At 45.3% G+C, this 72089-nt stretch overlaps 1 protein-coding gene across 1 annotated transcript; it reads left to right on the forward strand.

Moving 5' to 3' along the window:
* Window positions 1-26292: 26292 nt before the first annotated feature.
* Window positions 26293-27380, forward strand: LOC147958631 (uncharacterized). Its single transcript, XM_087538098.1, has 3 exons — window positions 26293-26393; window positions 26480-26766; window positions 26848-27380. Exons 1-3 carry the CDS (start codon window positions 26293-26295, stop codon window positions 27378-27380), a joined length of 921 nt encoding a protein of 306 aa, XP_087394224.1.
* The last annotated feature ends 44709 nt before the right edge of the window (window positions 27381-72089 follow it).

The following is a 72089-nucleotide window of genomic DNA, read 5'->3' on the forward strand; positions in this document are numbered from 1 at the left end:
GGCACCGGACAGTCTGCTGGGAGCGCTTCGCAGTGCTTCCATCGACAAAGAGCACCACACTATTATGAGTGCGTTGATCCAGAAGGTTCAGTCCGCCAAGAGCGGGCTGACTGAAGCCTGTGCCAGCCTTCTAACAGGCTTTGAGGTTAGTATTTGAAATATAGGAAAAATATTACCGCATAGACAGTAGCCCCTGATGCTCTGCTACGTGTTCACAAAGAAAAGCCGAACAGAGGATCAAACAATATTGCAGGAGTCTAATATAAATATGTCTATATGCGTATGCAGGCTTCGCTGTTGGCCTCTGCCACACTGACTGCGGAGGTCGCCGCACTGAAGCAGGACCTCGAAGGGTCCAAGGAAGAGCTCGGCCTTGCCAAGAGGCAGCTTGAGGAGAACAAAGGTAAGTAATACATAGTCTATGGATATATAAAAAAGAATGCGATTGCGAAATGACAGGATCATCGTAAATTTGCCAGGGGCCACGACCGAGGTGGCGACCCTGAAGCAAGCGCTATCCAAGGCAGAAAACAAAGCGGCCGAGGAGCGCACCAAGCGGGAAAGGGAGGAGGCACGGGTGGGCGAGGTGCAGCAAGAGCTCCACGCTCTCGTGACGAAGCACGAGGCGTTGCAGCTTGACTTGAAGACACGAGAGTGCGAGCTTGCCACGGGTAAGGCATTCTATATGCAAAGCAAGCTTGTGAAAGTAAATTACTTGTTACCTACCCGAATCCGGAGCTCTCCAGGAGCATTCGCAGATTTGCCCCGTAGCGTGTCGGATGCCGCACAGGTTTAGCAGGCCGAGGAGGGAAGCTCAACGGAGAAGCTGTTCTGGTCTCAGTATACTGGGACCGAACACCCGATGCCGCTAAGCGACCAGCTGAAGCAACTGGTTGAGCTGCACAAGGCGGCCGAACAGGCCATGAAGGGCTTTATAATCTGGATGTGGCCTGGCGACGCCCTTCCCAACAGCTACTTCGGCCTGGTGAGGCGGCTTGTGGATGCCTGCCCATGGCTGGAAGTCATCAAGCGGTCCATCTGCATCGAAGGTGCACACCGGGCTTTCGCCCGTGTGAAGGTGCAATGGGCCAAGATGGACGCCATGAAGCTGGTGAAGGAAGGGCCGCCATAGGGCAAGGAGCATCGCCACCCCGAGATGTACTATGAGGGTGTCCTGAAGGGTGCCCATCTCGTAGCGGACGAGTGTACGAAAGATGTAATATTTGAGTAAACTTGCTCGTGTGATGCTGTATTATGAAAACTTGTTCATATGCGCTATGCAACACTTGTCTGAATTTAAAATATTACCTTCTGTTCGGCTGTTTATCAAATCTGAGAGATGGCTAGTCGTCGGCTTCTGCCCCCACGCCACGAGTGCTAGGGTGTTCGGGATAAACCTGAGCACTCTTGTTCCCATTGTTGGGTCCTTCGAGGGAGGTGCTCAGCACAACGAACAAGGCAATCGGACCATAATGCGTTATCACTCTCACTTAGCCATAGAATTCTATAATTTTAAATTTCGGCGAAGCCCCTAGTACTTGGAAGGCCAAATTTGGGGCGCGATACACGCCTTAATCCGGACAGGGCCGACTCCTCGCTCTAAGCGGCATAAGTCTTTAGGGACTTGAAACCTCTCGAACAGCGACCAGTCTCTCGCCTTATCATGACAGTCAGTTTTAGCTTTCTCTACTGAGGTACTTAGCCCAGCAGAACCGGGGTACAATCGCAGTAGTTCTCCCAGTGCTACCTTAGCCGATATAGAGGAACGTAAGGTACGAAAACATGGGAGCCGGGAAAACCCAACTATTGGCCCAAGAGATGATTCGGAGCTGATGCATATAATGCTATAAGTTCGAGGTGCCGCATTGTCGAAAGTGTTCGGACTTCTCACGCCATATTATGGGGTATGCTTAAGCCCCTAGCGTATTTGTAATGCCCTCGATGCGGCTATATCTCGCACGTGTCGAAGCACGACTTAAAGGCATAGCCGCATTGAAAGCAATGTCGCAAGTGAGGTAATCTTGACACAACCCATGTAATACATAAGGGAAAAGAGACACATAGTTGGCTTACAATCGCCACTTCACACAATTACATGAATAAAGCATTACATCAACCAGATACAATCAAGGTCTAACTACGGAATGAAAATAAAAGAAGACTACCCCAAATGCTACACAGATCCCTGATCGACCCCAACTAGGCTCCACTACTGATCAACTGGAAACGGAACAACATAAAGAACGAGATCTTCATCGAGCTCCTCCTTTAGCTTGGTTGCGTCACCTTCACGGTATCATCGGCACCTGCAAGCTAGTTTTGGAAGTATCTATGAGTCACGGGGACTCAGCAATCTCACGCCCTCGCGATCAAGACTATTTAAGCTTACAGGTAAGGCAAAGGTATGATGTGGAGCTGCAGCAAGCGACTAGCGTATATGGTGGCTAAACATACGAAAATGAGAGCGGGAAGAGAAGCAAAAAGTACGGTCGAGAATCTATGATCAAGAAGTGATCCGAGAACAACCTACACCAAGCATAACTCCAACACCGTGTTCACTTCCCGGACTCCGCCGAGAAGAGACCATCACGGTTACACACTCGGTTGGTGCATTTTAATTAAGGTAAATTTCAGCTTTTCTACAACCGGACATTAAGAAATTCCCATCTGCCCATAACCGCGGGCACGGCTTTCGAAAGTTCAAATCCCTGCAGGGGTGTCCCAACTTAGCCCATCACAAGCTCTCACGGTCAACGAAGGATAATCCTTCTCCCTAGACAATCCGATCAGAATCGGCATCCCGGTTACAAGACATCCTCGACAATGGTAAAACAAGTCCAGCAAGACCACCCGATGCACCGACATCCCGATAGGAGCTGCACATATCTCATTCTCAGTGCAACATCGGATAAGCAATCCATACAACTAAAACCAGCTCTCGAGTTTCCCCGAGGTGGCGCTGCAAGGGGCTCTAGTTTGGACCAAAACTTAGACAAGCACTGGCCCGGGGGGGTTAAAATAAAGATGACCCTTGGGCTGGCCTAACCCAAGGGAAAAAAGGCTAGGTGGCGAATGCTAAAACCAATGTTGGGCCTTGCTGGAGGATTTTTATTCAAGGTGAACTGTCAAGGGGTTCCCATTATAACCCAACCGTGTAAGGAACGCAAAATCCGGGAACATAACACCGATATGACGGAAACTAGGGCGGCAAGAGTGGAACAAAACACCAGACATAAGGCCAAGCCTTCCACCCTTTACCAAGTATATAGATGCATTAATTAAATAAGAGATATTGTGATATCCCAACAAAATATCCATGTTTCAACAAGGAAGAAACTCCAATCTTCACCTGCAACTAACAACGCTATAAGAGGGGTTGTGCAAAGCAGTAACATAGCCAAACAATGGTTTGCTAGTGCAAGGTGGGTTAGAGGCTTGGCTTAACAATATGGGAGGCATGATTAAGCAAGTGGTAGGTATCGCAGCATAGGCATAGCAAAAGAGCGAGCATCTAGCAAGCAAAGATAGAAGTGATTTCGAGGGTATGGTCATCTTGCCTGAAATCCCGCAAGGAAGAAGAACGAGTCCATGAAGAAGACAAACAGACGTAGTCAAATGGGTCCTCACAAACGCAACTTTATCGGTACCAACCCGAAGAAGCAACACCGGAAAGAAGCACACAACATAGTAAACAACCAACACATGAACATGGCATGATGCGGTATGTGATGCATATGCATGATTTGGAAAGGAATGATTGAACCTGTCCTCAACTTGGAAAACCAAGAGTGCCACTAGAAAGGGAAGGTGATTTCGATTGAAATCAATATAAGGATCACCAAAATCAGATGCACGGTTAGGAAATGGCAAGCAAAACAAATATGGCACCGGTCTGTGATAAACAGCAAGTGGCCAACTAAATGCAACAAGATAATTATGCTACAGCACTCAAACTTGACAAGAAAATACATGGCAGGGATCCACTCAAGATTCTTGACAAAAGATGAACACTGAGCTACGGCTAATTCACTTATTAACAGGCTCAAACAAGCATGCCAAAAGTGCAAAAGATAACAGGTTTCAGACTTTGTGAAATTAACACAAGTTTGTAATTTATCAGCAGGAAGCAATCTTTAGAGCATGAAAACTACATGCTACAGGAACATATCATGGCAACGCAAGGCATGGCATGAAGCTACTCTAAGCATATAAGAAAAGTCCCTTAGTGACCATGAGCCAAAAGGGATCAGAAAATACAATTGCAAGCATGTGAACATAGCGAAAACATAAACAGATTCAGACTTAGTGAAAAACTGGAGCATGGCAAAACAGTTAACGACTAGGCATGTTTACGAGCTCGATGCACTCACTACAAAGCATGTCTTGACAAACTAAGCATACACCCATCAATAAGACATGGCATAGAAGCTAGACATGGCAAGAACAACAACATAGCATGCACGGATCAATAACAACAACCTCGGCAAAATCGCTAAACATGTTAACAATCTGCCAGGAACATTTTATAGCAAAATAAGAGCTCAATTGACTCAAGCTAGGGTGCTCCATAAATGCAAAAAATACATGAATGCATAGAGCACCACAATATCTACAAAACATTCCTACTGATCATCCTCAAAAGAGGCACGGATCACTAGGAAACAACAAGAACATATGGCATAAAAACAGTATCAGAACCAGGACTTAGTGAAATTCTAAGTCCCTGAAATTAGCATCATTGAGTAAGCTACTTTGCATGCTTGTGCTAGTAACCAAAAAGATCACAAAAATACATGGCATACACCCCTGTAAAGATGGCATGTCATTCTACAAAACACATGTAGATCTCAGGATCATAGCATGGACACATTAATCATGACTAAAATGACAAAAGGCCATTTGCTGAAACAGATCTGACAAATTCATCACATAGCCCTCTTCCAACAGCATTCCGGGCATCAAGATGAGCTCAAATGAAAATGATGCAATGAGATGAAATGATGTACTCGTCGAGACGAACATTTTGATATGCTACACGCACGAATAGGAGCTACGATGAGGGTGTTATGATGCGGTGGAAAATGCATAAAATTCATAGAAACTAGGACTTAGAAGAATTTTGACCTGTCGGGGAAAGTCAACCCGGGACGAGGAGAAGCGGGACGGCGCAGATCCGGATCGGGCGTGGCGCGTTTGGATCAGGGAGTGGTGGATCTGATCCACTCCCCGGATCGGATCTGGCCGGAGCTCCGACGACGACGAGCTCGAACTCCGGCGACAAGGCGGCGCCGGCGAAGAAGATCCGGCAAGCTAGGAGGGGCGGCGCCGTGGCGGCGGACGGTGCAGGAGGGCGTCAGAGAAGCGGCGAGCTAGGCGGGGCGGCGCGGCTGCGGGCAGAAGGCCACTGGTGGACCCAGGGAGGCGAGGCGGCGGCGCCATGAGGCCGGTGGCGGACCTCGGGAGGCGAGGCGGCGGCGCCATGGCTTCAGGCGGTGGGGTGCGGGCTCCGCGGCGGCGCACGTGGGCCTCGGCGGCTATCGGGAGTGGTCGGGGCGAGGCGTGAAGGCGGCGCGTGAGCAAGGCGGCAAGGAACGATGGCCGGTGGCGAGGCACGAGGCGGCGGCGGGGAACTCCGGCGAAGTAGCGGCGAAGGTCCGGCGATGGAGGCGGCGGCTGACGGGCGGCGTAGCATCTCGGGCACCCGGGCGGTGCGGGTGGCGAGATCCGGGCTGGGCGGGCCGCGCCTGGGCCCGCAGGGCCGCGGCGGCGGAGGAGAGAAAGAGGAGCAGGCAGGATGAGGTGGCGAGGCGTGATTGGAGGTTGGAGGCGGTGGTGATGACGTGTCACGACATGATTCGCCGGAGTGAGGTGGCGACTGGACGCGTTCGGCGGGCGCGGACATGTCCGGCGGCGTGCGGCGAAATTTTTAGGGTTTCATCTGCGCGAGATTTCGGAGGAGAGAACATATTTATAGGTAGAGGGAGCTAGGAGAGTCCAAATGAGGTGCGGTTTGCGGCCATGCGATCGTGATCGAACGACCGAGATGATGGAGGGGTTTTTGGTGGGTTTTGGGCCACTTTGAAGGGGTGTTGGGCTGCAACACACACGAGGCCTTTTCGGTCCCTCGGTTAACCGTTGGACAATCAAACGAAGTCCAAATGATACGAAACTTGACAGGCGGTCTACCGGTAGTAAACCAAGGCCGCATGACAGGTGTAGGTCCAATCGAAAACGTTTAACGCCCGCACATGAAAATAGGTAGAAAGGGACACCGGGTGACATAGGAGCGCCGGATTGCAAAACGGACAACAAGGAAAAAGCTCGGATGCATGAGACGAACATGTATGCAAATGAAATGCACATGATGACATGATATGACATGCATGACATGCAAGCAATGACAAGGCAACAACAGCGAATAACTGGAGGACACCTGGCACATCGGTCACGGGGCGTTACAACACTCCACCACCACGAGAGGATCTCGTCCCGAGATCTAGAATGGCACCGGAGGGAAAACGGAAGAGAAAGATAAGAGGTAAAACTAAGTTGCTTCTTTGACAAACGAGTGAAAACAAAGAACCTTGAAAAGGTTAAGCCATTGCGAGAAAAGCAAAACAACGGAGATGAACGAAGTTGACAATCTCCATCAGAAAGGAGGAACAATGAAGAACAAATTCGTATAGCACTCCGGTTGAAAAGAGATGCAAGACAAGATAAGGTGAAAGAACTTGAGCAGACGACACAACAATCCGATTAAATGGATAAACCAAGAAAAGAACACAATCTTGACGAAACAAGAAGATGGGTTGAAAAGAGCACCATCACAATGCCTCCGGAAGAAATGAGATAATGGAAAGGAATGAACGGAGGAGAAAGCAACATCTTCTACCCCAAATGATCTTTAAAAGCATCTTTAGCAGAAGGGTCGAACGGAGTTGTTGGAAAACCAACAACGAAAAGAGTAAGGTTGATATGGTATTATGGAATACATCTCAAAATTATGAGGTGAAACCTGCCACTAACGGAAAACGACAGATCGGATTGATATGAACAAGGAGAGGAGAAACTATAACACCGGGAGGATAAATGAAGAACTTGGGTCCCTTATACGCACCATAAATTGCAACAATCCTTAGGGAAGGTTTTAGGTGTAGCATGACACAAGATAACTCCAACGAAGAGGTTGATGGATTTAAAATACCTCATTCTTAACAACACGTGAATCATGAACTCAAATTATCAAGAATGACATAATACCACCTCCAATGATACGGTAGAAAGAATTGCACTCTGGATTGCAAGATGAAGAATACTTGAGCTCCTTAGAAAGGAATCTCGATGAAAACTTCGAGAAGGAATTAAATCCTTGATGAACCATCATGTAGAACCTTCATGAAGAACTCCGATAAACAAAGGGATGATCAATCGAAATGAAAGAGAAGTTGAAAACACAAGGTGAAGACTTGCAATGATTTAGATGAAGCTTTGCGACGAGATAAAGTGGAAACTTGGAACTCCGGAAAAGGAAGATGAGCAAAAGAAAACAAGAATTTTGATGAACATCCGGGATAAGGAATTAATCACTTGGATTAAACAAGAATAAGAATTACATTATGCTTATCCTTCACCAATTAAATTGATGACAATCTACAGATTTGACATATTACTTATTCTCGTAGAAAAGATTAAGAGAGATATAACATAAACTTGAGAATGTCTTCAACGAACCGCCGGTAGAATCGAAACAATGAACGAATTGATATGATAACAAAGGAAAAGAAATCTTAAACGAACCACCGTAAGAATTAAAAATGAACAAAGAAAAGATAAGGAAAACACCGGGAAGAATTTAGCAAAAGAGCGAAGATGCTTGAGAGAATTTAGAAACAAGATAATGAAGACATCTTGAGCTAATTAACGAATACTTCAGCGATGCACCGGTAAGATTTGGAGAATGAGAGCTGAAAGCTGAATATGAATAAACCTGAATTGATGGACTCCGGATAAACAAAATGAGAAGACTCTTGTATTTGCTTCGGATAGGTGAAAAGTATTCTCACAATCAAAACAATTTTGAGAGGATGGCCCCAAACTAGAACCATGAATGTCTGCAAGATCGGATAAGATATGGAGGTAAAACTATTCTTCGGTCTTCAGATGTTGAGAATGACAACGAGAAAACACCACCATGAATTATTTATATACTCCGGGATGACGAATAGGAAGGTTGAGCCAACGGTGAAAAGAATTTGAAAGATCTTGTAGAAATACATATGACTGATGATGGATCATTCTTACGTCAACTTCGAAAAGAATTTTTGAGGACAACTCTGGGAAAATTAGAAGAGTCAGGTAAGATCCTGGAAAAAGACCTGTGGGTTAGGGCCCACTGAAAAGATACACCGTAGAACGGTTCAAAAGAGAGAAAGCACCGGTTGAATTAAATGGCTTGAATGAGGTAACAAACTTGAAAGATCTTGAATGAAGGAGAATAAAGACTAGCATTTTTGAGATATCTTCAGCACTCCGGAACAAATGAATAGCGAGAGGTGACTGATTAAGAATTGCACCGGCATGAGAAAGCATTGAAATGAGGAAAGGGTATGATCAACACCAAAAGCTTGAATTGAATCCACCAGAGAAGAAAAAGAATGAAGAATGATGAACTTCAAGCTCCGTTAGGATCTACATGAGAGCCGCCGGGTAAGAATATTGACGGAAAAGAATGGAGAGGCTTCATAACCAATAAGATGGATACTTGATTAAGAACTCTGAGTCCTCAAAGAAAAAGGGAGGGTGGGCGGGAAAACAAAGGAAACTTGGAGACGAATGAAACAAACACTGTTGAGAAGACTTGAGTTGATCTTGCGGATGTTGAAATGATCGGATCCACTTGAAGAGAAACACGCCGGTTGAAACGGATTGACATGACAATCTCGATGATCATGAAGGATTGGTATTCACATAGGAACATGAGAACACCGCTTAGGAAAGGTCTGGAATCAACATTTGATTTCGAAGTAACTCGAAAACAAAACAAAGGATTGGCTTGCAGAATAAGCCGGAACAAACATATGGTAGAGATTTCGTTCGAAGTTTTCGTGGTGGGGCCTACACGGGCTCAATCGTACATCACCATCATGTACAAGGCAGTGCACATGACATACGAAGCTTCCCCGAGTCGGCATAGCCAAGGACTCTTTAAGATACAACGAGACCACTGTAAAACCAACCGTGGATAGGCGGACCACTAGATGTCGAACCCCAATTTCATATCATACATCTATTATACGAGTTATGGCAATACTCCCGAACTCCTACCTCAGTACTGGGTGGCGTCGAGGTTATCTCCCCAACAACTGCATAAAAGAGATTTTTGATGTCGGCGAAACTAAACTCAGGTATTCCAGAACTGCAACGATAAAATTGTGACGACAACACCTCGGAACTCAACTCCCCGGGACACTGCCACAACCCCTAAATGTCAGGAGGCACCAAGAACAATGTTCTCGTCACAAAACCATCGGAACGATTCCAAAATACCCGCGTGATCCAAAAATTTTTTAGTGAAATTTGAGAAGAGAAGAGTCAAAACTCTACGTCAGGATGCCTCACCAGAGCGATGAAGGGACTGAGGAGTAAAAGAAGTCCAACTCTCCGATATATAATTCCTAAATGACTCAAAACATTTTTCTAGACTCAACAACGCCAGCGATTCGATAAAGCAGGGAGGCTACTAAGTCGGGGAAGGCTCTGATTACCAACTTGTAACGCCCTCGATGCGGCTATATCTCCCACGTGTCGAAGCATGACTTAGAGGCATAACCGCATTGAAAGCAATGTCGCAAGTGAGGTAATCTTCACACAACCCATGTAATACAAAAGGGAAAAGAGATACATAGTTGGCTTACAATCGCCACTTCACACAATTACATGAATAAAGCATTACATCAACCAGATACAATCAAGGTCCGACTATGGAACCAAAATAAAAGAAGACTACCCCAAATGCTACACAGATCCCCGATCGACCCCAACTGGGCTCCACTACTGATCAACTAGAAACAGAACAACATAAAGAATGAGATCTTCATCGAGCTCCTCCTTGAGCTTGGTTGCGTCACCTGTACGGTATCATCGGCACCTGCAAGCTAGTTTTGGAAGTATCTTTGAGTCACGGGGACTCAGCAATCTCACACCCTCGGGATCAAGACTATTTAAGCTTATAGGTAAGGTAAAGGTATGATGTGGAGCTGCAGCAAGCGACTAGCAAATATGGTGGCTAAACATACGCAAATGAGAGCGAGAAGAGAAGGCAAAAGCACGATCGAGAATCTATGATCAAGAAGTGATCCTAGAACAACCTACGTCAAGCATAACTCCAACACCGTGTTCACTTCCTGGGCTCCGCCGAGAAGAGACCATCACGGTTACACACGCGGTTGGTGCATTTTAATTAAGATAAACTTCAGGTTTTCTACAACCGGACATTAACAAATTCCCATCTGCCCATAACCGCGGGCATGGCTTTCGAAAGTTCAAATCCCTGCAGGGGTGTCCCAACTTAGCCCATCACAAGCTCTCACGGTCGACGAAGGATATTCCTTCTCCCAAGAAAATCTGATCAGACTCGGCATCCCGGTTACAAGACATCCTCGACAATGGTAAAACAAGTCTAGCAAGACCACCCGATGCGCCGACATCCCGATAGGAGCTGCACATATCTCATTCTCAGGGCAACACCAGATAAGCAATCCATACAACTAAAACCAGCCCTCGAGTTTCCCCGAGGTGGCGCTGCAAGGGGCTCAAGTTTGGACCAACACTTAGACAAGCCTTGGCCCATGGGGGTTAAAATAAAGATGACCCTTGGGCTGGCCTAACCCAAGGGAAAAAAGGCTAGGTGGAGAATGGTAAAACCAATGTTGGGCCTTGCTGGAGGAGTTTTATTCAAGGCGAACTGTCAAGGGGTTCCCATTATAACCCAATCGTGTCAGGAACGCAAAATCCGGGAACATAACACCGATATGACGGAAACTAGGGCGGCAAGAGTGGAACAAAACACCAAGCATAAGGCCGAGCCTTCCACCCTTTACCAAGTATATAGATGCATTAATTAAATAAGAGATATTGTGATATCCCAACAAAATATCCATGTTCCAACAAGGAACAAACTCCAATCTTCACCTGCAACTAACAATGCTATAAGAGGGGCTGAGCAAAGCGGTAACATAGCCAAACAATGGTTTGCTAGGACAAGGTGGGTTAGAGGCTTGTCTTAACAATATGGGAGGCATGATTAAGCAAGTGGTAGGTATCGCAGCATAGACATAACAAAAGAGCGAGCATCTAGCAAGCAAAGATAGAAATGATTTCGAGGGTATGGTCATCTTGCCTGAAATCCCGCAAGGAAAAAAGAACGAGTCCATGAAGAAGACAAATAGACGTAGTCGAACGGGTCCTCACAAACGCGACATTATCGGAACCAACCCGAAGAAGCAACACTGAAAAGAAGCACACAGCATAGTAAACAACCAACACATGAGATGGCATGATATGCAGGATGCGGTATGTGATGCATATGCATGATTTGGAAAGAAATGATTGAACCTGACCTCAACATGGAAATTCAAGAGTGCCACTGGAAAGGGAAGGTGATTTCGGATGAAATCGATATAAAGATCACCGGACTTGGATGCACGGTTTGGAAATGGCAAGCAAAACAAATATGGCACCGGTCTGCGATAAACAGCAAGTGACCAACTAAATGCAACAAGATAATTATGCTACAACACTCAAACATGACAACAAAATACATGGCAGTGATCCACTCAAGATGCTTGACAAAAGATGAACACTGAGCTACGGCTAATTCACTCATTAACAGGCTCAAACAAGCATGGCAAAAGTGCGAAAGATAACAGGTTTCAGACTTTGTGAAATTAACACAAGTCTGGAATTTATCAGCAGGAAGCAATCTTTAGAGCATGAAGCTACTCTAAGCATATAAGAAAAGTCCCTTAGTGACCATGAGCCAGAAGGGATCAGAAAATACAATTGCAAGCATGTGAACATAGCAAAAACATAAACAAATTCAGACTTTGTGAAAAACTGGAGCATGGCAAAACAGTTAACGACTAGGCATGTTTACCAGCTCGATGCACTCACTACAAAGCATGGCATGACAAACTAAGCATACACCCATCAAGAAGACATGGCATAGAAGCTAGACATGGCAAGAACAACAACATAGCATGCACGGATCAATAACAACAACCTCGGCAAAATCGCTAAACATGTTAACAATCCGCCAGGAATATTTTATAGCAAAAGTAGAGCTCAATTGACTCAATCTAGGTTACTCCATAAATGCAAAAAATGACATGGATGGATAGAGCACCACAATATCTACAAAACATCCTTACTGATCATCCTCAAAAGAGGCATGGATCACTAGGAAACAACAAGAACATATGGTATAAAAACAATATCAGAACAAGGATTCAGTGAAATTCTATGTCCCTGAAATCAGTATCATTGAGTAAGCTACTTTGCATGCTTGTGCTAGTCACCACAAAGATCACAAAAATACATGGTATACACCCCTGTAAAGATGGCATGTCATTCTACAAAACACATATAGAGCTCAGGATCATAGCATGCACACATTAATCATGACAAAAATGAAAAAAGGCCATTTGCTGAAACAGATCTGACAAATTCATCACATAGCCCTCTTCCAACAGCATTTCGGGCATCAAGATGAGCTCAAATTAAAATGATGCAGTGAGATGAAATGATGTTCTCGTCGAGACGAACATTTTGATATGCTACACGCACGAATCGGAGCTACGATGAGGGAGTTATGATGTGATGGAAAATTCATAAAATTACTGGAAACTGGGACTTAGAAGAATTTTGACCTCTCGGGGGAAAGTCAACCTGGGACGAGGAAAAGCGGGACGGCGCGAATCCGGATCGGGCACGGCGCGTTTGGATCAGGGAGTGGTGGATCTGATCCACTCCCCGGATCAGATCTGGTCGGAGCTCCGACAAGGATGACCTCAAACTCCGGTGACAAGGCGGCGCCGGCGACGAAGATCCGGCGAGCTAGGCGGGGCGGCGTCGTAGCGGTGGCCGGTGGAGGAGGGCGGCAGAGAAGCGGCGAGCTAGGCGGGGCGGCGCGGCTGCGGGTAGGAGGCCGGTGGCGGACCCCGGGAGGCGAGGCGGGTGGCGGACCTCGGGAGGTGAGGCGGCGGTGCCATGGCTTCAGGCGGCGGGGTGCGGGCTCCGTGACGGCGCGCGTGGGCCTCGGCGGCGCTCGGGAGTGGCCGGGGCGAGGCGCGAAGGCGGCGTGCGAGCAAGGCGGCAGGGAATGGTGGCCGGCGGCGAGGCACGAGGCGGCGGCGGGGAACTCTAGCGAAGTAGCAGCGAAGGTCCGGCGATGGAGGCGGCGGCTGACGGGTGGCGCAGCGTCTCGGGCACCCGCGCGGTGCGGGCGGCGAGATCCGGGCCGGGCAGGCCGCGCCTGGGGCCCGCAAGGCTGCGGCGGCGGAGTAGAGAGAGAGGAGCCGGCAGGATGAGGTGGCGAGGCGTGATTGGAGGTGGGAGGCGGCGGTGATGACATGTCGTGACGTGATTCGCCGGAGTGAGGTGGCGATTGGACGCGTCCAGCGGGCGCGGACATGTCCGGCGGCGTGCGGGGAAATTTTTAGGGTTTCATCTGCGCGAGATTTCGGAGGAGAGCACATATTTATAGGTAGAGGGGCTAGGAGAGTCCAAATGAGGTGCGGTTTGCGGCCACGCGATCGTGATCGAACGACCGAGATGATGGAGGAAGTTTAGGTGGGTTTTGGGCCACTTTGAAGGGGTGTTCGGCTGCAACACACACGAGGCCTTTTCGGTCCCTCGGTTAACCGTTGGAGTATCAAACGAAGTCCAAATGATACGAAACATGACAGGCGGTCTACCGGTAGTAAACCAACGCCGCATGAAAAGTCTCGGTCCAATCCGAAAACATTTAACGCCCGCACACGAAAAGAGGTAGAAAGGGACACCGGGTGACATAGGAGCGCCGGATTGCAAAACGGACAACGGGGAAAAATCTCGGATGCATGAGACGAACATGTATGCAAATGAAATGCACATGATGACATGATATGACATGCATGACATGCAAGCAATGACAAGGCAACAACAATGAATAACTGGAGGATACCTGGCACATCGGTCACGGGGCGTTACAGTATATGCCATACTAGAGTGTACGGGTGCTAGATGTCATGAATGAACATATATATGAAAAGGAAGAATGCAATAATAGTCTTAATTCTATGCATTGTTTATTCAAAAAGGTGCGTTAAAGCAGAATGATACAAGTAGAGCAATAAGAAAAAAGTAGGACTGTTTGACATGTCCCTTCCAAGGGCAAGCTGAGGAATAGTATTAAAGCAAATATTTCACTCGTTATCGTAATCCACCTGGGAGTTCCGTGGTGTGACGTAGCTTTCTGCCTCCTTGGTTGCTGCATCATGTGTTTGGCAATCATGCTGCCGGATAGGGTTTCGAGAGATTAAAGTCCTGAAAAGAGGAAAATAACAAAGCAGGAAGCCCCTAGTGCGGTTTAAGCCGCGACTTGGGGCGTGCCGTAGTTGTGCCCCCCTCCCCGCCTGTGCCCATGGTATTTTTAATGCGTAAGTATGTACGCGTGGCACGGATTTCATTGTTTGGCTGGGACTGGGGTGGGGGCCGCATTGCTATACGAGCTCAGAACGTGCCAGGTGGTCCAGCTGTCGATTACTCCGGGTGCGCTTGAAGTTGTCCGGGTCCTTAATCGCCGAACTAGTGGATTGCCTTAAGAGGCTGCTTTGTGCTTCTGCTGCGAGGGCCGCAGTGTGCTCCTCAGTGCGGAGAGAGTGCTCTGTGTTTCCATTCACTGTGATGACCCCCCAAGGTCCTGGCATCTTCAGCTTGAGATATGCATAATGCGGTACCGCATTGAATCTTGCGAATGCGGTTCGCCCGAGCAGTGCATGGTAGCCACTGCGGAACGGGACTTTGTCAAAAATTAACTCTTCGCTTCGAAAGTTATCCGGGGATCCGAAGACCACTTCCAGTGTGACTGAGCCTGTGAAGTGGGCCTCTACACCTGGTATGACGCCTTTAAAGGTCGTTTTTGTGGGTTTGATCCTTGAGGGGTTGATACCCATTTTGCGCACTGTGTCCTAATAAAGCAGGTTCAGGCTGCTGCCGCCATCCATAAGGACTCGAGTGAGGTGAAATCCGTCAATGATTGGGTCTAGGACCAATGCGGCGAATCCGCCATGACGGATACTAGTGGGATGGTCCCTGCGGTCGAAGGTGATCGGACAGGAAGACCATGGGTTGAACTTTGGGGCGACTGGTTCCAACGGATATACGTCCCTGAGTGCACGCTTCCGCTCCCTCTTGGGGATGTGGGTTGCGTATATCATGTTCATCGTGCGCATTTGAGGGGGGAACCTCTTCTGTCCTCCGGTGTTCGTCTGCCGAGGCTCCTCCTCGTCATCGCTATGTGACCCCTTGTCTTTATTTTTGGCATTTAACTTGCCGGCCTGCTTGAACACCCAACAATCCGTGTTGGTGTGGTTGGCTGGCTTGTCGGGGGTGCCGTGTACTTGACACAAACGATCGAGTATACGGTCCAAATTGGACGGGCCCGGAGTGCTTCTTTTGAATGGCTTTTTCCGCTGACCGGGTTTAGAGCCTTTGAGTCCGGCATTGACTGCTGTATCCTCGATATTGTCGCTGTTAATGCGGCGCTTATGTTTGTTGCGACGTGACCTGCCATTGCCGTCCTTGGTATCCGAGGTACCATGGTTCTTTGATATGTCATTACTGCGAGCCAGCCAGCTGTCTTCTCCCACACAAAAGTGGGTCATGAGTGTCGTGAGGGCTGCCATAGATTTCAGCTTTTCCTGACCAAGGTGCCCGGCTAGCCACTCATCGCGGATGTTGTGCTTGAAAGCTGCTAGGGCCTCTGCATCCGGACACTCAACGATTTGATTTTTCTTTGTTAGGAACCGTGTCCAGAATTGCCTGGCCGATTCCTCTGGCTACTGAATTATGTGGCTCAAGTCATCGGCATCTGGTGGTCGCACGTAAGTGCCCTGAAAGTTGTCGAGGAATGCGGCTTCCAGATCTTCCCAACAGCTAATGGACTCTACTGGCAAGCTGTTGAGCCAATGCCGAGCTGATCCTTTGAGTTTGAGTGGGAGGTATTTGATGGCGTGTAGGTCATCACCGCGGGCCATGTGGATGTGCAGGAGGAAATCCTCGATCCATACCGCAGGATCTGTTGTGCCATCGTATGATTCTATATTTACGGGTTTGAAACCCTTTGGGATTTGATGATCTATTACTTCGTCTATGAAGCATAAGGGGTGTGCGGCGCGTCTGTACTGGGCTATATTGCAACGCAGCTCAAATGAGTCTTGCCCGCTGTGTTCGGCTCGGCCGGACTTACTTTTACTGTATCCGGCATGACGATTATCGTCTCGCATAGTGGCATGCCCTCATGATCCGTAGATCGATCTTGCATGTTTTGCTTTGTCCTCCAATACGTCTCGCAGGTCTAGCGTATTTCCCCATGCCTTTTTATTTGAATGACGTCGGGGTGCGGGCTGAGCTTTTGGCTGGAATGTTTCTTTGTCGCGGCAACGAGGTGGCCGATCAGCCACGTCATACGCCGGGGATGTAGGTTTCAGTGCTTCCTCCTCTAGTTAGGGTAGCAACCTGCACTTTGGGTAACTCTTGGAGGGGTGTTCGAGTTTATATTCCTCGGCCGCCAGGACTTCAGTCCATCTGTCAGCTAGCAAATCTTGATCAGCTTGAAGCTGTTGCTGCTTTTTCTTAAGGTTATTTGCCTTTGCTATAAGCCGGCGCTTGAAGCGCTCTTGTTCGCCGGGATCCTCTAGCACGATGAATTCGTCATCGCCGAGGCTTGCCTCATCCTCCGCCTCTCCATCTGCCGCTCTCTCAGGAGGGCTGGCTCCTCCATCCTCCTGCTCTAAATCTTGCTGGAGGGGATTGTTGTTGTCTTCGGCACTGTCCGGAGTGCTATTATCTCCGGTGCCGGTATCACCACTTTTGCCTTGGCGGGACTTAGAGCGGCGCCGCTGATGCCGGTGCTTGGGTTGCTTCTTGGAGGGGTCACCTCCGTTGTCTCGTCGCCATTGCCTTCTTTGGGTGTGTCCACCATGTATATATCGTATGATGAGGTGGCTTCTCTTTGACTCCCGCATCATCGTCCATACCATCGATGTCTTCGGAGTCGAAGTCGAGGATGTCGGTTAAGTCATCAACAGTGGCTACTAAGTGGGTGGTGGGTGGGTGGCGAATTTCTTCGTCATCCGCATCCCAATCCTGCCGGACGTGGTTCGGCCAGGATCCTCCTAACAAGGAGAGAGACATTAATGAGTTTAGAATGTCGCCGAAGGGCGAGTGCTGAAAAATATCCGCAGAGGTAAACTCCATGATCGGCGCCCAATCGGATTCAATAGGAATGAGCGCAGGCGGTTCGGAGTCCGTGTGTAACGCACTTGATGCGGCTATATCTCCCACGTGTCGAAGCACGACTTAGAGGCATAACCGCATTCAAAGCAATGTCGCAAGTGAGGTAACCTTCACACAAGCCAAGTAATACATAAGGGAAAGAGATACATAGTTGGCTTACAATCGCCACTTCACACAATTACATGAATAAAGCATTACATCAACCAAATACATACAAGGTCCGACTACGGAACGAAAATAAAAGAAGACTACCCCAAAAGCTACACAGATCCCCGATCTACCCCAACTGGGCTCCACTACTGATCGACTAGAACGAACAACACAAAGGACAAGATCTTCATCGAGCTCCTCCTTAAGCTTGGTTGTGTCACCTGCTCGGTTCAACGGCACCTGCAAGCTGGTTTTGGAAGTATCTGTGAGTCACAGGGACTCAGCAATCTCAGACCCTCGCGATCAAGACTATTTAAGCTTATAGGTAAGGTAAAGGTATGTGGTGGAGCTGCAGCAAGCGACTAGCATATATGGTGGCTAAACATACGCAAATGAGAGCGAGAAGAGAAGGCAAAAGCATGATCGAGAATCTATGATCAAGAAGTGATCCTAGAACAACCTACGTCAAGCATAACTCCAACACCGTGTTCACTTCCCGGACCCCGCCGAGAAGAGACCATCACGGTAACACACGCGGTTGATGTATTTTAATTAAGATCAACTTCAGGTTTTTTACAACCAGACATTAACAAATTCCCATCTGCCCATAACCGCGGGCACGGCTTTCGAAAGATCAAATCCCTGCAGGGGTGTCCCAACTTAGCCCACCACAAGCTCTCACGGTCAATGAAGGATATTCCTTCTAGCGGGAAGACCCGATCAGACTCGGAATCCCGGTTACAAGACATCCTCGACAATGGTAAAACAAGTCCAGCAAGACCACCCGATGCGCCGACATACCGATAGGAGCTGCACATATCTCGTTCTCAAGGCAACACCGGATAAGAAATCCGTACAACTAAAACCAGCCCTCGAGTTTCCCCGAGGTGGCGCTGCAAGGGGCTCTAGTTTGGACCAACACTTAGACAAGCACTGGCCCGGGGGGGTTAAAATAAAGATGACCCTTGGGCTGGCCTGACCCAAGGAAAAAAGAGGCTAGGTGGCGAATGATAAAACCAATGTTGGACCTTGCTGGAAGAGTTTTATTCAAGGCGAACTGTCAAGGGGTTCCCATTATAACCCAACCGCGTAAGGAACGCAAAGTCCGGGAACATAACACCAATATGACGGAAATTAGGGCGGCAAGAGTGGAACAAAACACTAGGCATAAGGCCGAGCCTTCCACCCTTTAACAAGTATATAGATGCATTAATTAAATAATAGATAATGTGATATCCCAACAAGTAAACATGTTCCAACAAGGAACAACATCTCCATGTTCCAACAAGGAACAAACTTCAATCTTCACCTGCAACTAACAACGCTATAAGAGGGGCTAAGCAAAGCGGTAACATAGCCAAACAACGGTTTGCTAGGACAAGGTGGGTTAGCGGCTTGGTTTAACAATATGGGAGGCATGATAAGCAAGTGGTAGGTATCGCAGCATAGGCATAGCAAAAGAGCGAGCAACTAGCAAGCAAAGATAGAAGTGATTTCGAGGGTATGGTCATCTTGCCTGAAACCCCGCAAGGAAGAAGAACGAGTCCATGAAGTAGACAAACAGACATAGTAGAATGGGTCCTCACAAACGCGACGTTATCGGAACCAACCCGAAGAAGCAAACACCGGAAAGAAGCACACAACATACTAAACAACCAACACACGAACATGGTATGATATGCGGGATGCGGTATGTGATTGATATGCATGATTTGGAAAGGAATGATTGAACCTGGCCTCAACTTGGAAATCCAAGAGTGCCACTGGAAAGGTGAGCTGATTTTGGTTGAAAACGATATAAAGATCACTGGAATCGGATGCACGGTTTGGAAATGGCAAGCAAAACAAATATGGCACCGGTCTGCGATAATCAGCAAGTGACCAACTAAATGGACCAAGTTAAATATGCTATAGCAATCAAACATGACAACAAAATACGTGGCAGGGATCCACTCATGATGCTTGACAAAAGATGAACACTGAGCTACGGCTAATTCACTCAATAGCAAGCTCAAACAAGCATGGCAAAAGAGCAAATGATAACAGGTTTCAGACTTTAGAGCATGGCAGTACAAGCTACAGGAACTTAACATGGCAAAGCAAGGCATGGCATGAAGCTACTAAAAGCACTTAACAAAAGTCCCTTAGTGACCTTGAGCCAAAAGGGATCAGAAAATACAATTGCAAGCATGTGAACATGGCAAAAACATAAACAGATTCAGACTTTGTGAAAAACTGGAGTATGCAAAACAGTTAACGAGTAGGCATGTTTACGAGCTCGATGCACTCACTACAGAGCATGGCATGACAAACTAAGCATACACCCATCAAGAATACATGGCATAGGAGCTAGAAATGGCAAGAACAACAACATAGCATGCACGGATCAATAGCAACATCCTCGACAAAATCGCTAAACATGTCAACAATCTGCCAGGATCACGATATAGCAAAAGTAGAGCTCGATTTACTCCATCTAGGGTGCTCCATAAATGCAAACAAAGACATGGATGGATAGATCACCACAATATTAACAAAACATCCTTACTGATCATCTTCAAAAGAGGCACGGGTCACTAGGAAACAACATGAACATATGGCATAACGACAAAATCAGGTCAAGGACTTGGTGAAATTCTAAGTCCCTGAAATCAGCATTACCGATTACGCCACTTTGGAAGCTTGTGCTAGTCACCACAAATGTCACAAAAATACATGGCAAGCACCACTGTAAAGATGGCATGGCATATAACAAAACACATGTAGAGCTCAGGATCATAGCATGCACACATTAATCATGGCAAAAATGACAAAATGCCATTTGCTGAAACAGATCTGACAAATTACTCACATAGCCCTCTTCCAACAGCATTTCGGGCATCAAGATGAGCTCAAATGAAAATGATGCAATGAGAGGAAATGATGTACTCGTCGAGGCGAACATTTCGATATGCTATACGCATGAATCGGAGCTACGGATGCGGAGTTATGGCATAATGAATAATGCTAAAAAATATGCAGATCTGGGACTTGGAAGAAAAAATAGGCCTCTCCGGGAAATCGGGACGGAGGGATACGGGGACGAAGAGATCCGGATCTAGACGAGCCCGCGTTTGGTTGAGCTCCCGGTGGATCGCATCTCGATCCACCGGATCCTGCCGGCGGGCTCCGGCGATATTTCCGGCGAGGGCGGCGGTGGCTGGCGACCGGAGCGGCGCGGCGCGGGCGGCGTTGCATGGCGGGGACGGCGCTCGGCGGCGGTGCACGCGGCAGAGATCCCGGGCGGCGGGCGGGCGAAGGCGGCGGCGCACGCGGCTCGGCGGTGGGGCCGGCGATGCGCGGCGGCGGCGCATGGCGAGACGGGCGGCGGGAGGCGGCGGAGATGGCGGCGGGCGGGAGGACCTGCGGGCTCGGGTGGGGGAGCCGCGGTTGAACGGCGGCGCTGGCGAGACGGGCCCCGCGGGCCCGATCTGGGAGGTGAGGTGTCGTGCTGTGATTCGTCGGGGAGGGCAGCGCGGACAGGTCCGGCGGTGGAGGAGTTTTCGTCCGAGCGCGAGGAGGAAGATGGCTAGGGTTTGGACTGCGCAAAAATTTGGGGAGAGCCACATATTTATAGGTAAGGGGAGCTAGGAGAGTCCAAATGAGGTGCGGTTTTCGGCCACGCGATCGTGATCGAACGACCGAGATGATGGAGGGGGTTTAGGTGGGTTTTGGGCCACTTTGGAGGGGTGTTGGGCTGCAACACTCACAAGGCTTTTTCGGTCCCTCGGTTAACCGTTGGAGTATCAAACGAAGTCCAAATGGCATGAAACTTGACAGGCGGTCTACCGGTAGTAAACCAAGGCCGCATGACAAGTCTCGGTTCAATCCGGAAATGTTTAACACCCGAACACGAAAAGAGGTAGAAAGGGACACCGGGTGATGTAGGAGCGCCGGATTTCAAAACGGACAACGGGGAAAATGCTCTGATGCATGAGACGAACATGCATGCAAATGAAATGCACATGATGACATGATATGCAATGCATGACATGCAAGCAATGACAAGGCAGCCACAACGAATAACTGGAGGACACCTGGCACATTGGTCTCGGGGCGTTACACCGTGGCCGGAAAAGGATCCTGCAGTTTGGTAACACGGCTCTCGTGAAGGGTAAGGTCGATATTCAGCTCGATCGCCGCTGAGGATACGGCCTCCGTGACGGGGCCTATCCACCCGTCCATGGATGGCGCAACTGGCTCCGAATTGAGGCTCAGAGCGGCTGCCGGTGCGATCTCCTGAATACGGTCCGATGGTAGAGCTAAATCGTACTCATCGTGATCGTGTGGTGCACAAGGCAGGGGCTCGAATCCGTCGAAGATCAAGTCTCCGCGGATATCGGCCGTGTAGTTTAAGCTTCCAAACTTGACCTGGTGGCCGGGGGCGTAACTTTGGATCTGCTCCAGATGGCCAAGCGAATTGGCCCGCAGTGCGAAGACGCCGAACAGAAAGATCTGTCCGGGGAGAAAAGTCTCACCCAGGACGGCATCGCTATCGATGATAGTAGGAGCCATCAAGCCTAACATCGACGACATAGAGGAACGCTCAATGAAAGTACCAATGTCGGTGTCAAAACTGACGGATCTTAGGTAGGGGGTCCCGAACTGTGCGTCTAAGGCGGATGGTAACAGGAGGCAGGGAACACGATGTTTTACCTAGGTTCGGGCCCTCTTGATGGAGGTAAAACCCTACGTCCTGCTTGATTTATTCTTGATGATATGAGTATTACAAGAGTTGATCTACCACGAGATTGGAGAGGCTAAACCCTAGAAGCTAGCCTATGGTATGATTGTATGTTGTCCTACGGACTAAAACCCTCCGGTTTATATAGACACCGGAGGGGGCTAGGGTTACACAAGGTCGGTTACAAAGGAGGAGATATACATATCCGTATTGCCTAGCTTGCCTTTCACGCCAAGTAGAGTCCTATCCGGACACGGGGCGAAGTCTTCAATCTTGTATCTTCATAGTCCAACAGTCCGGCAAAGGATATAATCTGGCTGTCCGGATACCCCCTAATCCAGGACTCACTCAGGTCTCCTGACAAGGAGAGAGACCTCAATGAATTTAGCACGTCGCCCGTGGGTGAGTGCTGAAAGATATCCGCGGAGGTAAACTCCATGATCGGTGCCCAATCATATTCAATAGGCACGGACCCAGGCGGTTCGGAGCCTGTGGCCGGGGACGAATCCAAGGGTCTGGCAACACAGGTCCCATAGGAGGTGAAGTCAGTATTCGGTTCTATCGTCGCTGAGTGTGCGGCCTCCATGGCAGGGTCCATCCACCCGTCCTCGGACGGTGCGATCTGCTCCGGATTGAGGGCCGGAGTTGCCACAGGTATGATCTCCCGAACACCGTCAGGCGGCAACACTAAGTCATGATCGTTGTGACTGTGCGGCGCACCTGACATAGGCTCGAATCCGTCGAAGATCAAGTCTCCGCAGATATCGGTAGTATAGTTCAAGCTTCCAAACCTGACCAGATGGCCAGGGGCGTAGCTCTCGATCTGCTCCATACGGCCAAGCGAGTTGGCCCGTATTACGAAGCCGCCAAATACGAAGATCAGTCCGGGGAGAAAAATCTCACCCTGGATCGCATCGTTGCCGATGATCGAAGGAGCCATCAAACCTTATGGTGACAACACAGTGGAACTCCCAATGAAAGCACCAATGTCGGTGTCAAAACCGGCGGATCTCGGGTAGGGGGTCCTGAACTGTGCGTCTAAGGCGGATGGTAACAGGAGGAGGGGACACAATGTTTACCCAGGTTCGGGCCCTCTCGATGGAGGTAATACCCTACTTCCTTCTTGATTGATCTTGATGATACGAGTATTACAAGAGTTGATCTACCACGAGATCATAGAGGCTGAACCCTAGAAGCTAGCCTATGATTCTGATTGTTATCCTACGGACTAAACCCTCCGGTTTATATAGACACCGGAGGGGGCTAGGGTTACACAGAGTCGGTTACAAGGGAGGAGATCTACATATCCGAATTGCCAAGCTTGCCTTCGATGCAAAGGAGAGTCCCACCCAGACACGGGACAGAGTCTTCAATCTTGTATCTTCATAATCCAACAGTCCGGCCGAAGGATATAGTCTGGCTGTCCGAGGACCCCCTAATACAGGACTCCCTCATGGCTCCCTCCCCCATATATAAATGAGTCGAGGAGGGGGAGAGCCGGCCCTCCTATGGCGCGCCCCATGGGGAGTCCTACTCCCAACGGGAGCAGGATTCCCCCCTTTCCATGTAGTAGGAGTAGGAGAAGGAAGGAGGAAAGAGGGAGAAGGAAAGGGGGGCACCACCCCCCTTCCTAGTCCAATTCAGACCAGAGGGGGAGGGGGCGCGCAGCCTGCCCTAGCAGCCCCTCCTCTCTTTACACTAAGGCCCATAAGGCCCATTACACTCCCCGGGGGGTTTCGGTAACCCTCCGGTACTCTAGTATATGACCAAACTTCACTCGGAACCCTTCCGATGTCCAATCATAGTCGTCGAATATATCGATCTTTATGTCTCGACCATTTCGAGACTCCTCATCATGTCCGTGATCAAAGGCGGGACTCCGAACTACCTTCGGTACATCAAAACACATAAACTCATAATATCGACACTACTAGGAAAAGGGCTATAGATGAAATTGACACTAATGGCGCACCAGAGAAGTGGTGTGCCACTACTATATACTAATGGCGCACCATGTGGCGATGCGCCATTAGTGTGGAAGACACTAATGGTGCACCAGACACAAGGTGCACCACTAGGAACAAGTTTTTTTTCATTTTTCCAAACATACTAATGGCGCATCCAGGCAAAGTGCGCCATTAGTATTTCTAACTAGTAATGGCGCACCAGCCACAGAGTGCGCCATTAGTTGTTTCGAAAAAAATTAAAAAAAATTGTTAGTAATGCCGAGCCCCACCTCCCCTCGCCCCGTCGCCCCCCCCCCCCCTCCCATCGCCGCCCCCTTGCCCCACCTCCCCTCGCCCCGTCGACGCCCTACCGTCCCAACCACCCGCCGCCGCCGCCACCCGCCGCCGCCCCCTCGCCCCACCGCCCATCGCCACGTTCCTCCGCGGCGCGCCCAGGCGGCCAAGGCCCCCGCCGCCCCGCCGCCCAGCAGCGCCTCGCTCCATCCCGCCCGCCCTGGCGGGGCCGGTCCCGCTGCCCGCAGCGACCCCAGCGACCGGTCCATAGGCGGGTACCTAGCCACCGCCCCTCCACCCCTCCACTCCCCCCTTCCTCCTGCATCCTCTGCCCGTTCAATTTCTGTTTTCCCGATTCTTCTGTCAGATGAGTGTTTTTTATTCTAGAAGAATACGTTTCTGATGAGTGCTTGCTGTAGTATATTGGCTGGTATTGCGAGAAGGATGTATGCAACGATGGTTGTTCCTTGATGAGTAGTTGCCGCGTGATTTTCCCAGAACGTGTTCGAGTTCACTTGCGTTGCCTGATAGGTGTTTGTGATAATGCTTGTAGGGGGCAAATCTTCACGAACTGTAGTTTGACTTTTTTCAGATGAGCAAATGTACATGTTAGTAGCAGCGAAACATGTTTGCGTCAATTCTAGCCCATTATTCAGTTCAGCCTCTACTTGCTACTTAATTATGGTGGTAGCTAGTTTAATTTAATGATGTGGCCTGCCTGGAGCGTCATTTTTCTTTCTAATAACAATCTAGAGACAGATAAGGTACTACGTAGCTAGCTACTATAATAATAAATCTCTTGGCAAGGTCTTATGCTCTGGAACTTTTTTTACTCATGGATTTGTCCAGCCGAGAGAGAGAGAGTTCGGATCGTGGTTGCTTTTTGATTCATGACTGCTTGTTGATCCAATATTTACTCAAATTAATGTTGTCCAATATATGTCTGCAATATATGCTAATGGTGGATAATGTTGTCCAGTACGAGCCTCCTCTGTAGCAGAGCTCCGAGTGTGTTGGTAGTCACACCGTGGCACTGGTGTGGCTGAGTTTCTGCTATGGCTACAACCCCTCTTGGTGAGCTCCTCCTTTCCTCTCTCTGTTCTCTCTATGATCTAGCCCTAGTTCATGTTTTAGATGCTTTGGTAGTCCTGCTAGTTTTGGCTGTATGTTCCAGATGAGCATCAATTAATTTTGGTGCTCTCTGTGATAGCTATATCTTGATCTAGGGTTGCCAATTGGTGTGCTCTAGGTCATTTGTGATGGCTCTCTGTGGTGGTCATCTTGCTCACTGAACTTGCTGCATACATGCTCCTGTGGGTGATGTTGGCTATCTAAGTGTGTGTGTGTAATTTAACTTGGGTTCTGTTGCCTATCTAAGTGTGTGTGTAATTTAACTTATGCTAGGGTTCTGGGCACTCTAAGGGCTGAATTCGTTCTACCATGCTGCTAGACATTACTAATGTTTGATTAAATAAGCATGGGAAACATTCAGATGTTAACTTCTTTTCTTTCTACCATGCTACTAGACATTACTAATGGCATGTTCAAGCTTCTTGGCAGCATGTTAATAAATAATATGGCATCTGATTGAATAACTTTAAATGCATGCAAGATTGGATAAGCATGGGGGGAAGCAGCCACCGCCGCTGTGCCTCACCGGAGTACGAGTTGGATGCTTTCAAGTTCTTCAGTATCATACTTTCTTCTTCAGTATCAGCCACGAGGCAGGTATATAAAATGAGAGATCTCCCCTTCACCCATCTCATTATGATAAGTCTGTTGTTTGCTACGTCACTCCTTGTCCCAAATTGCAAAGGCTGCCTGACACTTTTATGAAGATGCTGGGTGAAGATCCGCCAGATAATGTGAAGCTCCGACAGGCCGGCAGCCGGGTTCGCAGGCTGTGGGATGTGGAGTTGGTGATCGAGGAGGGCCACATGTATCTGTGCCGTGGCTGGGAGAAGTTCTACAGTGCCTACGACCTGCAGACCGGGTACTTTCTTCTCTTCAGGTACGACGATGACGCCACAATGCTCATCGTGAAGGTTTTCAACGCGACTATGTGTAGCATGCGCTACGCTGACGACGAAGATGCCAGTGCGTTCGGCCTCTTCTTATTCCTCTACATTTGGCTTTGTCTCACATCAATTGTTAATGGTCATTGTTGCATTTGGACAGGCAATGGGAGCAGCAGCAGCGACACTGGCTACAGCCAAAGCAGCAGCGATTATGGCTGTAGCAAAAGCAATAGCGATTCTGGCTTTAGCGAAAGCAGCAGCAATTCTGACAAAAAGAAGGATGATCCGGACTGGAGTGGGGGAGAAGAGGAGCAGAATGGGGATGAGGAGCTGCAGGATGACGATGGGCATCAGGCTGAGGATGACCTAGCGTTGGTGGTGGCTGACCAAGGGCAAGAGATGGTGGTGGCTGACCATGGGCAAGAGATGGTGGTGGCTGACCATGGGCAAGAGATGGTGGTGGCTGAGGATGACCCAGCGATGGTCGTGCCCGTCCTGCCTGAAGATGGCTTCGCAATGGTGGTGGTGCCTGACAATGACCACGCACCGGTGGTGGCACCGGCGATCCCACAGCTGGGCAACATGACCACGCCAATTGTGGTAGAAGACTACATCCCACAGCTGCCTCCACCACCTCGCCGCTCTTGGCGCATCAGGCTGAGGAAGGAGAAGGAGAAGAACAATGAGAACTGAACTAGGTCAGGTATGTCAAATCTCCAAAATGATATATATATATATATATATATATACTTAGTTACCTATGTTATCTCTAATATGATTAGTTTCCTATAGGTTAGCTCCAAAATAACTTATGTTAGCACAAAATTATCAAGTTTACATAATAAGCTTATAGTCTTCTTCTTATTCTTCTTCTTTTCCAAAATGACATAGGTTAGCTTCATTTTACCTAAGTTGGCCCTAATATGCTAACTTAGAGCTTATATGCTTAGTTTCCTATAGGTTAGCTCCAAAATCACTTATGTTAGCACAAAATGATCAAGTTTACATAATAAGCTTATAGTCTTCTTCTTATTCTTCTTCTTTTCCAAAATGACATAGGTTAGCTTCATTTTACCTAAGTTGGCTCTAATATGCTAACTTAGAGCTTATATGCTTAGTTTCCTATAGGTTAGCTCCAAAATTGCTTATGTTAGCACAAAATGATCAAGTTTACATAATAAGCTTATAGTCTTCTTCTTATTCTTCTTCTTTTCCAAAATGACATAGGTTAGCTTCATTTTACCTAAGTTGGCTCTAATAAGCTTATAATCTTCTTCTTATTTTTCTTCTTATTCTTGTTCTAGTATTCTTCTAGTGTTCTTCTTCTTCTAGTATTCTTCTAGTCTTCTTCTTCTTCTTCTTCTAACTTCTTGTTTATCATTTTGCAGATTTGATTTAATTCACGGAAGCTTGCATGGATGGAGTGCTTCTTTTCCATTTGTTTTTTTATTTTGTATCAATGTGAAACTTTTGTGAATTGATGGATAACGGTGTTGGATGATGAACAATGTGAAACTTTTTTAATATGTAATGATGGAACTATGTGTTGGCTATGTATGTATATATGATGAAACTTGTGTGTTGGATATGATTGTTATATGGATGCTTGTTGTATATATATGTGTTGGATATCTCATATGTGAAATAGTGACCTGAGATTAAGAAAGAAACGATTTTTAAAAAAAAATTGTTACTAATGGCGCACTTCAATGTGGTGCGCCATTAGTATACCAGATACTAATGGTGCACCTGTGGGATACTAATGGCCCACCTGTGGTGTGCCATTAGTATACTAGATACTAATGGCACACCTGTGGTGCGCCATTACTAAAATATACTAGTGGCGTGGTACTAGTGGCGCACCAGTAGTGCGCCATTAGTAGGCAAAACTGGTGCGCCACTAGTAGCCCTTTTCCTAGTAGTGCGATCGTCACCGAACGTTAAGCGTGCGGACCCTACGGGTTTGAGAACTATGTAGACATGACCGAGACATGTCTGCGGTCAATAACCAATAGCGGAACCTGGATGCTCATATTGGTTCCTACATATTCTACGAAGATCTTTATCGGTCAAACCGCATAACGATATACGTTGTTCCCTTTGTCATCGGTATGTTACTTGCCCGAGATTCGATCGTCGGTATCTCAATACCTAGTTCAATCTCGTTACTGGCAAGTCTCTTTACTCGTTCCGTAATGCTACATCCCGTAACTAACTCATTAGCTACATTGCTTGCAAGGCTTATATGATGTACATTACCGAGAGGGCCCAGAGATACCTCTCTGACAATCGGCGTGACAAATCCCAATCTTGATCCATGCCAACTCAACAAACACCATCGGAGACACCTGTAGAGCACCTTTATAATCACCCAGTTACATTGTGACGTTTGGTAGCACACAAAGTGTTACTCCGGTATTTGGGAGTTGCATGATCTCATAGTCATAGGAACAAGTATAGTTATGGAGAAAGTAATAGCAACAAACGAAACGATCATCATGCTAAGCTAACGGATGGGTTAAGTCAATCACATCATTCTCTAATGATGTGATTTTGTTAATCAAATGAAAAGTCATGTCTATGGTTAGGAAACATAACCATCATTGATTCAACGAGCTAATCAAGTATAGGCAAACTAGTAACACTCTATTTGTCTATGTATTCACACATGTACTAAGTTTCTGGTTAATACAATTCTAGAAGGAATAATAAACATTTATCATGATATAAAAAATATAAATAAGAACTTTATTATTGCCTATAGGGCATATTTCCTTCAGTCTCCCACTTGCACTAGAGTCAATAATCTAGATTACATTGTAATGATTCTAACACCCACGGAGTCTTGGTGCTGATCATGTTTTCCTCGTGAGAGAGGCTTAGTTGACAGGTCTGCAACATTCAGATCCATATGTATCTTGCAAATCTCTATGTCTCCCTGCTTGACTTGATCGCGGATGGAATTGAAGCGTCTCTTGATGTGCTTGGTTCTCTTGTGAAATCTGGATTCGTTTGCCAAGGCAATTGCTCCAGTATTGTCACAAAAGATTTTCATTGGACCCGATGCACTAGGTATGACACCTAGATCCGATATGAACTCCTTCATCCAGACTCCTTCATTTGCTGCTTCCGAAGAAGCTATGTATTCCACTTCACACGTAGATCCGCCACGATGCTCTGCTTGGAACTGCACTAACTGACAGCTCCACCATTTCATAAAAACACGTATCCAGTTTGTGACTTAGAGTCATCCGGATTGGTGTCAAAGCTTGCATCGACGTAACCGTTACGACGAGCTCTTTGTCACCTCCATATATGAGAAACATATCGTTAGTCCTTTTTAGGTATTTCAGGATATTCTTGACCGCTGTCCAGTGATCCACTCCTGGATTACTTTGGTACCTCCCTGATAAACTTATAGCAAGGCACACATCAGGTTTGTTACACAGCATTGCATACATGATAGAGCCTCTGGCTAAAGCATAGGTAACCCCTTTCATTTTCTCTCTATCTTCTGCAATGGTTGGGCATTGAGTCTGACTCAACTTCACACCTTGTAATAAAGGCAAGAACCCTTTATTTGACTGATCCCTTTTGAACTTTTTCAAAACTTTATCAAGGTATGTGCTTTGTGAAAGTCCAAGAAAGTGTCTTGATCTATCTTTATAGATCTTGATGCCCAATATATAAGCATCTTCACCAAGGTCTTTCATTGAAAAATTATTATTCAAGTATGCTTTTATGCTATTCAAAAATTCAGTATCATTTTCGATCAACAATATGTCATATACATATAATATCAGAAATGCTACGGAGGTCCCACTCACTTTCTTGTACATACAGGCTTCTCCAAAAGTCTGTAGAAAACAATATGCTTTGATGACACTATAAAAGCGTATATTCCAACTCCGAGAGGGTTGCACCAGTCCATAAATGGATCGCTGGAGCTTGCACACTTTGTTAGCACCTTTTGGATCGACAAAACCTTCTGGTTGCATCATATATAACTCTTCTTTAAGGTATCCATTAAGGAATGCGTTTTTGACATCCATTTGCCAAATTTCATAATAATAAAATGCGGCAATTGCTAACATAATTCGGAAGGACTTAAGCATCGCTACAGGTGAGATGGTCTCATCATAGTCAACTCCTTGAACTTGTCGAAAACCTTTTGCAACAAGTCAAGCTTTGTAGATAGTCACATTACCGTTAACGTCAGTCTTATTCTTGAAGATCCATTTATTCTCTATGGCCTGGCGATCATCGGGCAAGTCAACCAAAGTCCATACTTTGTTCTCATACATGGCTCACATCTCAGATTTCATGGCTTCAAGCTATTTTGCGGAATCTGGGCTCATCGTTGCTTCCTCATAGTTCGTAGGTTCGTCATGGTCAAGTAACATGACTTCCAAAAAACGGATTACCGTACCACTATGGTGCGGATCTTACTCTGGTTGACCTACGAGGTTTAGTAGTAACTTTATCAGAAGTTTCATGATAATCATCATTAGCTTCCTCACTTACTAGTGTAGGAATCACTGGAACTGATTTCAGTGATGAACTACTTTCCAATAAGGGAGAAGGTACAATTACCTCATCAAGTTCTACTTTCCTCCCACTCGCTTCTTTCGAGAGAAACTCCTTCTCTAGAAAGGATCCATTCTTAGCAACAAATATCTTGCCTTCGGATCTGTGATAGAAGGTGTACCCAACAGTCTCCTTTGGGTATCCTACGAAGACACATTTCTCCGATTTGGGTTCGAGCTTATCAGGTTGAAGCTTTTTCACATAAGCATCGCAACCCTAAACTTTAAGAAATGTCAACTTGGGTTTCTTGCCAAACCATAGTTCATAAGGTGTCGTCTCAACAGATTTAGATGGTGCCCTATATAATGTGAATGCGGCTGTCTCTAAAGCATAACCCCAAATGATAGAGGTAAATCAGTGAGAGATATCATAGATCGCACCATATCTAGTAAAGTAAGATTACGACGTTCGGACACATCATTACGCTGTGGTGTTCCAGGTGGCGTGAGTTGCGAAACTATTCCGCATTGTTTCAAATGAAGTCCAAACTCATAACTCGAATATTCACCTCCATGATCAGATTGTAGAAACTTGATTTTCTTGTTACGATGATTTTCCACTTCACTCTGAAATTCTTTGAACTTTTCAAATGTTTCAGACTTATGTTTCATCAAGTAGATATACCCATATCTGCTCAAATCATCTGTGAAGGTGAGAAAATAACGATATCCATTGCGAGCTTCAATGTTCATTGGACCACACACATAAGTATGTATGATTTCCAATAACTCTGTTGCTCGCTCCATTGTTCCGGAGAACGGAGTTTTAGTCATCTTGCCCATGAGGCATGGTTCACATGTACCAAGTGATTCATAATCAAGTGATTCCAGAAGTCCATCAGAATGGAGTTTCTTCATGCGATTTACACCAATATGACCTAAATGGCAGTGCCACAAATAAGTTGCACTATCATTATCAACTCTGCATCTTTTGGCTTCAATACTATGAACATGTGTATCACTACTATCAAGATTTAGTAAAAATAGACCACTCATAAAGGGTGCAACACCATAAAAGATATTACTCATATAAATGGAACAACCATTATTCTCTGATTTAAATGAATAACCATCTCGCATTAAACAAGAACCAGATATAATGTTCATGCTCAATGCTGGCACCAAATAACAATTATTCGGATGTAAAACTAATCCCGAAGGTAGATGTAGAGGTAGCGTGCCGACGACGATCACATCGACTTTGGAACCATTTCCCACGCGCATCGTCACCTCGTCCTTAGCCAATCTTCGCTTAATCCGTAGCCCATGTTTCGAGTTGCAAATGTTAGCAACTGAACCAGTATCAAATACCCAGGCTCTACTGCGAGCATTAGTAAGGTACACATCAATAACATGTATATCAAATATAACTTTCACTTTGCCATCCTTCTTCTCTGCCAAATACTTGGGGCTGTTCCGCTTCCAGTGACCAGTTCCTTTGCAGTAGAAGCACTCAGTCTCAGGCTTAGGTCCAGACTTGGGTTTATTCACTTGAGCAGCAACTGGCTTTGTATTCTTTTTGAAGTTCCCCTTCTTCCCTTTACCCTTTTTCTTGAAACTGGTGGTCTTGTTGACGATCAACACTTGATGCTCTTTCTTGATTTCTACCTCCGCAGCCTTTAGCATTGCGAAGAGCTCGGGAATCGTATTATCCATCCCTTGCATATTATAGTTCATCAGGAAGCTCTTGTAGCTTGGTGGCAGTGATTGAAGAACTCTATCAATGACACTATCATCAGGAAGATTAACTCCTAGTTGAGTCAAGTGGTTGTGGTACCCAGACATTCTGAGTATATGTTCACTAACAGAACTATTCTCCTCCATCTTGCAGCTATAGAACTTATTGGAGACTTCATATCTCTCAATCCGGGCATTTGCTTGAAATATTAACTTCAACTCCTATAGCATCTCATATGCTCCATGACGTACAAAACATCATTGAAGACCCGGTTCTAAGCCATAAAGCATGGCACACTAAACTATCGAGTAGTCATCAGCTTTGCTCTGGCAGGTGTTCATAACATCTGGCTTTGCTCCTGCAGGGGGTTTGTCACCTAGCGGTGCTTCCAGGACGTAATTCTTCTGTGCAGCAATGAGGATAATCCTCAAGTTACGGACCTAGTCCGTGTAGTTGCTACCATCATCTTTCAACTTAGCTTTCTCTAGGAATGCATTAAAATTCAACGGAACAACAACAGGGTCCATCTATCTACAACAACGTAGACATGAAAAATACTATCAGGTACTAAGTTCATGATAAATTAAAGTTCAATTAATCAAATTACATAAGAACTCCCACTTAGATAGACATCTCTCTAATCATCTAAGTGATGACGTGATCCTTATCAACTAAACCATGTCCAATCATCACGTGAGATGGAGTAGTTTTCAATGGTGAACATCACTATGTTGATCATATCTACTATATGATTCACGCTCGACCTTTCGATCTCGAGTGTTCTAAGGCCTTATCTGCATATGCTAGGCTCGTCAGGTTTAACACGAGCATTCCGCGTGTGCAAAACTGGCTTGCACCCGTTGTATGTGAACATAGAGCTTATCACACCGATCATCACGTGGTGTCTCAGCACGACGAACTGTAGCAATGGTGCATACTCAGGGAGAACACTTTGATAACCCACAAGTATAGCGGATCGCAATAGTTTTCGAGGGTAGAGTATTCAACTCAAATTTATTGATTCGACACAAGGGGAGCCAAAGAATATTCTCAAGTATTACCAGTTGAGTTGTCAATTCAACCACACCTGGAAACTTAATATCTGCAGCAAAGTATTTAGTAGCAAAGTAGTATGTTAGTAGTGGTAACGATAGCAAAAGGTAACGGTAACAAAAATAGTGTTTTTGGTATTTTGTAGTGATGATAGCAATAGCAACAGAAAAGTAAATAAGCGAAGAACAATATATGGAAAGCTCGTAGGCAATGGATCAGTGGTAGAGAATTATGCCGGATGCGGTTCATCATGTAACACTCATAACATAGGGTGACACAGAACTAGCTCCAATTCAACAATGTAATGTAGGCATGTATTCCAAATATAGTCATACGTGCTTATGGAAAAGAACTTGCATGACATCTTTTGTCCTACCCTCCCGTGGCAGCGGGGTCCTAGCGGAAACTAAGGGATATTAAGTCCTCCTTTTAATAGAGTACCGGACCAAAGCATTAACACATAGTGAATACATGAACTCCTCAAACTACGGTCATCACCGGGAGTGGTCCCGATTATTGTCACTTCGGGGTTGCCGGATCATAACACATAGTAGGTGACTATAGACTTGCAAGATAGGATCAAGAACTCACATATATTCATGAAAACATAATAGGTTCATATCTGAAATCATGGCACTCGGGCCCTAGTGACAAGCATTAAGCATAGCAAAGTCATAGCAAAGTCATAGCAACATCAATCTCAGAACATAGTGGATACTAGGGATCAAACCCTAACAAAACTAACTAGATTACATGATAAATCTCATCCAACCCATCACCGTCCAGCAAGCCTACGATGGAATTACTCACGCACGGCGGTGATCATCATGAAATTGGTGATGGAGGAAGGTTGATGATGACGATGGCGACGGATTCCCCTCTCCGGAGCCCCGAACGGACTCCAGATCAGCCCTCCCAAGAGGTTTTAGGGCTTGGCGGCGGCTTCGTATCGTAAAACGCGATGAATCCTTCTTTTTTATTTTTTTCTCCCCGAATGAAAATATATAGAGTTGGAGTTGAGGTCGGAGGAGCTCCAGGGGCCCACGAGGTAGGGGGCACGCCCCCCACCCTCGTGGCTAGGGTGTGGCCCCCCTGGTCTTCATCTTTTCCAAGGATTTTTTATTATTTCCAAAAATACATTCCGTGAAGTTTCAGGTCATTCTGAGAACTTTTGTTTCTGCACATAAATAACACCATGGTAATTCTGCTGAAAACAGCGTGAGTCCGGGTTAGTTCCATTAAAATCATGCAAGTTAGAGTCCAAAACAAAGGCAAAAGTGTTTGGAAAAGTAGATACGACGGAGACGTATCAACTCCCCCAAGCTTAAACCTTTGCTTGTCCTCAAGCAGTTCAGTTGACAAAATAAAAGTGATAAAGAAAAACTTTTACAAACCCTATTGTCTCTTGTTGTTGTAAATATGTAAAGCCAGCATTCAAGTTTTCAGCAAAGATTATAAACTAACCATATTCACAATAACGCTTAGGTCTCATGTTTACTCATATCAATGGCATAATCAACTAGCGAGTAATAATAATAAATCTCGGATGACAACACTTTCTCAAAACAATCATAATATGATATAACAAGATGGTATCTCGCTAGCCCTTTCTGAGACCGCAAGACACAAATGCAGAGCACCTTTAAAGATCAAGGACTGACTAGACATTGTAATTCATGGTAAAAGAGATCCAGTCAAGTCATACTCAATGTAAACTAATAGTAATGAATGCAAATGATAGTGGTGCTCTCCAACTGGTGCTTTTTAATAAGAGGATGATGACTCAACATAAAAGTAAATAGATAGGCCCTTCGCAGAGGGAAGCATGGATTTGTAGAGGTGCCAGAGCTCGACTTTGAAATAGAGGTGAATAATATTTTGAGCGGTATACTTTCATTGTCAACATAACAACCAAGAGATGGCGATATCTTCCATGCTACACACATTATAGGCGGTTCCCAAACAGAATGGTAAAGTTTATACTCCCTCTCCACCAACAAGCATCAATCCATGGCTTGCTCGAAACAACAAGTGCCTCCAACTAACAAGAGTCCCAGGGGGAGTTTTGTTTGCAATTATTTTGATTTGATTTGCATAAAGCATGGGACTGGGCATCCCGGTGACCAGCCATTTTCTCGTGAGTGAGGAGAAGAGTCCACTCCTCTTGAGAATAACCCGCCTAACATGGAAGATACGGACAACCCTAATTGATACATGAGCTATTCGAGCATACAAAACAGAATGTTTATTTGAAGGTTTAGAGTCTGGCACATACAAATTTACTTGGAACGGCAGGTAGATACTGTATATAGGTAGATACTGTATATATTGTAGATACGGCAGGTAGACTCATATGGAATAACTTTGGGGTTTAAGGTATTGGATGCACAAGAAGTATTCCCGCTTAGTGCAAGTGAAGGCTAGCAAAAGACTGGGAGGCGACCAGCTAGAGAGCGACAACAGTCATGAACATGCATTAAAATTAATCAACACTGAATGCAAGCATGAGTAGGATATAATTCACCATGAACATAAATATCATGAAGGCTATGTTGATTTTGTTTCAACTACACGCATGAACATGTGCCAAGTCATGTCACTTAAATCATTCAGAGGAGGATACCACCCTATCATACCACATCACAACCATTTTAATAGCATGTTGGCATGCAAGGTAAACCATTATAAGCTCCTAGCTAATCAAGCATGGCACAAGAAACTATGATCTCTAGTTGTCATTGCAAACATGTTTATTCATAATAGGCTGAATCAGGAACGATGAACTAATCATATTTACAAAAACAAGAGAGGTCGAGTTCATACCAGCTTTTTCATCTCAGTCAGTCCATCATATAATCATCATTATTGCCTTTCACTTGCACGAGCGAACGATGTGGATAATAATAATAGTGCACGTGCATTGGACTAAGCTGGAATCTGCAAGCATTCAATAAACAGGAGAAGACAAGGCAATATGGGCTCTTTTGTCAGATCAACAATAATGCATATAAGAGCCACTTCAACAATTTAATTATGGTCTTCTCCCATCGACCCCGAAAGAAAAGAAATAAAACTATTTACATGGGAAAACTCCCAACAAGCAAAAAGAAGAACATGCAATCTTTTTGGATTTTCTTTTTAATTACTACTACAAGCATGGAAAGTAAACTAATTAAAAGCTACAACTATTTTTTTGTTTTTCTCAAGGTTTATTAAACACACAAGAAGAAAGCATAAAAAGGAAAATAAACTAGCATGGATATTACAATGAAAAACTATGAGCACCGACATCTAGCAATGAGTGTGTGAACATGAATGTAATGTTGGTGAGAAATACATACTCCCCCAAGCTTAGGCTTTTGGCCTAAGTTGGTCTATGGCCACGGCTGGCCTGGCGGATATCCATAGTAATAGTTGGGGTCATACTACGATGCAACGGCTATTGCCTCCCGAGCTGTAGCGTGGTGGCGAGCTGCCTCCGCCCTCCTCTCGTACTCATCTGCCTCCTCTCTGGTAATAAAATATCTTCCTTTTGCCTGATAATCAAAGAAGGCAGGAGCAGGGAGAGTAATACGGACAGCATGACGTTTGTCAAAGATTAAGCGATACTAGAGAGGTGATTCATTCCTCTCGACAAACAAGTGGTGAACCATAGCATTAAAGTCTAGGTAAGCAGGAGGCAATTCAATATCATTATTACATATGGTTACACCAAGAAAATCAGCTAAGCGGGTTCCATAAATTCCTCCAAAGAAATCTCCAGTAAATCTATTATGAGGCAACCTACGTGCAACAATGGCTCCCAAATTATAAGATTTTCTCTCCTAACACATCACTCCTAAGAATATTGAGGTCAGGGGCACACATATGACATGCTTCATCTTTACCATTTATGCACCTACCTATGAAGAGAGCAAAATAATGTATAGCAAGAAAATGAACGCTCCATATGGTAGCTTGTGCTATGTCTCTAGATTCCCCCACCGTTATACTAGCAAGAAAATTTCTAAATTCAGATTTGCGGGGTTCACTAGCACTACCCCATTGTGGAAGTTTGCAAGCAGTGGTAAAATCCTCTAAGTCCATCGTATAAGATTTTTCATAAAGATCAAACAGGACAGTTGGAGAATTACGTGAAGATGAAAATTCAAACCTCCTCACAAAGGAACTAGTGAGATAGTGGTACTGGCGGCATTTTTCTGCCTCGAAGCTCACAAGATCAGCGTTACGCAAATATGCGTTAAATTCGTCCTTAATTTCCGCTCGATCCATAAAGTTTTCCGAAGGCCATTCACAAGGATGCACTGGAGCGTCTCCTGGTGGCTCTTCATCAGCATCACGCATTGCAAGCCTGGGTCCTTGCTTCCTTGAAGAACCACCTTGGTACATTTCCCTAAGCATATTTCTTCCTTTGAAAAATTTCTGAAATTTTTAGTAACTTCAAGTAAAAGTAAACCAAACTCAACAATATTGATAGCAACTACTCCTACAAGTGCCTAGATAATATATCATGCATCAAAACTACTTTTGACCATATAAATTTGACATGCAAGCTCAAGAACAGGGTCACCTAAGCAGCAAAAATATGCAATGAATAAAGCATTAGAACAAGAACTAATTGGACCAATGGAGGAGTCACATACCAAGGAACAATCTCCCAAGCAGGTTTGTGAGAGGTGCTTTGAGCAAGGAGATCGAAAATCGCAGCAAAATGAGCTTGGACTCGGGTTTAAGCTGGATAATGTTGTTTGTGGGAGGAATAAGGAGTGTGTGGGTGCAGGAATAAGTGGAGGAGGGCCACCGTGGGCCCACGAGGCAGGGGGCATGCCCAGGGGGGCTGGCGCGCCCTCCACCCTCGTGGCCAGGTGCATGCCCCCCTTGCTGTGTTCTCAGTGCCAAATATTCTCAAATATTCTAGAAAAAATCATATTTAAATTTCAGGGCATTTGGAGAACTTTTATTTTCGGGATATTTTTATATTGCACGGATAATCAGAAAATAGACAAAAATTACTATTTTTTCTTTATTTAATATAAATAACAGAAAGTAAAAGGAGGGTACATAGAGTTGTGTTTTCTAACTTCATCCATCTCATGATCATCAAAAGGAATCCATTAACATGATTGATCAAGTCTTGTTAACAAACTCATTCCGAATAACATGGAACCGGAGAATTTTCGAATAACACTAGGTTACCTCAACGGGGATATGCACATCCCCAACAGTAAGAATATCATATTTCTTCTTGACAGTAGGAAGAGGAAATTCTCCAAAAATAATCGATGGAATTTTTCCAATAGAATTGATACTGTGGACTTGAGGTTGTTTCCTCGGAAAGTGTACCGTATGCTCATTACCATTAACATGAAAAGTGACATTGCCTGTGTTGCAACCAATAACAGCCCCTGCAGTATTCAAAAAGGGTCTTCTAAGAATAATAGACATACTACCATCCTCGGGAATATCAATAATAACAAAGTCTATTAAAATAGCAACATTTGCAACCACAATAGGCACATCCTCACAAATACCGACAGGTATAGCAGTTGATTTATCAGCCATTTGCAAAGATATTTCAGTTGGTGTCAACTTATTCAAATCAAGTCTACGATATAAAGAGAGAGGTATAACACTGACACCGGCTCCAAGATCACATAAAGCAGTTTTAACATAGTTTCTTTTGATGGAGCATGGGATAGTGGGTACTCCTGGATCTCCAAGTTTCTTTGGTATTCCACCCTTAAAAGTATAATTAGCAAGCATGGTGGAAATTTCAGCTTCCGGTATCTTTCTTTTATTAGTGACAATTTCTTCCACGTACTTAGCATAAGGATTCATTTTAAGCATATCAGTTAATCGCATACGCAAAAAGATAGGTCTAATCGTTTCAGCAAAGCGCTCAAAATCCTCATCATCCTTTTTCTTGGATGGTTTGGGAGGAAAAGGCATAGGTTTTTGAACCCATGGTTCTCTTTCTTTAATATGTTTCCTAGCGACAAAGTCTCTCTTATCATAACGTTGATTCTTTGATTGTGGTTTATCAAGATCAACAACAGGTGCAATTTCTATATCATTATCATGGCTAGGTTGAGCATCATCATTAACATTTTCATTGGGTTCATGTTCATTACCAGATTGTGTTTCAGCATCAGAAATAGAGATATCATTTGGATTCTCAGGTGGTTCAGCAATAGGTTCACTAGAAGCATGCAAAGTCCTATCATTTTAATTTTTCTTATTTTTAGAAGGACTAGGTGCATCAATATTATTTTTCTTAGAATCTTGCTCAATTCTCTTAGGGTGACCTTCAGGATACAAAGGTTCCCGAGTCATTCTACCAGTTCTAGTAGCCACTCTAATAGCATAATCATTATTCTTACTATTCAATTCATTGAGCAAATCATTTTGAGCCTTAAGTACTTGTTCTACTTGAGTGGTAACCATAGAAGCATGTTTACTAATAAGTTTAAGTTCACCTTTGACATTAGCCATATAATCACCCAAGTGTTCAAGCATATTTGAATTGTATTTCAATTGTCTACCAAAATAAGCATTAAAATCTTCTTGCTTCACCATAAAATTATCAAACTCATCTAAGCATTGGCTAGCAAACTTAGTAAGAGGGATTTCAGCTTTATCATATCTATAGAGAGATTTTACCTTTACTACCAGTGTTGGGTTATCAAGACCGTGAGTTTCTTCAATAGGTGATGGGTTAAGATAATATGTTTCTTCAACAGGCGGTAAATGAAGAACATGTATTTCTTCAATAGGAGGTAAATTCTTAACATCTTCAACTTTTATACCCTTTTCTTTCATAGATTTCTTTGCCTCTTGCATATCTTCAGGACTGAGAAATAGAACACCTCTTTTCTTTGGAGTTGGTTTAGGAATAGGCTCAGGAAGTGTCCAATTATTTTCATTTGTCAACATATTATTCAATAGAATTTCAGCTTCATCCGGTGTTCTTTCCCTGAAAACAGAACCAGCACAAGTATCCACGTAATCTCTGGAAGCATCGGTTAGTCCATTATAAAAGATATCAAGTATTTCATATTTCTTAAGAGGATGATCAGGCAAAGCATTAAGTAACTTGAGAAGCCTCCCCCAAGCTTGTGGGAGACTCTCTTCTTCAATTTGCACAAAGTTGTATATCTCCCTTAAAGCAGCTTGTTTCTTATGAGCAGGAAAATATTTAGCAGAGAAGTAATAAATCATATCCTGGGGACTACGCACACAACCAGGATCAAGAGAATTAAACCATATCTTAGCATCACCCTTTAATGAGAACGGAAATATTTTAAGGATATAAAGGTAGCCAGATTTCTCATCATTAGTGAACAGGGTGGCTATATCATTTAATTTAGTAAGATGCACTACAAAAAAAGACACATCCGTGACATTTTGGGCCGAACAAATTTTTTTTCTGTTATACATATGACACTTCTATGACGATAATTGTGACAAAACCCGGTATCATCATAGATGTGGTGGGCACGTACTTCTATGACAAAAATCATGACATAAAATGGGCTTTTCATCCTGGGCGGGCCGGAGACGCAGCTGCATGACATTCTTTGGGCCATCCATGACGGAAAAAACCGTGCTAGAAGCGAGCGGGAGGAAAATTTCGGGGAGTTCCCTGTTACGGTGGGAGGTCAGGGGCCGAGCTATGCGCGTTTCTCTCATACACGTACGCGCGTGTGTGCGAGGCATTGGCTCTAACTGAACCCGAGCGAGGCGTTGGGCTCTAACTGAACCCGAGCGATTGCACTGCAGGCTACGCGTTACTGAACCTGAGCGATCGATCAATGGCTGTTAACTGAACCCGATCGAGCGATTCCTTCGCTACTACTGCTAACTGAAGCCGATCGATGTTGCCTCTGGGATGAACAGTGACCGTTGCGGGGGCTGGATGAACAGTGAGCGGTGGCGTTGCCTCTGGATGAACAGGACCCCATGGTGTGGTGGAGGGCCGGATGAACAGTAGACGGTGGAGGGGTGCCCGTGGAGGGGCGGTTGAACAAGACCCCATGGTGTGGAGGGCTGGATGAACAGTAGACGGTGGAGGGGTACCCATAGAGGGGTGGTTGAACAATAGCCGGTGGAGTAGTGCGCGGTGGAGGCTGGATGAATAGGAGCCCGTGGAGGCTAGAGGAGGTTGACGGTAGCCCGTGGAGGCTGGAGGAGGTCAACGGTGGAGATGAACAGTATCCCGTGGAGTCCCGTTTTGCGGTACGCCACACCCCTCCCGATGAACAGGACCCCCGTTTCGACCGTAGCGCTCCAACACAAGTATGTTTCCTCCGCTTTGCAGTACGCCACACCCCTCCCGATCAACAGGACCCCCGTTTCGACCATAGGAGGTCCGTTTCCTCTGTTTTGCGGTACGCCAGACCCCTCCCGATGAACAGGATCCCGTTTCAAACGTGGCCGGTCGAACACAAGGTCGTTTCCTCCATTTTGCGGTACGACAGGCCTCGTTTCCATCGCATGTTCCGTCCAAGCCCTCCCGATGAACACGACCTCGCATTCCGTTCCGACCCAGCCGGTTGGCTCCCACGCGTTCTGTTGCCTCCCGATGAACACGACGCATTCCGTTGCCTCCCCATGAACACGACGCATTCCATTGCCTCCCCATGAACACGACGCATTTCGTTGCCTCCCCATGAACACGACGACGACGCTGTTTCTCCGTTTCGAGCCAGCCATGTACACGAGCCCTGGCCGTACGTATGCGCGAGTAGGCATTCGAGACCCCACCCGTATGTACACATACGTGGCCGTATTTTCTTTCTTGCACCCTGGCCGCTGTACGTACGTGTACATGCTACGTGCGCGCCTCTACTACGACACGTACACGCCTCTACTATGACACATGCGCGCCTCTACATCCACCAGTATATATGTACGTACACGTTCGCGACCAGAATGACAACACTACGTACGCTTCGACCAGGTGGGTCCCGACTGTCAAGCACTTCCTTGCCTGCGAAGATGTACCTGGTGGGTGCCAGCAGTCAGGGGGGCGAATCGTTTTTTTGCCCGGATGCACTTCCTTGCGTGCGAACATGTAGCTGGTGGGTCCCAGTAGTCAGGGGCAAACGTGTTTTTTGCGAAAGACGGTGGCCCGTCCGGTGGTTCCCCGCTGTCAGGTGGAGGAATAAATATTTTGCACGTAATAAGGAGGCACTTCCTTGCTGCGGTCGTGGACCAAGCTGTCGGCCTCTCCACATACAGTCCACGTCCGATGGAAGTCGTTCCTTGACCACGTTGACCACGCCGCACCGAGAGCACCAGGGCGGTGGACGACGGCGAGGCCTAGGAAGGGGACGACGCGGAGCCGGGGAAGACGCGTAGTGGATGCCCACGTGTAGAGGAGTACGAGGGTTCACTGGTTCGATGCGGTGTGAGGCCGCCGTCGCTGTAGAATAACAGGGGGTGTGGGTGAGTAGAGGGATGGCCTGGCCAGCGGTGGGAGTAGGCGGGGGCGCTGAGGCCTCCGCCGCATCGCAGACAGCCATGGGAGGCAGGAGCACGAGGCACGACCGGTGCTGGTTTGGGCGGCTGGAGCAAGAAGACCAGAGGTTGAAGAAGCACTACGGCCGTTGGATGGACATCGTACGGTCCCTGGAACTAGAATCGTGCATATTGACTAAGTTGACAAAGCCCTCCATCCCTGTCAACTTAGTAGTCCCACAAGTCAGCCTGCCACTATATTGGGTCCTAGCTAACAGGGGGAGTATTCATTTTTTTGTGCGTAATAAGGAGGCACTTCCTTGCGTGCGAAGATATATTGCTGGTGGGTCCGAGCTATTAGCGGCGGTAACATTTTTTTCGCGAAATACAGAGGCCCTTTCGGTGTGTCCCTGATGTTAGGTGGAGGAATCGTTATTTTGCGCGTAATAAGGAGGCATTTCCTTGTGTGCGGCCGTGGACCCAACTGTTGGCCTCTCCATGTACAGTCCACTTCAGATGCGTGTCGGTCGTTGACCACGTTGACCAGGCCGTGTCGAGAGCACCAGGGCGGTGGACGACGGCGGGGCCTAGGAAGGGAACGACACGGAGGCAGGGAAGACTCGGCAGTTGTTTCCCACGGGGAGGGGAGTACGACTGTACGAGGGTTTACTGGTTCGTCTGCCGTCGCTGGAGAATAACAGCAGGTGTGGGTGAGTAGAGGGATGGCTACACTAGTAGAAAACGGACCATTAGTACCGGTTTGTAAGGGCCTTTAGTGCCGGTTATGGAACCGGCACTAAGGTTTCGGCACTAAAGCCCCCCCCCCTTTAGTACCGGTTCGGCACGAACCGGCGCTAAAGTGCCACCACGTGGCGTGAGCTCGCGCCCTGGTACAGGGGACCTTTAGTACCGGTTGGTGTTACCAACCGGTACTAAAGGTTTTTTCTTGAATTTTTTTTTTTGAAAATTTTGGAAAAAAAATTTGATTTTTTTTATTTTTAGTTTTTCTAAATTATTTGATGATTTAGTCTCTAATCACCTCTCTTAACTGCTCAAGTGTGGATCACTCATTCCAAATCATCTAACTTCCCGACCGATCACCCATCCCTCTCACTACTCCAGCCCGAGCACGCTTAACTTTCAGGTTCTATTCTCCTTCATTTCCGAGTCTGCACTTGTTGTTTTCCTGACAATAGTTAGATGTCAATCCTATTAACCCTCAGGAGTTTAGCTTGAGCATGAAGTCACACATTTCACCGTTTGAGTTTGAAACTATTATTCTAAAAAAACAGTAATTATTTAGTAACGTTGATATTTCTTGAATAAGTTTGACCATAGTTTGACCACAGTTTGACCATAGTTTGACCAGATTTGACCAAAATTCAAAAAAATTGAAATAATTATTTAGTAACACTAATATTCTTGAATAATTATGTAGTAACACTAATATTTCTTGAATAAGTAGTTTGACAATAGTTTGACCACAGTTTGACCATAGTTTGACCAGATTTGAACAAAATTCAAAAAAACTGAGATACTTATTTAGTAACACTAATATTATTGCGTAATTATTCAGTAACACTCTATATTTCTTGAATCAGTTGTTTGACCGGTTTGACAAGATTGAACCAAAATTCAAAAAAACATAAATTAGAGCATATCTTTTTTTCCTTTTACAATTTGTCATTTCAAAAATTGTCCTAAACCCTAAACCCGGGACTTAAAACGTTTGAACGGGCAATAATGGTACCATTAGTACCGGCTCAAATACAAACCGGCACTAATGTGCTTCACGTTTGACCCTTTTTCTACTAGTGCTAGGCTAGCGATGGGAGTACGGTGGGGCGGTGAGGCCTGCGCGGCAGCACAGCCGGCCGCGGGGAGGAGGGAGCAGGCAGTCCCGCCGGCGCTTGTTTGAGCGGCTGGAGCGGGAAGAGCAGAGATTGAAGAAGCACGACGGCCTTTCGATGGACATCCAACAATCACTGCTTGTGCGTCAACCTTTTTTTTAGGAAAGACTCAGGTCTGTGGAAAACAACATACAACCCATCTGCCATTATTTCTAATAATTTACAGCCCATTTACTAATTCTTAAGGTTTTTTTGGAGCCCATATTCTTTTTGTTAGCATTACAGCCCATATTGTGGCCACGGTTAAAAAATTATACAAAATTTTGCATATTTCGGTGCGGTCCGAACTGTTTTTAATCCCAAAATTTCGGCTCACATTCAAACTGATTTTAAAAATAAATGTATATCAATATAAAATCCAACAAATTCTCCATGCATAAAAATTAATATAATTTAAAATCTTGAAATGAAAAAAAAGATATTTGAAACTAATTGCCGGTTTGATGTGTTTTAAAAATGTACAACCCATTTCTCATTACTGATGGGCCATTTTCTCGGCCAGCCAAATGAAAGCTCTCCTCATCTTGAAAGATTTGCAGCCCAACAGGCCTGACAAAGCGACTTACTTGGCAAATCATAAAAAAACTGGGCTGTGGCCGTGGACCCAGCTGTCAGCCTCTCCACGTACAGTACTCTTCCGATGGAAGTCGTTCCTTGACCACGTTGACCACGTCGTGCGGAGAGCACCACGGCGAGGCTTAGGTAGGGGACGACGCGGAGCCGGGGAAGACGCGACAGTGGAAGCCGGCACGGAGAGGAGTACGAGGGTTCACTGGTTCGGCTGCGGTGTGAGGCTGTTGTCGCCACAGGGCCTGGCCAGCGGTGGGAATAGTAGGGGGCGATGAGGCCTCCGTGGCAGCACAGCCGGCCATGGGGGGCAGGAGCATGCAGCACGACCGGTGCTGCTTTGGGCGGCTAGGGCAAGAAGACCAGAGGTTGAAGAAGCACTACGACCGTTGGATGGACATCGTATGGTCACTGGAGCTAGAATCATTCATATTGACTAAGTTGACAAAGCCCTTCATCCCCGTCAACTTAGTAGGCCCACAAGTCAGCCTCCCACCATGGTGGGTTCCAGCTAGCCGGGGGAGTATTCATTTTTTTGTGCGTAATAAGGAGGCACTTCTGGTGGGTTCGAGCTGACAGCGGGGGGAACGTTTTTTTCGCAAAATATGGTGGCCCGTCAGGTGGGTTCCAGCAGTCAGGGGGCAAACATTTGTTTCACAAAATATGGTGGCCCATCCAGTGGGTCCCTGCTGTCAGTTGGAGGAATCATTATTTTCCGCGTAATAAGGAGGCACTTACTTGCTGTGGCCGTGGACCCAGCTGAGACTCTCCACGTATAGTATACTTCCGATGGAAGTCGTTCCTTGACCACGTTGACCTCGCCGCGTTCTGTTGCATGCATGCGTCCATGGGCCTGGTGCGTCCCCACTGTCAACCTCTCACGTACAGTCATCTTCCGACGACTCTTAGTTGTTGACCATGTTGACCACACCGTGCCGAGCGCACCCAAACTGGAATGACCCGGAGATGGGGAAGACGGAGCAGTGGAGTCACAGATGGAGAGGAGTGGGAAACTTCACTGGTTTGGGTGCGCGGCAGCACAGCCGCGGTGCCGCCCACGGGAGACAAGTGCAAAAATAGAGGTTGAAGAAGGAGCACGGAAAACGCCCTCGATGCGGCTATATCTCCCATGTGTCGAAGCACGACTTAGAGGCATAACTGCATTGAAAGCAATGTCCACCTTCACACAACCCATGTAATACATAAGGGAAAAAGATACATAGTTGGCTTACGATCGCCACTTCACACAATTACATGAATAAAGCATTACATCATCCAGATACACACAAGGTCCAACTACGGAACCAAAATAAAAGAAGACTACCCCAAAGCTACACAGATCCCCGATCGTCCCAACTGGGCTCCACTACTGATCAACTGGAAACGGAACAACAAAACGAACACGATCTTCATCGAGCTCCTCCTTGAGCTTGGTTGCGTCACCTGCTCGGTAACATCGACACCTGCAAACTGGTTTTGGAAGTATCTGTGAGTCACGGGGACTCAGCAATCTCACACCCTCACGATCAAGACTATTTAAGCTAATAGGAAGGGAAAAAGGTATGAGGTGGAGCTGCAGCAAGCGGCTAGCATATATGGTGGCTAACATGCGCAAATGAGAGTGAGAAGAGAAGGTAAAAGCACGGTCGAGAATCTATGATCAAGAAGTGATCCTAGAAAAACCTACGTTCAAGCATAACTCCAACACCGTGTTCACTTCCTGGACCCCGCCGAGAAGAGACCATCACGGTAACACACGCGGTAGATGTATTTTAATTAAGGTCAACTTCAGGTTTTTCTACAACCGGACATTAAGAAATTCCCATCTGCCCATAACCGCGGGCACGACTTTCAAAAGATCAATCCCTGCAGGGGTGTCCCAACTTAGCCCATCACAAGCTCTCACAGTCAACGAAGGATATTCCTTCTCCCAAGACAATCCGATCAGGATCGACAATGGTAAAACAAGTCCAGCAACACCGCCCAAATGTGCCGACAAATCCCGACAGGAGCTGCACATATCCTTTTCTCAGGGCACACTCAGGTTGTCCAAACATCCGGTAGGCCATCCTAGAGTTGCCCCTGGTGGCCACCGGCGACTGACAGGTTGGACCAACACTCAGAGGAGCACTGGCCTCGGGGGGTTAAAATAATGATGACCCTCGGGAGCGCGACTCCCAAGGGAAAAAGAGGCTAGGTGGAGAATGGTAAAACCAATGTTGGGCATTGCTGGAGGAGTTTTATTCAAGGCGAACTGTCAAGGGGTTCCCATTATAACCCAACCGTGTAAGGAACGCAAAATCCGGGAACATAACACCGATATGAAGGAAACTAGGGCAGCAAGAGTGGAACAAAACACCAGGCATAAGGCCAAGCCTTCCACCCTTTACCAACTATATAGATGCATTAATTAAATAAGAGATATTGTGATATCCCAACAAAGTATCCATGTTCCAACATGGAACAAACTCCAATCTTCACCTGCAACTAACAACGCTATAAGAGGGGCTGAGCAAAGCGGAAACATAGCCAAACAACGGTTTGGTAGGACAAGGTGGGTTAGAGGCTTGGCTTAACAATATGGGAGGCATGATAAGCAAGTGGTAGGTATCGCAGCATAGGCATAGCAAAAGAGCGAGCAACTAGCAAGCAAAGATAGAAGTGATTTCGAGGGTATGGTCATCTTTCCCAAGATCCCGCAAGGAAGAAGAACGAGTCCATGAAGAAGACAAACGGACATAGTCGAACGGTTCCTCACAAACGCGACGTTATCGGAACCAACCCGAAGAAGCAACACCGGAAAGAAGCACACAACATAGTAAACAACCAACACATGAACCTGCTATGATATGCGGGATGCGGTATGCGGTGCATATGCATGATTTGGAAAGGAATGATTGAACCTGGCCTCAACATGGAAATCCAAGAGTGCCACTGGAAAGAGGAGTTTATTTCGGTTGAAATCGATGTAAAGATCGCCGGAATCGGATGCACGGTTTGGAAATGGCAAGCAAAACTAATATGGCACCGGTCTGCTATCAACAACAAGTAGCCATCTAAATGCAACAAGATAAATATGCTACAGCACTCAAACATGGCAACAAAATACATGGCAGGGATCCACTCATGATGCTTGACAAAAGATGAACACTGAGCTACGGCTAATTCAATCATTAACAGGTTCAAACAAGCATGGAAAAAGTGCAAATGATAACAGGTTACAGATTTAGTGTAATAAGCAACATGTCAGGAATTTATCAGCAGGAAGCAATCTTTAGAGCACGAAAACTACATGTTACAGGAACATATCATGGCAAACCAAGGCCTGGAATGAAGCTACTCTAAGCATATAACAAAAGTCCCTTAGTGACTATGAGCCAAAAGGGATCAGAAAATACAATTGCAAGCATGTGAACATAGCAAAAACATAAACAGATTCAGACTTTGTGAAAAACTGGAGCATGCAAAACAGATAGCGAGTAGGCATGTTTACGAGCTCGATGCACTCACTACAAAGCATGGCATGACAAGCTAAGCATACACCCAGCAAATAGACATGGCATAGACGCTAGACATGGCAATAACAACAACATAGCATGCACGTATCAACAACAACAAGCTCGGCAAAATCGCTAAACATGTTAACAATCTGCCAGGAACATTTTATAGCAAAAGTAGAGCTCGATTGACTCAAGCTAGGGTGCTCCATAATTGCAAACAAAGACATGGATGGATAGAGCACAACATTCTCTACAAAACATCCTTACTGATCATCCTCAAAAGAGGCACGGATCACTAGAAAACAACATGAACATATGGCATAAAAATAATGACAGGGCAAGGACTTAGTGAAATTCTAAGTCCCTGAAATCAGCATCAATGAGTAGGCTAATTTGCATGCTTGTTCTAGTCACCACAAAGATCACAAAAATACATGGCATACACCCCGGTAAAGATGGCATGGCATTTAACAAAACACATGTAGAGCTCAGGATCATAGCATGCACACATTAATCATGGCAAAAATGACAAAAGGCCATTTGCTGAAACAGATCTGATATAATCCTCACATAGCCCTCTTCCAACAGCATTTGGGGCATCAAGATGAGCTGAAACGAAAACGATGCAATGAGATGAAATGAGGTACTCGTCGAGACGAACATTTTGGTATGCTACACGCACGAATCGGAGCCACGGTGATGAAGTTATGATGCGATGCAAACTGCATAAAATTAATGAGATCTGGGGACTTAGTGGAAATATTACCCCGCGGGAAAAGTCAACGGGCGGACGAGGTAGTGCAGGATGAGAGGATCCGGATCTGGACGGAGGCGTTTGGATCGGGAAGTGGTCGATCTAATCCACCCTCAACAGATCTGGCCAGAGTTGACTCCGGTGAGGGCGAGGACGAACTCCGGCGAGGAACACGGAAGCCGAGGCGGCGACGCAAGGCACCCGAGGCAGCGGCGCACAGTGAGCGAGGCGGTGGGGCACGGCGTGCGAGGCGGCGAGCAAGACGACGGGCGGCGGCGAGCGCGGCGAGGGAAGTGGTCGCCGGCGAGGTGGCGGCCGCCGGTGAGGGAGGCGGCATGGGGCAGCGATGCGTGTGGCGGCGGGGACGGCCGACGACGAGACATGAGGCGGCGGTGCGGATCTCGTCTCCCGCGGGCTCGGGCGGCGGCGGCGGATGGGCCCCGCGGGCCAGCGGCGGCGGAGGGCGCGGAGAGGACGTGTGGCAGCTCCGGATTGGCTGCGGGGTCGGCTGGACGTGTCCGGCCACTGGGTGGACATGTCCGGCAGCGCAGGGAAGATGGATCTAGGGTTTCGTCCGCAAAAATGGACGGGGAGGGCATATTTATAGGTAGAGGGAGCTAGGAGAGTCCAAATGAGGTGCGGTTTTCGGCCACGCGATCGTGATCGAACGACCGAGATGATGGAGGGGGTTTAGGTGGGTTTTTGGGCCACTTTGGAGGGGTGTTGGGCTACAACACACAAGGCCTTTTCGGTCCCTCGGTTAACCGTTGGAGTATCAAACGAAGTCCAAATGGCATGAAACTTGACAGGCGGTCTACGGGTAGTAAACCAAGGCCGCATGACAAGTCTCGGTCCAAATCAAAAACATTTAACACCCGCACATGAAAAGAGGTAGAAAGAGACACCAGGTGACATAGGAGCGCCGTATTGCAAAACGGACAACGGGGGAAATGCTCGGATGCATGAGATGAACATGTATGCAAATGAAATGCACATGATGACATGATATGGAATGCATGACACACAAGCAATGACATGGCAACAACAGCGAATAACTGGAAGACACCTGGCACATCGGTCTCGGGTTGTTACAACACTCCACCACTATGAGAGGATCTCGTCCCGAGATCTACAATGGCACCGGAAGGAAAACGGAAGAGAAAGAGAAGAGGTAAAACTAAGTTGCTCCTTTGACAAACGAGTGAGACCAAAGAACCTTGAAAAGGTTAGGCCATTTCGATAAAAGAATACAACGGAGATGACGAAGTTGAAAACACTCCGTTAGAAAAGAGGGACAAGGAAGAACAACTTCGGGCAGCACTCCGATTGAAAAGAGGTGCAAGGCTTGATAAGGCGAAAAGAACTTGAGCAAAAGGGCAAAACACTCCGGTTAAATGGGTAGGCATGAAAAGAACATCATCTTTGCCAAAACGAAATGATGGGTGAAAAGAACAACATCTCAAAGCCTCCGGAAATAAAAAAATAGAAGATAGATAATTGAAATAGGAGAATGGAGAAGAAAATGCCAACTTCTGTCACGAAAGAGCTTGAAAAGGCATACTTAGTAGAAGGGACGAACGGAGTATTTGGAACACCAACAACGAAAAGGATAAGCTTGTAGTGGGCTTATGGAGAACATCTCAAAACTTAAGGTGAAATTCTGCCACTAACGAAAAACAAGATTGGATTGATAAGAACAAGAAGACGAGGAACTTGTTCATCGGAAGGATAAAGAAGAACTTGGGTCCTTTAAGAGCACTATAAATAACAACAAACCTTAGGGAAGGATTTAGGTGAAATTTTGACCCAAGATAAATCCAATGACGAGATAGATGGATTTAAAATATCTCATACTTGATAACTTGTGAATCACGAAGCACGAAGGGAAATTATCAAGAAAGGCATAACACCACCTCAAAAGATATGCATGAAAGAATAGCACTCCGGATTGCAAGATGAAGAATGCTTGAGCTCCTCTGAAAAGAATCTCGATGAACACTTCAAAAAAAGAATTAAATCCTTGACGAACCGCCATGTAGAAAATCCATGAAGATCTCCGGTAACAAAAAGATAACGAGAAGCAAGGGAAGTTGAAAACACAAGGTGAACCTTGTAATGATTTAAATGTATCTCCGTGATGATATAATTGCGAGAGCTTGGAACTCCGGAAAAGAAAGATGAGCTATTGAACCCAAGAATTTTTGATGAACCTTCGTAATAGGGAATTAATCACTTATGTGAAACAAGAATAAGAATTATGTTATGCATATCCTTCATCAATTTAATTGATGACAAGCAACGTATTTGGCAGACTACTTATTCTTGTAGAAAAGCTTAAGAGAAATATAGCGGAAACTTGAGAAAAGACTTCAACGATCCACCGGTAGAATTGGAACAACGAATGAATTGATATGATAACGAAGGAAGAGAAATATTGAATGAATCACCGTGAGAATTGAATATGAACAAAGAAAAGATAAAGAAACACCGGGAAGAATTAGAGAACAAATGAAGATACTTGAGGGAATTTAGATACCACTGAAACGAAGAGATCACGAGCTAATTAGAGAATATTTTAATGATGCACCGGTCAGATTTAGAGAAAGAGAGCTGAAAGCTGAGAATGAACAAATCTTATATGATGGGCTCCGGATAATCAAACTGAGAAGACTCTTGAATTGCTCCGGATGAGAGAAAAGAATTCTCACAATCGAAACAATTATGAGAGGATAGCCTCGAACTAGAGCCACGAATCTCTGAGAGAACGGACAAGATATGGAGGTAAAACTCTTCTTCGGTCTTCAAATGTTGAGAATGATGACGAGAACCACCACTGAGAATATTTGAGGCACTCCGGAATGAGAATTGGAAAGGTTGAGCCAACGATGAAAAGAATGTGAAAGATCTTGGAGAAGGCATTTGACTGATGATAAATCATTCTTACGTCAAACTTCGATAAGAAATTTGAGGATAGCTCTGGGAAAATTAGAAGAGTCAGGTAAGATCCTGGGAAAAGACCTGTGGGTTAGGGCCCACTCAAAAGATACACCGTAGAACGATTTAAAAGAGGGAAAGCACCGGTTGAATAAAATGGTTTGAATGAGATAACAACCTCGAAATAGGTTGAACGGATCTTGAATGACAAGACGAGCCTTTTGAGATATCTTGAGCACTCCGGAACAAATGAATAGCAAGAAGTGAATTATTATGAGGTGCGCCGGTATGAGAAGGCATTTGAAACAAGGAAAGGATATGCTCAACAAAGCTTGAATTGAATCCACCGGAGAAGAAAAGAATGAAGGGTGATGTACTAGTAGAGCATCTTCATGAAAACCACCGGGTAAGAACATTCACGGAAAAGGAATGGAGAGGCTTCCCATCAATAAAATGGATAGTTGAATAAGGAATCTTAGTCCTTGAAGAAAAAAGGGTGGGTTGGCGGGAAAAACAAAGGCAACTTGGAGACTGATGAAACAAACACCGTTGAGAAGAGCTGATAATTGATCTTTCTAATGTTGAAAAAATCGGATCCACTTGAAGGGAAACACGCCGGTTGAAAAGGATTGACATGACAATCTCGATGATCAAGAAGGATTAGTATCACATAAGAACATGAGAACACCGCTTAGGAAAGGTATGGAATCAAGACATGACTTCGAAGCAACTCGAATACCACAACTCAAAACAAAACAAAGGATTGGCTTGCAGAATAAGCCAAAACAAACATATGATAGAGATTTCGTCCGAAGTTTTCGTGGTGGGGCCTACACGGGCTTGATCGTACAGCACCATCATGTACAAGGCAGTGCACATGACATATGAAGCGTCCCTGAGTCGACATAGCCAAGGACTCTTTAAGACACAACGAGACCACTATAAAACCAACCGTGGATAGGCGGACCACTAGACGTCGAACCCCAATTTCATATCATACATCTGTCGGAAAGATATCCTAAGAGCTACTTGAAATCCCACTTATAAACTCCCGAAACTTTCTGGTTATGCAATCAGGTGTTGGGGATACAGGGGAAGAATAATATATCACCCAAAACTAGCAAATCCTACATCCAGCTGTATCCATCCTTCAACACATAACCAAGAAACCTTCAGAAATTATTATCCTCAACCTTCTAAAAGCATCCGTTATACGAGTTATGGCAATACTCCCGAACTCCCGCCCCAGTACTGGGTGGCGTCGAGGTTATCTCACCAACAACTGCATAAAAGAGATACACACAAGGTCCGACTACGGAACCAAAATAAAAGAAGACTACCGCAAAGCTACACAGATCCCCGATCGTCCCAACTGGGCTCCACTACTGATCAACTGGAAACGGAACAACAAAACGAACACGATCTTCATCGAGCTCCTCCTTGAGCTTGGTTGCGTCACCTGCTAGGTAACATCGACACCTGCAAACTGGTTTTGGAAGTATCTGTGAGTCACAGGGACTCAACAATCTCACACCCTCGCGATCAAGACTATTTAAGCTTATAGGAAGGGAAAAAGGTATGAGGTGGAGCTGCAGCAAGCGGCTAGGATATATGGTGGCTAACATGCGCAAATGAGAGCGAGAAGAGAAGGCAAAAGCATGGTCGAGAATCTATGATCAAGAAGTGATCCTAGAACAACCTACGTTCAAGAATAACTCCAACACCGTGTTCACTTCCCGGACCCCGCCGAGAAGAGACCATCACGGTAACACACGCGGTAGATGTATTTTAATTAAGGTCAACTTCAGGTTTTCTACAACCGGACATTAACAAATTCCCATCTTCCCATAACCGCGTGCACGGCTTTCGAAAGATCAATCCCTGCAGGGGTGTCCAACTTAGCCCATCACAAGCTCTCACGGTCAATGAAGGATATACCTTCTCCTAAGACTATCCGATCAGGCTCGGCATCCCGGTTACAAGACATCCTCGACAATGGTAAAACAAGTCCAGCAACACCGCCCGAATGTGCCGACAAATCCTGATAGGGGCTGCACATATCTCGTTCTCAGGGCACACTCAGATTTTCCAAACTTCCGGTAGGCCAGCCCAGAGTTGCCCCTGGTGGCCACCGGCGGCTGACAGGTTGGACCAACACTCAGAGGAGCACTGGCCCGGGGGGTTAAAATAATGATGACCCTCGGGAGCGCGACTCCCAAGGGAAAAAGAGGCGAGGTGGCGAATGGTAAAACCAATTTTGGGCATTATTGGAGGATTTTTATTCAAGGCGAACTATCAAGGGGTTCCCATTATAACCCAACCGTGTAAGGAACGCAAAATCCGGGAACATAACACCGATATGACGGAAACTAGGGTGGCAAGAGTGGAACAAAACACTAGGCATAAGGCCGAGCCTTCCACCCTTTACCAAGTATATAGATGCATTAATTAAATAAGAGATATTGTGATATCCCAACAAAGTATCCATGTTCCAACATGGAACAAACTCCAATCTTCACCTGCAACTAACAACGCTATAAGATGGGCTGAGCAAAGCGGTAACATAGCCAAACAACGGTTTGCTAGGACAATGTGGGTTAGAGACTTGGCTTAACAATATGGGAAGCATGATAAGCAAGTAGTAGGTATCGCAGCATAGGCATAGCAAAAGAGCGAGCAACTAGCAAGCAAAGATAGAAGTGATTTCGAGGGTATGGTCATCTTGCCTGAGATCCCGCAAGGAAGAAGAACGAGTCCATGAAGAAGACAAATGGACGTAGTCGAATGGTTCCTCACAAACGCGACGTTATCAGAACCAACCCGAAGAAGCAACACCGGAAAGAAGCACACGACATAGTAAACAACCAACACATGAACATGGTATGATATGCAGGATGCGGTATGCGGTGCATATGCATGATTTGTAAAGGAATGATTGAACCTGGCCTCAACTTGGAAATCCAAGAGTTCCACTGGAAATAGGTGTTTATTTCGGTTGAAATCGATATAAATTTCGCCAGAATTAGATGCATGGTTTGTAAATGGCAAGCAAAACAAATATGGCACCGGTCTGCGATCAACAGCAGGTAGCCATCTAAATGCAAGAAGATAAATATGCTACATCAGTCAAACATGGCAACAAAATACATGGCAGGGATTCACTCGTGATGCTTGACAAAAGATGAACACTGAGCTACGGCTAATTCAATCATTAACAGGTTCAAACAAGCATGGCAAAAGTGCAAATGATAACAGGCTACAGACATAGTGTAATAAGCAACATGTCAGGAATTTATCAGCAGGAAGCAATCTTTAGAGCATGAAAACTACATGTTACAGGAACATATCATGGAAAAGCAAGGCATGGCATGAAGTTACTCTAAGCATATAACAAAAGTCCCTTAGTGGACATGAGCCAAAAGGGATAAAAAAAATACAATTGCAAGCATGTGAACATAGCAAAAACATAAATAGATTCAGACTTCGTGAAAACTAGAGCATGGAAAACAGATAGCGAGTAGGCATGTTTACGAGGTCGATGCACTCACTACAAAGCATGGCATGACAAGCTAAGTATACACCCAGCAAATAGACATGGCATAGAAGCTAGACATGGCAAAAACAACAACATAGCATGCATGGATCAACAACAACAAGCTCGGCAAAATCGCTAAACATGTTAACAATCTGCCAGGAACATTTTATAGCAAAAGTACAGCTCAATTGACTCAAGCTAGGGTGCTCCATAATTTCAAACAAAGACATGGATGGATAGAGCACAACATTCTCTTCAAAACATCCTTACTTATCATCCTCAAAAGAGGCACGGATCACTAGGAAACAACATGAACATATGGCCTAAAAATAATGACAGGGCTACTTTGCATGCTTGTGCTTGTCACCACAAAGATCACAAAAATACATGGCATACACCCCTGTAAAGATGGCATGGCATTTAACAAAACACATGTAGAGCTCAGGATCATAGCATGCACACATTAATCATGGCAAAAATGACAAAAGGCCATTTGCTGAAATAGATCTGACATAATCCTCACATAGCCCTCTTCCAACAGCATTTCGGGCATCAAGATGAGCTCAAATGAAATTGATGCAATGAGATGAAATGATGTACTCGTCGGGGAGTGGTGGATCTGATCCACCCTCAACAGATCTGGCCGGAGTTGACTCCGGTGAGGCCGAGGACGAACTCCGGTGAGGAATGCGGAAGCCGAGGTGGCGGCGCACGGCACCAGAGGCAGCAGCGTGCGACGAGCGAGGCGGCGGGGCACGGCGTGCGAGGCGGCGAGCAAGACGACGGGCGGTGGCGAGCGCGGCGAGGGCGGTGGTTGCCGGAGAGGGGGGCGGCGCGGGGCGGCGATGCACGTGGCGGCGGGGACGGCCGGCGACGAGACGTGAGGCGGTGGCGCGAGGGAGGACCGGGCGGCGCGGATCCCGTCTCCCGCGGGCTCGGGCGGCGGCGGCGGATGGGCCCCGCGGGCCGGCTGCGGGCCGCGCGGGCCGGCGGCGGTGGAGGGCGTGGAGAGGATGCGTGGCAGCTCCGGATTGGCTGCGGGGTCGGCTGGACGTGTCTGGACACCGGGCGGACATGTCCGGCAGCGCGGGGAAGATGGATCTAGGGTTTCGTCCGCGAAAATGGATGGGGAGGGCATATTTATAGGTAGAGGGAGCTAGGAGAGTCCAAATGAGGTGCGGTTTTCAGCCACGCGATCGTGATCAAATGACCGAGATGATGGAGGGGGTTTAGGTGGGTTTTGGGCGACTTTGGAGGGGTGTTGGGCTGCAACACACACGAGGCCTTTTCTGTCCCTCGGTTAACCGTTGGAGTATCAAACGAAGTCCAAATGGCACGAAACTTGACAGACGGTCTACCAGTAGTAAACCAAGGCCGCATGACAAGTCTCGGTCCAAACCGAAAATGTTTAACACCCACACATGAAAAGAGGTAGAAAGAGACACCGGGTGACATAGGAGCACCGGATTGCAAAACGGACAACGGGGAAAATGCTCGGATGCATGAGATGAACATGTATGCAAATGAAATGCACATGATGACATGATATGGAATGCATGACACGCAAGCAATGACATGGCAACAACAGCGAATAACTGGAAGACACCTGGCACATTGGTCTCGGGGTGTTACAGCACAGCTGTTGGATTAACATCCAACGGTCCAGCTGCTAGAATCATTTGGTGATTAAGTTGACAAAGCCATGCATACATGTCTGCTTAGTAGGCCCACAAGTCAGTCACCAAATCTGACGGGTCCCAGTTGTCAACGGGATGAATAATTTTTTTTGCAAAACAAGGAGGCACTTCCTTCCGTGCGAAGATACAGCCGGTGGGTCCCAGCTGTCAGGTGGAGGAAACATTTTTTTAGCTTAATAAGGAGGAACTTTCCTTGTGTGCGACCATGGACCTCATGGGTCCCAGCCGTCAGGATCTCCACATACAGTCCTCTTCCGATGACTCTCGTTTTTTGACCACACCGCACCGAACACAGCGAGGCAGTGGACGACAGGGAGGCCCCGGACGGGAACGACTTGGAGATGGGAAAACGTGGCAGTGGAGTCGTAGATTGAGAGGAGGAGAAGGGTTATAACTGGTTCTGTTGCGGCGTGGGGCTGTAGTCTGTGGAGAATAACATGAGGTGTCGAGGGGTGGAGGGATAGCCTGGCCGACGGTGGGGTAGCGCTTCACAGCGATGCGTGCTAAGCAGAGTCGCTAGCCGCCGGAGGCCGGACCAGGCGGTCCCGGCAACGCCGGAGGAAGAAGACGAGAGATTGAAGGTGCATGCCGGCCGCTGGATATAAATCCAATGGCTGTGGATGACACAATCATTTGTTGACCAAGTTGACAACGCCCTGTGTAGGCTTCGACCTATTGGCCCACATGTCAACCTGCAAAAATGTGGCATATATTTAACCCATGTTTTCTAGAATGTAAAGTCCATTTGCTGGGCTGGGTGAACAAATAATTTCGCGTCAATCAGGCCCATTTATATTTTCTAAGAAATCCCAGCCCATTTGCACTTCCTTGAAATACACGTATTAGGTGGGCTCGTTATATATATAATGTTATGTTAGAAGGAGCAATTAATATCAAATAATAAACCGGAGAGGCACATTATATATATATAATTAAGAAATTAGCGAGTTATTGCTCAAAATAAAAATGAACGCGTTATTATTAAATTGGTCCTTAAAATCTTCGCAAGCTTTTGTACACAATCACCAGGATTTTCCTTGCCTGTGAGTCAAAAACAACCAGGATTTTCCTTGCCAACTTCCGTTAAACATTTACTTTTATAAGTTAATAACACGTGGGATGTTTTTATAATGTATATATAAGTCTCTATAAAATATACGATAATAGTAATAATATAAATATATATAATGTGGTTAGAAGGGAAAACGTAAATTGGACACATCATTACTTTTAGGGATTTTTGTATTCGTGCCCCTAGTTGGGTCACGCTCGACTGATTTGCCCCTATTTTTTCAACAATTGCGGTTTTGCCCAGCTCACTTCACTCGCCTTGTGTTTTTGCCCTTCCGGGGCGGTTCCGACCAGTGAGCAGTCGCCACGTGGCGAACCGTGATTGGTCAGAACCGCCCCGGAAGGGCAAAAACACAAGGTGGGTGAAGTGAGCTGGGCAAAACCACAATTGTTGAAAAAATAGGGGCAAATCAGTCGAGCGTGACCCAACTAGGGGCACGAATACAATTGTTCCTTACTTTTATAAGAGACTTGTGTTTTATACCCCATAGTAGGCATACTAACAAGTTCACACAAATACAACAGAAAAGGTAAACATTCATATCAAACTCAGGTTCACAGGACACGTTCATATTCATAGCCAACATTCACTATCAACAACTCAAAAGATTCATATATACACAAGCTCAGCATATCTATGCATCCAAATGATTGATAGATCACACAACAATATTCATACATAATTCCCAAAAAGATTCAGATATACACATGTTCAGTATGTTTATGCATCCAAATGATTGAGATCATAGCCAATATGATCCATGGATGAACTTTAATTACCTAGGGTACAGACTGGTAAATGGTGTTCAATCAGAGGTACTTCTTGCTAAAATTAGTTCTTGTACGAGTAAACTTTCGAGTACATAAGAGGAAGCACAGACAATCTGAACTTTGCTTGTAGGTTTATCCTCAAATAGTGGCCTCGTGTCGAGGGAGGTTTGAGCAACTTGGTCACTACTTTCATCAAACTAGATTACTGGCTCATCTTGGTCCTGTATCTCGCCAAAATTCTACATTGCAGACGAGAAAGGAGGCGGTTGAGAAAATGAACCACCCAAATTTTTTGTGCAGTTCAACTGAAATGGAGCATCCTTGGCGTGTAGACTGATTAAGTGCCAGATGAATATAAGCGTCAAACAATTTGTCTGGAATATTTAGACTCCATGTCATATAGTTTGCTACCATATGTGTCGATAACCAAAAGGCACAAGTTGGGACCAAAGACTGGACTGCATTTTTCCGGGCTATGCACCAAGCAATATTTTTGGCGTTCACTCTCCTAATACTTGGAGTTTGACAATTGGTTGACGCCGGTTGATACTCGAATGAATATAGGCACTTCTTGTCAACATCGATGCTTGTCTGAGTGAACTTTGGAGTACATAGCAGCACCATAAGTACCTGTCCATCTGATCATTTTATGCAGTTCTACTGAAATCACCCGATGTAATGATTTGCATGTGAGTTCAGGCTCCAAATTACTCCTTTAAGAAATCCGCAATCAGTACCACAATACCAAATTACCAATACATATGACAGGCACAATAATCAGGATAAAGACCAGTACCAACCTTTGTGAGGAGCATATCAATTAGTATTTCCTTTGACTGGAAGCCGAGATAAGCCAAGCGACTGACAGCAAAGGAAGAAAGCAAGCGGAGATTAGCGACTGACAGGAAAGGACGGAAGCTGTCGAGGCAATGAAGCACCCAAAGTTTTTCTGCAGTTCCACCAAAATCGAGCATCCCTGTTGGCACATATATTGAGAGAGTGAGATTACTGTACTAGTGGGACTAGTTGATGAAACATACACTAACAAATAGAAGCACCCTCATTATCTTAATGGGTAAAGTTAGCAACATAATAGTCTTGCTTAAAGAGAGGTATTTGTTTATTTAATCAGTGCCAATTAGCTCAACGCAACACTCAAAGCATTGCCATTTATCATAGGTTGCAAAACTTTAACGTGCAAAGATAAAGGAGTTTCTCATGATAGTAGCATGATACAAATAGAGATGATAGCAAACTAATATGGATGAAGGCCTTAGGCCCGTACCAACCTGAGAAAAAAAGCTTATTCATGTAGTCCCATAAGAGATGATAAAGCACTCACTGGAATCACACGATAGTATATATTTTTGTGCAGTTCAAATGTATGGTTGAAATCACTCTTGTTTACCAGTGTTGAGATTATATCGAAAGATTATCAAGAACTTCCAGCAGAGTTAAAGCACTGGCTGGGATAAAGTTCATTGTATTGTCTTGTGTAGTTCCACTAAGATGTATGATTGGCACAACATGATCCCTGTTTGCACAAGTAGGAACACGGTGAAACCTTTATTAGCTTAGTGAGAAAGGATGGGAAGACATTAGCATATTACTCAAACAGTAGCATCAAATTCATGATGGACAATACGCAAAACATTGCCTCATTGAACCAATGGCAATAAATTGACATGCAAAACAATAGCACTATTATGTCATGACACTAATAATATTCCCTCCCTGCTCCACCACATTATTCACCTCCATAGACAAACATACACACGTACATGATTCAGCATAGGGTCTTACTAAAGATTTGTTTAACTCCAACAGGAAAATTAGGCAGTAATAAATTAGTGGTACTTAAGTACTCCTAATTAATTAAGTGAGACAGCAGAAGTGGAAGGGCTCCCTAGAGGATCGTCTCACATGTAAGGTAGTCGTTGCCGGAGCCCTTGAATGGCCTCGACTGAGGCCTTTGGCTTCAGCAAGATCGCCTTGGCATTGTTTATTCTTCTTCTTCTTCCTCTTCATGCTCTATTTCTCTTTCTCCTCACCAGTTGGTGAAACCAAGTACATGATTGGACTTCTAATTCAGAATTGGTTTTGTCAGTGAGGGAGTAAAAGTGTACTAGTAAAAACAGCATTATTTTCTCATGGCAGTCGGAAAATAGAGATGAACACATGCATTAAATATCATTCTTACCTAAAGGAAGGTTAAGGCGCAAATAAGGATGATGAGGATTAGAACACAGATCTCCCTTTGTGCAGTTCCACCAAAATGAACCAACTGTTCCATTCTGACATTCCAGTTAAACAGCACAAAAGTCACTTCTTTTAAGAAGAGTTCTGTGCAGTGCACCAAAAGGTCACAACAGCAACCAGGTGAATTGGATATCCCTGTTTGCACAAAAAGGCACAGAGGAAACAGTCAGAGTCTCAAACAATTATAGGCAAAAAAAATTTGGCTAAACTTGTCGTGGCTTATAACAGTGGCATGGCTTCATTTTACCAGGGACAATAGATTAAGAACAGCTAAGGCCGCGTTCGGTTCACAGGTTTGGTGCAGGATTTTCGTAGGAACACAATTCCTACGGTATTATTTCCCTTCCAACCGTTCGGAACACGGGAAAGGTGAATATTTGGTATAAGGGCATGGGACAGTGGGTGCACCAGCAGTCCAGCACCATGTATGTAAACAGGGGCATAAAGTGGTGATTCATAGTTTGTTGCCCCGAGAAACAAACATCCAAGAAACATATCTGGGCTGGTCCCATTTTTGTTCACTCTAGCCACCTACTCCTATGTGTGGATAGAAAATCTAGTCCTGGTCATACCACTATGTATAGTGTTGCCCCTATATTTCCCTTCTCGACCAAGAGACCGGTTGGATGACCAGTCTGTACTACTTTCACCTCCTTTCCTTCCTGTTTGTACCAAGTCCGATGTACATACTAAATTCCCCCACCCCCACTTTATTTCTTGTTTAAGCCAAGTACTCCCTCTGTCCGGAATTACTTGTCATCAAAATTGATGTGTCTAGAACTAAAATACATCTAGATACATCCATTTCAATGACAAGTATTTTCGGACGGAGGGAGTACAAGATTTGACTCCATGAAGTAGCTTTAACTCTAACAATAGAAGAAAAAATGTGACGTTGGACCATCCGATCGAGAGGGGTTGAGAGGTAGAAAATGATGCACATGAAGCGACGTAGCGAGTTGGGGAAGTAGAGCAAAGGCGGTTTCGAACGAAGATATACCAGAAGGTCGTCGGGATGTGGATAGGTGGGCGGCGGGAGGCCGGATACGCCCACAGGCAACGACGAATGGATCGGAGGACCTCCCGCCCCGGAGCTCAGCCAGAGATAACAGTGCGGCTGGCAGTGGGTCTCCTCCCTCGCTGTCGACGACGGCCTAAACGCTGCCCCTCCTCCCGTTCACTGGCGGAGGGGGATACGTCCGGATCTGTAACCAGCGGTGAGCATAAACAGCCAGTGTTTTTTGAAGGGAGAAAAATAGTGTTACTACCCCTATCTTGTTTAGATCTAGAGAGGATGAGAGTGTGTGAATAGAGCAACCCTAGCAAGCAAGCGCGGAGGCTCCGGCCTATATATACGTAGTGGGGTAGTTTTGCTTTTTCACTCCATCAAAACAATCTTTTAAAATTGTGTACTAATACATGCCAGGTCGCGGTTTTTTTTAGTTGTTGATTGTTTTTTGAGATAGCTACCCGCTTGTTCCAAGTGGTGTTACGGTGTGCTAGGTTGTACTTTGTATCGTTCAAGTCTGGTACTACAAGTCCCTCCATTAAATGAACAACCACCCCCTCGTAAAAATTGTGAACAAGCCCACGGCTAAAATTAGCAGAAATGTGTGTTGCCCCAACGTACATTATTATTTATATTTTCTACTTCCTCCGTTCCTAAATATAAGTCTATTTTATTAGCCACACCTAAGACAAGAATTTTTTTATTAGCAGTGAACCCCACATGTCATAGACACAAAAATTGTGGCAAGATTCCCTTAGGCAAGCCAAAGTGTGTCTAACAATTTGAGCAACTCAGGTTAGGCAAGTGTGGCAAGTGTGGGAAAAATAATGTGGCAACATAAGACAAACATAGTCACAATCCAAACAGCCCCCTAATTTTTTGTGACATGCATGAAAATTTGGTTAGTTAAATTTATAGTCAAAATTTGGCAAGGTGCATCAAATCAACACATGCAAGTATCAAAAGGAAAGTCATGGCATGCATGCATGCGTTGTACTCCCTCCGTTTCCAAATATAAGTCTTTTTAGAGATTGCAACAAGTGACTACATACGAAGAAGAATATGACTACTCCTACATACGAAGTAGCCCATTTGAAATGTGTAAAAAGACTTATATCGAGTGCAGTGCTTTGATGTGTCGCGTCAACTCGTACAAGACCGAGAAATTTGATTACTACAATGCCCTCTCCCTCGCGGACTGAGCTCCGGTGCCTTAACTGCACCTGCCTTTGGCTGCATGACAAGAGGACCAACCACCTGTTGGGCCCACCTGTCATAGACGCAAATGCAGGAGCAGTAAGTAGAAGCTTTCGCTACACGCTATCCCTCCCGCACGAGGTGGACGGGCATGCGGCAGTGGATTCGATACTGCAAAAGTAGGAGTAACATCATTGTTCGTCTTCTCGAAGAGGAGAAGAGCCAAGCGCAACCCGAACGGGGTAGTTGCGAACGCTCGCGTGGTGCGGTTCCTTGGAGTACTAGCCAGGCTCTTGAATGAGACAAAATTGCTATTGTTTAACAATTAAACTCCATTATCCATTGGTTGATACTCATTCTGCATAGGTCCATGCGCTTAGCACCGTTTCCTCCTGGGGTCACCAATGTTTATTTGCTAATTAATAGCATTGCATGCAATGAACTAGCCATTGCAAGTCATTAAAAGCATGCACACCTCTCATCTCTTATTGCTTGATATGTCAAGAAACAAGAAACAAGGTAGAAGTTAATGCACCGCGCCTAAGTGTTTTGGGACTATTTGGTTTTCGTAAGATGACTTACACACCTAGACGAAGGGAGTAGTATAGCCCTGTAAACCGGAAAGGAGTATTTGCATTTCTAGAGATATCAACAAGTGACTAGACTACACCTTGTGCAGTACTCCCTCCCTTCCGGTTTATAAGGCTCAAATCACAAATCTCAGGAACCAAGGCATTTTGCGATTGGAGGAATGTATATCGTACTTTACAAAACTACCCTAATTAAACTCATGCATGAATTACGTAGTTCTCTCGTTTTCCTCTCCGCCTTGGTCGCGGTGCGCAATATTGAGCACTCCTACATGACTAGCCGCTCTACCTACATGCGGGACATTTCAAAGCATCCGGGCCAACGTGCCATCCACCAAATCACAGCGAGGTGCTACAGTCGAGACTCACTTGTCACCCCGGTGTGGCCGTCATGACCCGTCATATCACAAAACCCACACCTTTACCAGCAGTGGTAAGGTGGTTTCTACCTCTTGATTACTACGTTGTATTTCCCTGAAGAGGAAGGGATGATGCAGCAAAGTAGCATAAGTATTTCCCTCAGTTTTTGAGAACCAAGGTATCAATCCAGTAGGAGGCTATGCTCGAGTCCCTCGTACCTACACAAAAACAATAGCTCAACGCAACCAACGCGCTTAGGGGTTGTCAATCCCTTCACGGTCACTTACGAAAGTGAGATCTGATAGAGATGATAAATAATATTTTTGGTATTTTTTATATAGAGATGCAAAGTAAATAAAGTAAAAGCAAAGTACAAGTAAAGCAATAATAAAGTGATGGAGATTGATATGATGAGAAAGAGACCCAGGGGCCATAGGTTTCACTGGTGGCTTCTCTCAAGAGCATAAGTATTCTACGGTGGGTGAACAAATTACTGTTCAGCAATTGACAGAATTGAGCATAGTTATGAGAATATCTAGGTATGATCATGTATATAGGCATCACGTCCGAGACAAGTAGACCAAAACGATTTTGCATCTACTACTATTACTCCACTCATCTGTTGGGGAACGTAGTAATTTCAAAATTTTCCTATGCACACGCAAGATCATGGTGATGCATAGCAACGAGAGAGGAGGGTGTTGTCTATGTACCCTCATAGACCGGCAGCGGAAGCATTGACACAACGTAGAGGAAGTAGTCGTACGTCTTCCCGATCTGACCGATCCAAGTACCGAACGTACGGCACCTCCGAGTTCTGCACACGTTCAACTCGGTGATGTCCCTCGAGCTCCGATCCAACAAAGTGTTGAGGGAGAGATTCGTCAGCACGACAGCGTGATGACAGTGATGATGTTCTACAGACGCAGGGCTTCGCCGAAGCACCGCTACGATATGACCGAGGTGGAATATGGTGGAAGGGGGCACCGCACACGGCTAAGGAACGATCACGAAGATCAACTTGTGTGTCATGGGGTGCCCCCTTGCCCCCGTATATAAAGGAGGGAGAGGGGGAGGTGCGGCCGGCCCAAGGGGTGCGCCTGGAGGAGTCCTACTCCCATCGGGAGTAGGACTCCCCCCTCTTGCCTTATTGGAAAAGGAAGGGGGAAGGGAGAAAGAGGAAAGGGGGACGCCCCCCCTTCCTTGTCCTATTCGGACTAGGGGGAGGGGGCGCGTGGCCTGCCCTGGCCGGCCCTCCTCTTCTCCCTTAGGGCCCATGTAGGCCCAATAACCCCCGGGGAGGTTCCGGTAACCCCCTCGGTACTCCGGTAAAATCCCGATTTCACCCGGAACGTTTCCGATATCCAAATATAGGCTTCCAATATATCAATATTTATTTCTCGACCATTTCGAGACTCCTCGTCATGTCTGTGATCACATCCGGGACACCGAACAACCTTCGGTACATCAAAAACACAAAAACCCTAATTACGATCATCACGGAACTTTAAGCGTGCGGACCCTACGGGTTCGAGAACTATGTAGACATGACCGAGACACGTCTTCGATCAATAACCAATAGCGGAACCTGGATGCTCATATTGGCTCCTACATATTCTACGAAGATCTTTATCGGTCAGACCGCATAACAATATACGTTGTTCCCTTTGTCATCGGTATGTTACTTGCCCGAGATTCGATCGTCGGTATCTCAATACCTAGTTCAATCTCGTTACCGGTAAGTCTCTTTACTCGTTCCATAATACATCATCCCGCAACTAACTTATTAGTTGAAATGCTTGCAAGGCTTGAGTGATGTGCATTACCGAGAGGGCCCAGAGATACCTCTCTGATAATCGGAGTGACAAATCCTAATCTCAAAATACGCCAACCCAACAAATACCTTCAAAGACACCTGTAGAGCACCTTTATAATAACCTAGTTACGTTGTGACGTTTGGTAGCACACAAAGTGTTCCTCCGGCAAATGGAAGTTGCATAAGCTCATAGTCATAGGAACATATATAAGTTATGAAGAAAGCAATAGCAACAAATTAAACGATCAAGTGCTAAGCTAATGGAATGGGTCAAGTCAATCACATCATTCTCCTAATGATGTGATCCCGTTAACCAAATAACAAATCATGTCTATGGTTAGGAAACATAACCATCTTTGATCAACGAGCTAGTCAAGTAGAGGCATACTAGTGACAGTCTGTTTGTCCATGCATTCACACATGTATTATGTTTCTGGTTAATACAATTCTAGCATGAATAATAAACATTTATCATGATACAAAGAAATAAATAATAACTTTATTATTGCCTCTAGGGCATATTTCCTTCATCATCGACCTCTATCCAGCATGCATCTAGAGTATTATGTTAAAAACAAAGTAACGCCTTAAGCAAGATGACATGATGTAGAGGGATAATTTCATGCAATATGATTAAAAAACATCTTGTTATCCTCGATGGCAACAATACAATACGTGCCTTGCTACCCCTTCTGTCACTGGGAAAGGACACCGCAAGATTGAACCCAAAGCTAAGCACTTCTCCCATGGCAAGAACAACCAATCTAGTAGGTCAAACCAAACTGATAATTCAAAGAGACTTGCAAATATAACCAATCATACATAAAAGAATTCAGAGAAGATTCAAATATTATTCCTAGATAGACTGGATCATAAACCCACAATTCATCGGTCTCAACAAACACACTGCAAAAACAAGATTACATCGAATAGATCTCCATGAGAGAGGGGGAGAACATTGTATTGAGATCCAAAAAGAGAGAAGAAGCCATCTAGCTACTAGCTATGGACCTGTAGGTCTGAAGTAAACTACTCACACTTCATTGGAGGGGCTTGGATGATGATGTAGAAGACCTCCGTGATTGATGCCCCCTCCGACGGAGCTCCAGAACAGGCCCCAAGCTGGGATCTCGTGGATACAGAAAGTTGCGGCGGTGGAATTAGGTTTTTGGTTCCGTCCCCGATCGTTTGGGGGTACGTGGATATATATAGGAGGAAGAAGTACGTCGTTGGAGCTTCGAGGGGCCCATGAGGCAGGGGCGCGCCCTAGGGGGGGCGCCACCTACCCTCGTGACCACCTCGTGGCTTCCTTGATGGGAGGTCCAAGTCTCCTGGATCTTACCTGATGATAAAATCACGTTTCCGAAGGTTTCATTCCGTTTGGACTCCGTTTGATATTCCTTTTCTTCGAAACCCTAAAACAGGCAAAAAACAACAATTCTGGGATGGGCCTCCGGTTAATGGGTTAGTCCCAAAAATAATATAAAAGTGTAAAATAAAGCCCTATAATGTATAAAACAGTAGATAATATAACATGGAGTAATCAAAAATTATAGATAAGCTTAATTCATGCTCGTCCTTGAGTAGGTAAATGATAAAAACAAAATTTTTGATGCGGAGTGCTACTTGGCATAATTTTAATGTAATTCTTCTTAATTGTGGTATGAATATTCAGATCCGAAAGATTCAAGACAAAAGTTCATATTGACATAAAATGATAATACTTCAAGCATACTAACTAAGCAATTATGTCTTCTCAAAATAACATGGCCAAAGAAAGTTCGTCCATACAAAATCATACGGTTTAGTCATGTTTGATTTTCGTCACACAAGAATGCTATCATCATGCACAACCCCGATGACAAGCCAAGCAATTGTTTTATACTTTAGTAATCTCAAACCTATAAACTTTCACGCAATATATGAGCGCGAGCCATGGACATAGCACTATGGTTGGAATAGAATATAATGAAGGGGAGTTATGTGGAGAAGACAAAAAGGAGAAAGTCTCACCTCAACGAGGCTAATCAATGGGCTATGGAGATGCCCACCGATTGATGTTAATGCAAGGAGTAGGGATTGCCGTGCAACGGATGGACTAGAGCTATAAATGTATGAAAGCTCAACAAAAGAAACTAGTGGGTGTGCATCCAACTTGCTTGCTCACGAAGACCTAGGGCACTTAAGGAGGCCCATTGTTGGAATATACAAGCCAAGTTCTATAATGAAAAATTCCCACTAGTATATGAAAGTGATAACATGAGAGACTCTCTACTATGAAGATCATGGTGCTACTTTGAAGCACAAGTGTGGTAAAAGGATAGTAACATTGTCCCTTCTCTCTTTTTCTCTCATTTTTTTGGCCTTTTCTTTTTTTTATGTCCTTTCTATTTTTTTGGGGGGCCTTCTTTTTTTATGGCCTTTCTTTTTATTTATTTATTCCTCACTTGGGACAATGCTCTAATAATGATGATCATCACACTTCTATTTATTTACAATTCAATGATTACAACTCGATACTAGAACAAAGATGACTCTATATGAATGCCTCCGGCGGAGTACCGGGATATGCAATGAACCAAGAGTGACATGTATGAAAGAATTATGAATGGTGGCTTTGCCACAAATACTATGTCAACTACATGATCATGCTAAGCAATATGACAATGATGAATGTGTCATGACGAACGGAATGATGGAAAGTTGCATGGCAATATATCTCGGAATGGCTATGGAAATGCCATAATAGGTAGGTATGGTGGCTGTTTTGAGGAAGATATAAGGAGGCTTATGTGTGAAAGAGCATATCATATCACAGGGTTTGGATGCGCCAACTCTCAATGTGAGAAAGGGCATTGCACGGTACCGAAGAGGCTAACAAGGATGGAAGGGTGAGAGTGCGTATAATCCATGGACTCAACATTAGTCAAATAGAACTCACATACTTATTGCAAAAATCTACAAGTCATAAAAAACCTCGGCACTACGCGCATGCTCCTAGGGGGATAGATTGGTAGGAAAAGACCATCGCTCGTCCCCGACCGCCACTCATAAGGAAGACAATCAAATAACACCTCATGTTTCAAATTTGTTGCATAACGTTTACCATACGTGCATGCTACGGGACTTGCAAACCTCAACACAAGTATTTCTCAATTTCACAACTACACAAATAGCATGACTTTGATATTATTACCTCCATATCTCAAAAAAATCATCAAGCATCAAACTTTTCTTAGTATTCAACACACTCATAAGAAAGTTTTTTATTAATCTTGCATACCAAGCATATTAGGATTTCAAGAAAATTACCATGCTATGAAGACTCTAAAAATAATCTAAATGAAGCATGAGAGATCAATAGTTTCTATAAAACAAATCCACCACCGTGCTCTAAAAGATATAAGTGAAGCACTAGAGCAAAACTATAAAGCTCAAAAGATATAAGTGAAGCACATAGATTATTCTATCAAATTCCAAATCATGTATGGCTCTCTCAAAAGTTGTGTACAGAAAGGATGATTGTGGTAAACTAATAAGCAAAGACTCAAATCATAAAATACGCTCCTAGCAAAACACACATCATGTGGTGAATAAAAATATAGCTCCAAGTAAAGTTACCGATAGAAGTAGACGAAAAAGGGGATGCCTTCCGGGGCATCCCCAAGCTTTGGATTTTAGGTGTCCTTAGATTATCCTGGGGGTGCGATGGGCATCCCCAAGCTTAGGTTCTTGCCACTTCTTGTTACATAATCCATCAAATCTTTACCCAAAACTTGAAAACTTCACAACACAAAACATAAAGTAGAAAATCTCGTGAGCTCCGTTAGCGAAAGAAAACAAAAGAACACTTCAAGGTACTGTAATGAACTCATTATTTATTTATATTGGTGTTATACCTACTGTATTCCAACTTCTCTATGGATTATAAACTATTTTACTAGCCATAGATTCATCAAAATAAGCAAACAACACACGAAAAACAGAATCTATCAAAAACAGAACAGTCTGTAGTAATCTGTAGCTAGCGCAAGATCTGGAACACCAAAAATTCTAAAATAAATTGTTGGACGTCAGGAATTTATCTATTAATCATCTGCAAAAAGAATTAACTAAATATCTCTTTTCAAATAAAAATGACAGCAGTTCTCGTGAGCGCTAAAGTTTCTGTTATTTACAGCAAGTTCAACAAGACTTTCCCCAAGTCTTCCCAACGGTTCGACTTGGTACAAACACTAATTAAACACACAAAAAACACAACCAAAACAGAGGCTAAATAATTTATTTATTACAAAACAGGAGCAAAAATCAAGGAATAAAAATAGAATTGGGTTGCCTCCCAACAAGCGCTATCGTTTAACGCCCCTAGCTAGGCATAACAAGCAAGAATAGATCTAGGTATTGCCGTCATTGGTAGGAAATTCTTTGATGAGGCATATATCTCCCTTAGGGATTTCTTTCTTTCTAGTGATTATCAAACTCTTAGGCACAAGATCGAAAAATTCATTTGTAGCAAGTGGTTCCTTAATGATAGCAAAGAGATTGGGATGAATACTTATAGATTTAAGATCCGCAGTTTCATTAATGGATGAGTCACCCTTATTTTTAGGAACATACATAAGCTTGGAAATTTTAGTATGAGGACTTGGAGTATTC

Source organism: Triticum urartu, chromosome 7A (genome assembly GCF_056163025.1).
Source record: "Triticum urartu cultivar PI428250 chromosome 7A, HENAU_Tu73, whole genome shotgun sequence".
Taxonomy (NCBI): domain Eukaryota; kingdom Viridiplantae; phylum Streptophyta; class Magnoliopsida; order Poales; family Poaceae; genus Triticum; species Triticum urartu.

Coding starts and splice junctions, on each gene's coding strand:
- LOC147958631 (XM_087538098.1), top strand. CDS start 26,293: ATGGGGGGAAGCAGCCACCGCCGCTGTGCCTCACCGGAGTACGAGTTG. Junction 26,394..26,479: donor TCTTCAGTATCAGCCACGAG/GCAGGTATATAA, acceptor TTGTCCCAAATT/GCAAAGGCTGCCTGACACTT. Junction 26,767..26,847: donor CGCTGACGACGAAGATGCCA/GTGCGTTCGGCC, acceptor GCATTTGGACAG/GCAATGGGAGCAGCAGCAGC.